Genomic DNA, 72,089 nt, shown 5'->3' on the forward strand with positions numbered 1-72,089 from the left:
TCAAGTCTTTCTTTAACCAGTTCAGGGTGCTGCCCACCCGTGGGTGAGCAGCGGGGAGCTGAGAACAAAAGATTCTCCCCCGGCCCTCCACCGGGGGAAGGAGGGGGCCTGCTACCGCCTCCTGGGAAAGACTCGAGATCGTCACTGAGCGGCCCGTGTCAGGATCTTCGCTTGGCCTGGCGTTTAGCGGGGCGAGCGGCCTGAGGGGGCTGTGACGCCGGCCTGCGGCCTCCTCGACGCCGGGGCCCGGGTGAAGGCTGCTGCTGGGGCCGGGCGGGAGGGAGGGGAGCCGCAGGGGGGCGTCCTCGGCGGCGAGCAGAGGGAGGCACCTGCGCCGATGACTGGGTGGAGGCAGCAGCTGGTCGCCGGGGCAGGATGTGTTTGATGGCCTCCGTCTGCTTCTGAGCGGTGGAGAACTGCTGGGCGAAGTCCTCGACCGCACCGCCGAAAAGGCCAACCTGGGAGAGCGGAGCGTCGAGCAGACGAGTCCGCTCAGCGCTCCGCGTATCTGCCAGGTTGAGCCAGAGATGGCGCTCCTGAACCACCGAAGTGGCCATCACCTGACCGACGGCGCGAGCGGCCACTTTCGTTGCCCGGAGAGCAAGGTCAGTGGCGGACCGCAATTCCTTAAATGCCGTCGAGTCAGTCCCGCCCTCGTGCATGTCTCTGAGCACCCTCGCTTGGAAGACCTGCAAAGTGCTCATGGCATGCAAAGCGGAGGCCGCCTGTCCCGCCGCTCTATAGGCCCGCGCCGCCATAGCAGACGAGAACCCACAGGCTTTGGATGGGTGCTTAGGAGGACCACGGGTGGAGGCGCTCTGTGGACACAGCTGCATCGCAACAGAGCGCTCCACCGGGGGCATCCCAGTGTACCCACGGGCGGCCCCACCGTCGAGGGGGGGAAAGGCGGGGGAGAGATCGCGCTCTCGAGTGGACAAAGGAGCCCCCCAAGAGCGCGATAACTCCGCATGCAGCTCGGGGAAAAAAGGTATCGGAGTTGGCCGTGGCCTTGCGGCGGCAGCTTTGTCCAGATACCAGTTATCCATCCGCGAGAGATCGGGGCAGGATGGAGGTTTCCATTCTAGCCCGATACTCCCAGCGGCTCGAGACAGCATGGCCGTCAGCTCGGGATCTGACACGGGCAACGCTGGCACTCCCGAAGGGGGCAACGCAGCCGCATCTTCCTCTCCCGAGGACTCAAGCCCGCCTAGTGATGCAGTGATAGACATCACATCATCATCTGGAGCGCTGCTAGAAGCAGCCGGCGCCGCCGAAGAGACAGCCGACCGAATCGAGCTGGCGCTCGCTGGCTCACGCACTGAGGCGGGAGGTGTGGCCCGAGGAATCGTCGGGGCTCTATCCCACACCGTCACCGTTAGATCGCCGGGTCCCCGGGTCGACGGGCCCCCTTTCGTGAAGGAAGCCGATCGAGTAGGGGGGACCGGGGCTCTCACTCTAGTGAGATCATTGAGCCTCGACCTCAGTGTGGAGATGGTCATGCTCCCACAGAAGGAACATGAGTCATCCACGAACGCTGCTGCTGCATGCTGAATGCCCAGGCATACAAAGCAGCGTTCGTGACCATCAGATGATGACAGAAATCTACCACATCCAGAAGGGCACGGGCGAACCATCTTTAAAAAGACGTGCCGCGTGCAGCTCTTTCACTTTCACTTTTAGAGAAAGGAGAAATTCACTCTTTCAGCGCTGAAGCTACCAGGGAGAAGTGCAAAGTCTGGCAGACCACTGCTCAGATCGCAGGCAATGCAAAATCTCGCTGGGTACCGCCGTCACACCAACACTGAAGAGGACGCTCGTTCTCGAAGAGTCTTGAATCAGCTTTTAGGAGTGAAGAGGTTCTCTTGGCTCCGAAGCGAAAACATACTGCGGTTGCGTTCACTTCCTCCTTTTATACTCACGGAGTAGGGCGGAGTACGCTATGCAAATTTCCGCAGCCCCAAGGCATTGCATGCCATTGGCTCGTGTTTTAATACTCGAAGAGGATTGGCTTTCTATGCGAAATCCCCCAATCTCCGTCACTTCTGACGTAACTCGAAGTGACTACGAAAGGGAACACTAAGTTATTGTTCACACAGGACATGTTTTTTGTGCACGATTGTTGCTTGTCCAAGCAAACGTGTTACAAGAAAATGTATTTGTGACATGTCTTGCATTTTTTTTCTGCTGCCACTTTCACACATGAAACCTTTTAAATTGCTGTAATATTGGCATGTAACTTTCCCCCTAAATGCAACACATATGCTATTTTCACATGCAATTGCTTTTCATCTTTTATCTATGTTGCTACCATTCACACACCAGTAGCAAAACTCCATTAAAACTCTGTGATGTCAATTGCAGGAAATTACCTTTAAACAGCTACGCTGGAAATACAGTAGAATAATGAAAGAACCCTTTAGTGCTCCAGTAATCTGTTGACTAATTTATTAATCTTAATTTCAGATTCCCAATTGGCAACATTTCTTTCCAAAATGTCATAATCATGAGCATAACAGGCTTACAACCCTGCTTACAGCTAAATTAACGTTTTTAAACCATTAATAACTCGTAAGTTTTGTTCACTCAAAGCATAAAAACAGGACTTCTCTGGCAGTTGCAACTTCTTAAATCAGAAGATTTACTGGATTGTTGACAATGGGACCTCTTGACATAAAAAGTGCAGTTGAAAGGCGGGATGTGTGATAGTGGCTAATATCGTACTAAATTATTAAAATGTATGTCTAACACCATGTGTACATGTTTTAAGCCTAAGCACCATATTCAAATTATGTCTGATTCAATAAACCAATAATTATTTTCATGTTATAACCGATAAACAATAAATGGCATATGTTAAAATATTGTAAATGCTAAAAGTGAATTTAGGCATCACAAAATTGTATATACAAAGTTGGATATTAAATTTGAGTTTAGTATGTATATATATATATATATATATATAATTTTAATCAACTAAGTTACATAATGAATGTATTAAAGATGCATTGAATCAAACCGAATTACTGGTCATCACCACAGTAAAGGACTGCTAGTTGTTAGTCCTCACAAGGGAAAAAAAGAAGGGCAACGGATACTCAGGAGACCGGTGGAATGATAATTCTAGATGATAATGAGAAAAGTTAAATCCGACTGACACACGGCTGCGGTTAGCGCGTGAAGGAGGGGGTCACTAGGGTTCAGGGCAAGTAGACTCCACAAAATAAAATGCAATGAGCTTCAGTGGGCTTTCATTTTCGTTGCTAAGAGGGGGAAGGGTATAATTATGCAGAACAAACACACACATAGGTAAGGGTTTTACATATGATAAAGAGCCTGAATTGCCATTTAATGGAAACTGTCCCACAAAAGCCTGATTAAGAAATGATTAAATCTGTGTAAATAAGTGTTGAAGAGCTTGAAATATTTCCACTAATGCATACCAGCTTTATAAAATGACTGTGCGCGCCAGTTAATGTGCTTACAGCACAGTTTGAAGAGCGTAATTCACACTGCCAGAGAAAAATGCGCAACGCAATGCCATGACAAATGGAAGTGACAAGTAGCAATGGAGGTGAGCATGGGCTGTGATACAGAGATACAGCACAAGAAGACAAGAGTAGATTTACCTTCACTCAAACTCTATCTTTCTCCTTCATCTACTGCTCCATGAAATCTCTCTTTTTCTTCTCGCTCTCTCTCGCAGATCAATAGCAGCCCTTTCCAGTTTTCCACAGTCCATCGTATTCTATCACAGCGAGCCAAAAATGATCTGATCTCTGCCATCGCACACAGATCATTGGGCATTTTTCAGAGACCTGTCATCCAGCCACATCTGTTTGGTGTTTACACGTTTAGCTTCATGAAAATGGAGCTATAAGGTCTTCCTAAGAGACTCTGAGGTCAAGGTCACAGTCTGACATACAAGCATTTTGTATTTTGCTCTGTGTTTGCAGGGTTACAAGACGCCTTTTGTGAAACGTTCAAACGGCCTTTTATTCATTGACTCACTGCAACATACTATTTTCAATAAATACGTTTAAAATTGTAGTCATCCATCATTTTTTTTTCTCTCCATTATTACCGGTTCTGCCAAAGTTGTGTTTGGATCAATATGAGGAATTTTCTCTGCCAGTTTTGGACTAGCGTACAGTACCTTCAAGGTTCATTACAAATTATTGCATAATCTGATTGTGTTTTCAGGATTGTAGACATAAAAAAAACACACCAAAGAAGTTTACTTTGCTGTTGTGGTGCTATTTTATTCACCATCATTATATCTGGCATAAAATGCAATATTCCTCTGGTCTTTTTCAATAAATCAACCAACATTTCACTGCTACATTTTATGTAAAATGTCTAACATTTCACTGCTCCCAGGCGCCAATATATCTCATATACATTTGCCAGTCACAGTTTCAAACCACAGAGAAAAGAAAAAACTTTTTGTGTCGAGTTTTAACTTTATCGAGGATAGATGCTCTTAAACCTCTCATAGTTTTGCTTATGTTTTTCCTCTTTAACAATGCTTTAACGAGGTGTGGAAAGTCAGACAAAATTAGTCAAAATGAAAGATCTCTCAGAAAATACGGCAGTAAAGTCTCGGCATGGCAACTTAACGACTGAGCTAGTCCAGACTGCAGATCGTTCATGCACAAGGTCCACCCTGTTAGGTGGAATGTGACGTTTTTAACACGAAGAGCCATGGAGTTACATGATTCACAGTGTTTCTTTCCAGTCATGAATAAAGTTTATGTTTGTAAATTGGAAAACATTTTTTATTTTCTCTATTAAGAAAGAATATTTCTATCGAACACCAAGAGGCCAATATTAACATTTCACCAAGGTAAAACACAGAAGCAAAATCCAATGCAATCATTAATTTTGCAGACGCTTTCTGGTAACTTTCCAGGAGCTCCTTCTCGACATTTTTACATCTGGGGGAGGGGATGTAAAACCATGCAGAGGACCTCTGAGAAATGTTTATTTACACTTATTCAATCAAACGAGCGAGGAGGAGGTACAGCTCGGTGCTTGTATATCACACCGAGTCGAGAAAGTAGAGAGTTAAACTGAGATATGGCGTGAACATTTGCAGAACATTCCTTAAGGCTCTGCGCCATGTTACGATAACAATCAAAGAGTAGTAACAACTCACTCCCACAATCCGTCTTCACGTGTGCCGCGAGCAAGCTACTCATTACCTCCTGCCCAATGGATGGAGAGAGCGAGACAGACAAAGACAAACAGATAGAAAAATACATTAGCGGACCACACCGGGCTCTCGTAAGCGTCGGCGGGCATGTTTCTCACATAGATTTTAGCAGGCAGAGAGGGAGAAAAAGGTGAATCTTGTTTTCATTACAGGAGAAAATTGAACTGGCAGCTATTGAGCCCCATCAATCATGAATTCCATCATGGGCTGTCAGGGTTGAGTTATCACCCTGAATGGCATTCCCACACACACAGGCTCACACCGGCACCGAAACCTTCATCTGTCTCTTCCTCTTGTTCCCCAGCACCCCTACACTCCCAATCACTGATTCGTGCTTTGTATTTTCATTCTGTAAAAGTATTATGGTTTTGCAATAAAAATCTGCCATTTTTGGACCCTGTAATTCGATTAAATCCACATCGTAAAACTAAAATACAAACTGTTATGATGCAGATTTACAATATGTATTGTGTTTTTAGTCTAGATTTAAAACCACAAAACATTAAGCAACCGTTTTCAATATTGATGGTAATGAGAAGTGTTTCTTGAGCATCAAATAAAAGTATTAGAAAGATTTCTAAAGGATCATGTGACAGTACTGAAAGCTTTGCCATGTGGGAATAAATTACTTTTTAAAATAGAACTATATATATATATATATATATATATATATATATATATATATATACTGTATATATATGATTATAAAAGACTTTTGAAACATTCCCAGACTCTCAACAATTTCACTGTTTTCTGCAGAGCTGCTTCATGGCCAAATTAAACTCATTTCTCAATTTATGTACTTTACACATATATTGAACTGAAATAAATCAACACAAAAAAAACTGATTTAAACTGAACAATGACTGTTCACTATTGTCTTTTTAGAGCTGCATCATTGAATCATTGTGTTCCTGTTGATCTCAGCAAAGCTGCTTTGAAACAATCTGTATTGAATAAAGTGCTATATAAATAAAGGTGACTTGACTTGACTTGACAACTCACCCTTATAACGTGACAACATAACTGCATTTCATCAGCGACCAATGGCATTTAAATCTTTTGTAGTATCAAGACTGGTATCAACTTGTCTTGGGCACAATGATTTGGACAAAGGTTCAGGGAAAGTTGAACCAAGAAACAGTGAGCCCTGTTTTAAGATCATCCCTGATGAAATAGAATAGTTAAGATTGTTTTTTAGAGATGCTCCTGTCACGAGAATTTTTGGATTCTGTGTTAGCACCCCCCCCCCCCCCCACCTTTACAATGGTAGCATAGGTGCACTCGAACAATCATTCATAAAAACGCATAAAACTTTAGTTTACAAAGACGTGAAATTTTGTGGTCTGGGGTGTTCACTGATATTCTCACACAAAAATCGCTGCAAAAGATGCTTTCCAACAGGTTTTATCGTAGTTTTTGTCCGACTTCATTTTCTTCCTGTTTCCACAGTATTGTCGAGTTCACGTGCGCCATCATTGGTAACTAGATAACTAAGGATCGCGCACGCAAACTCGATAATCGACTACTGTGGACTTCGACCAAAAACAGGAAGCATATTTTGCAGCGATTTTTGTGTGAGCATATCAGTGAACACCCCAGACAACTCAGTGAGTTTCACGTCTTTGTAAACTAAAGTTTTATGCGTTTTAATGAATGATTGTTCGAGTGCACCTATGCTTTTTTTCAAAATTCTCGTGACAGGAGCATCTGTCTAAAAAACAATCTTAACTATTCTATTTCATCAGGGACGATCTTAAAACAGGGCTTTAATTGTAAAATACCGAACTTGTCCTTTAATAAACAAAACGCAGCAGCTCGAGTTCTTAACAGAACCAGGATGTATGACCATATTAGCCCGGTTCTGTCAAAACTGCATTTGGCTGTCTATATTGTATACATTTTAAAATATTGCTGATTACTTACAAAGCACTAAACGGTTTATCTGAGCGAGCTCATAACGCATTATAGTCCTTCACGTCTATTGCGATCTTGAAATTCCAGCCAGTTGATAATACATCAAAATCGAATGCAGGCGGTAGATCCTTTTCCTATTTAGCACCAAAACTTTGGAATAGTCTTCCTAACATTGTCTGGGAAGCAAACACAATCTGTCAGTTTATATCTAGACTAAAAACATCTCTTTGACCTGGCTAGCATACACATAACACATTATCGACTTCCATAATTCAATTTTAGGCTGCATAGGTTTGGTCAGCCAGAACCGGGAAAATTTCCCATAAATCCTGATGTACTCGTTACATCATAAGAAGAATTGTGTCTAAGCTAATATTAGTCTCTCTGTTTATCCCAAGGTTTACCACAGTCTGCCGGATCCAGGCCGTAGCCAGATCTGATGAAACACAATGACAACACAGTCCTGAAGAGTCAACTCTCTCCCATGTGAAGGCCTCCTTCCCTTTACCCTATGTACAGATAAAATGTTGTCAAAATAATTCCAGTTCACATAAAAATGCGGAAGCATAAAAAAAAAATTCTGTATAATGAATTTTTAAGGCCAAATTTTAAGTAATTTGTTAAGGTCAGTTTTAAAAGAAGGACTACACGCCTGCGCACATATATATCCAAATGCGCATACCTATAGACTAAACATGTAATACGCATGTGCACGCCATCAGCATTTTCACAGATTCACGTTTTTTAAGTTTACATGGAGGTGATAACGTTTTAAAAATAATTTCAACGCTTGCACCGTGGAACCTATTTCAAGGTTTGCATTCTCGATCCACGAGGTACTGTTGTTGTGCCAATGAGAGGGCTGGAGCGCATCAAGGGTTTTCTGTTAGAACAGTGTTGTGTATCTTTGTAACGGGAGTTAATCAATCAAAACTAACTTTAACTGGACAATAATATTATTTTAGAGTTACTGTAATTTCCTATTACCACTGTAAAGCTGCTTTGAAACAGTCAATATTGTCAAAAGCGCTTTGTAAATGAAGGTGACTTGAGTTGACTTTTGTATTCCAAAAAAACAGCAAACTGAAAATCATCAAACCGGCCTAAAAGAAAAGAAGCTCCTTAAGGATATGAAACCAAGACGTTGGACAGTGCCATTGATTGACAGCTAATTCAGATCCAGTCAAACGGGGGATGAAGTTTTCATTGGAAGGAGGACAATAGCTGGCAGGCAGTTTCCAACCCTCGTATTGCTGCAAGGACGTAGAATTTTGGCATAATAAACACAACTCAGTCCGATGAGGAGCACATTCCCTCACCCAGATAAATAAACAGCAGCAGTCAATAGAATCTGCACCATCTTTCTCTCTTATTACCAGCTAGCATCGATTTTATTTTTCATTACTCTTTTCTTCCCCACCCGCTAAGCAGAGGCAGGTGGGTGAAAAAAGGACACAGTCAAAAATATGAAACGGAAATATGGATGCCTCCCTCTTTCTTTCTCATATTCTTTCTGCTTTTATCTCTTCAGCCATTTATTCTGGTTTTCCCCTCACCTCTGCATTTCTCTGTAATCCTCGCTTGGTCACCATCCATTTGTGCATCTGTGTGTGTACGTGAGAGGCCCAACAGCCCTCTGAATTGAGTCATATTGATTTGAGAGCATACGTTTTATTTCGGCGATGCATCAGCCAAGATGCATGGCATCAAAAGAGCTGAAGGGAGGCTTTCATGTCGATGGAGAGGGTGTGTGTGTTATCGCCTGAGATCAAGGTTCCTGTGAGTGTGTGTGTTTGTATTTGGGCAGAGAAAAAAAAAACGACAAACCGTGTCATGGAGGGAAGCAGTGGATGGTGAAAAAGAGGGCATGTGCTCCGGTTTCAAGAAACGGATAAAAATGTAGTGTTCATTTCCAAAATGTGAACACGCACCATTATGTCCAATTATTCGGGGTTAGCAGTGGGGGGGTTATTTGGGGTTAGCAGTGGGGGCATCCCTATTTGCAATTCTATATAGTAAGCAAGATGAGGATTAGAGGGTCCCAAATCATAGTACACAGACAACATAGGCTTGTGCATCAAAAACCCTCGATGGTACACTTTTAAATTTTATCCAAAAAATATTTATTTGCATCAATGGTTCCATGTGGAACTTTTAACATCCATGGAATTTTTTCAGTGTACAAAAGGTTCTTTATAGTGGAAATTGAAATCCAATTATAGTTAAATGAAGTGGAAAGTGGAAAACTTGCAGCAATGCAAGTTTGAGAGGAGCATCCCCGACAAATCTTGCGAGAATCACAACATGCTTTACGGCAACGACGTCGCACAACAACTTATGAAGACACTTGTGTGCATTTCAGACCTGATACTCGACGATGGAAAAAGCAAAGAAAACGTGGTCGGAAGACACTAGGAAAAGGAAAAGAGAATGAGCCTCTCTGCTCAACCCGTGAATAAATGCATCAGTCCACAAGTTTTGTTTGAGTTCTTTAATGGTTTAGTGGTAGATCTTTTGCCAAGCATGTCAGAGGTTATAGGTTCTAAGTTTTTTCTCTCTCATCAAAACTGAATATGTTCATCAGTGGTTAAAGTCTATATCAAGCAGGATTTTATTTTGTGATTTCACCGGAATGAATAGAGAGTCTCCGCAGCCTCGATAGATTGAAGAGTACGTCCGAGTGAAGACATGTGTGCTGCCACAAGAGACACTATGTATCCATGACACTGATAGCAGTGGACATGAGCGCTCAGCTTGAGTTCAAAAACACATTTTAGCGCTAGATCTCTTATTTAATGCAATGAATGCACACTATGCAAGATTTGTACCTTAATAATAAAAATTTACCTTAATCCACATAAATCCAATCTGGTTCCGATCAGGTTTAGCAGGCTCACAACACTCGGTATAAACATGATCTGTCAAGTCAGGTTTAATCCAGAGTTTGTAATAAACTCTGAAGCGTGTGCACCTGAAAGTGTGATGTGCATCTAACAACCAATCACACGGAAAACGCATGGAAAGCTTTAGTTTGATTCACTTCTCGCGAGAGAGCCGGCACAATTCACAGCTCTGTTGAAGATTAAGAGATCACTATGAATCATATCATATCATTAAATTAAACGCATTTATAAGGCAGGAAAAAACACTGCTGCTGAAGTGAAAGTTTGAGAAGACAGCTGAAAGAAAATTAAAGCTCTAGAATAACGTTCTGCAAGAAAGACTCAATGTTACGTCACTCATTAGTTTCTGGTCTATCCAATGACTAAATATTTGGAGTATAAAGGATTGTTACTTAGACATGTTTGAGTTTGCAGATGTTGACGCAAACATTCACCTCCATCCTCCTCACAACCATGAGGATGGTGACCATCAACTAGCTCCACTGGTGGGAAAAACGCATTGGACTCACTCAGCCACAGCCGTTCGTTGCTCTGGTTGGTTGTAGTGTTATCCTATTGCGTGCAAACAACGCATTCTCACCCCAAGGCGTCACCTTTTGACCATGCTTCAATATTAAAAGGAAAAAAGGAAAAGCGTCAGTTAGATGACATGGGTTTAGGTCTGGGGTAGGGTTACAAGCGATCCTTGGGCGTCATCAAACTGATTTCTTTGAAAATTAATTTCTTTTCTTTTCAACTGAAGAAAGAATGGCATGAATATCTTGGATGACATGGGGGTGAGTAAATTATGTGATGTCACTAACCCTAGAGGAATGTCGTGTAGTCCATACCAGCCATTTGTTGTAGTCCTTTTCTTTAAAAGCAAATATCTTCCTTTGCTTTGAACTTTGAGCATTGTCACTTTGATAATGCTCTAACAGCAACATTACACCCTAACTAAAGTTAGAAAAGTGAAATCATACACTACCACCCCTTTAAGATATCTGAAAAGGAACATGTAGCAGATATCTGAAATGTTCATGTTGACTAGGCAAAACTGAATCTGCAGCACATATCCAGTCTAGCTGTTAAATGTTAAATTGGCTTGCCACAAGTAGGGTGAGTTGTGATTTCGTGTAGCCTTTAAAGGAATGAGTTTGATGCATCAACTGCAACAGTCTAAATTTTAGGATGTAGTTCAATCAGCAATAGTAATATTCCAATATTGATGTATATTGGCTTACTACATAATTAAAATAACTCCATACTTTTAATGTGCAGAGGTAGAGCTGAAATATACAAACTGTTCCTCAAAGATGTTGCTGTCACAACAGATCAAAGTTCTGCAGTGTGTATCAAGAGCGTATCAGCATGTTATCAATTATACACGAAGAATTTGGGAGGGGGAAAATGTAATATAAACATTAAAGAAGTTTTGGGTTAAGAAGGGCTGCTGTGATCTTCGAGTATCCTCATGTAAAATTCTGATTTTAATTTCTAAAAATCCTTGTCTCACCCACGCTTCTGCTTGCACAGCGCATGCATGCACCCTCACGCACACGTGCAAACACATATTCTGCATGGCGCCAACAAGGAAAAAACGTCATAAGCCTTTTAGAAAAAGCCAACTAAAGCAGTGCGCCAAACACTGAGGTCAGGATGTATTTGACAAAGAGGGGAAGTTTTGCTATTTTACCTCATGCAGGTCAACATCACACAGCAAATATCACACCCTGTGGACTCATAAAAAATAACCAGGCACATTTCATAAGACTTTCGTAAAGACTTTGACTCCTGAACGGAGATACTGATACTAAATCTCTTGAAATTTCTGACTGAAATGTAGGCATCTAGCATTACTTGCTAACCAGTTCCAGGGGGTAGGGTCTCATTTTAGGGGGCATTTGATTGAAATCTGTGCAGTTCAGCATGAGTCATCAATTTATGTGCAAAGGAAAGGCTAAATTTTATATCTGCTAAAAGTGAGTTTGGTAACAGACATGGACAAAAACAACACAAAACACATCTCATCTGATTTCTTTGGATCTTTAAAATGTAAGATGTAACAGTGCTTGAGCATGTTCCATATTAAATAACATATTTTAATTTATTTTAAAATAAAATATTATTTTAATATTATCAGAGTGTAGATCTAAAGAGCTAAATAACCACTATCAAAACATATGAAAACATCTGAAAATCAATGTATTAACCACTTAACATACAGGCCATCTTCCACTTAAGGATGTCTGGCAGGCAGTTCATCAGCTAGAATGCTTGTCTCAGTGAAGATGTACAGAACGGCGAGAAAATCAGAGAGGTGGGAGTGGAAAACTTCAGTGAGTGTGGACCTCCTCTCCTCTTCCTTCAGAAACCCCTCTCTCCTGCGGTTATGACATTCTCTGCTGCAGAGGGGGAGGTGGGAGTAGGGTGCTTCCTACTAAGACACTTAGATCTGAGAGAACCGAGTCTGACCCAGTTTACAGAGGACAGAGAACGAGAGAATGAGGGAGGGGTGGATGAAAAAAAGAATGCGATGAGGGATACAGGCAGAAAAAGAGGACTTAAGATAGGCAAAACAGTTGTGATAATTTCACATAAACACTATTTTTATACAATCAAACCACAAACGCACACGGTCAGTTGAAATATTAGTTAACATGTGAAAAAATATATCCATGTTTTACTCCCAAATGACCCTCACCATCAATAGTTGGTTCATTTTTTTTTCCCCCACCAAGGGTAAAGATGTAACCGTTTGCACAACAGAAGCAAAGCACGTTCAATCGACGGTCATGTGGCGACATCTGGTGGCCAGAGGGAATATTACAAAAACAAATGGATATTATTTCATCCGTAAACTTTAAATCATTCTTTTAAAATTATGACTTTAACCATGTCAGCAATACCCTTTTTTTGGAAGCATGATTTACACCCAAATTTCTGTGGAAATTGTTATTTTATGGTTAATAATGCTTTAAAGGTGCAATGTGTAAAAATGGTGGTAATCTATTAACAGAAATGCAATATGACACCCATAACTATGTTTTCAGTGGTGTGTAAAGAACTTACTTAATAAACCGTAATGTTTTTATTACCTTAGAATGATACATTTATATCCACATAACCGCGATAATCCCCTTCTAAGGTCGACATATTGTGACGTCATGTTTCTACCGTAGCCGAACGCGAACAAACAGCGCTACAAGACGCGTTTTGTCACTACCTTGAAAGAGAAAGAGCAGAAACCTATAGAAGCCATAGACACCATGAGTAGTGACTTTTCCCTTGTGAGTGGTTAATATGTTGTTGGATTGTTTCATGTAACTTAGTTCTCCTCGCTGTGTTAGTGCTTTGCTATGTGGGGATAAATGTGCTGTTACGTTCACATTTCATGAGACAGTTCGTGCTGTTACGTTCACAATTCGTGAGACAGCTGATTAGTACTCATGTCATTGACTGGAAAACAGTATGTTACAGGAATCACTAACCCGTCGATTTTGGAAGAGTTCTAAGTCGATCGCTTAGAGTCTATTGTGTGTAGTAAATGGTGTCTATGGGATGCGGAGGCGTGCGTGCTATAACAATCATGTCATTTTCGCCGCGCGCACCTTTGTGCTCATGCGAACGTGTCAAGTATAAACAAGCTTTACGCTTTAACCAGTTCAGTCACAGTAACAGCTCATATTAGCCAGCTAAACTTTTACTAACCTGATAAAAAATATATAGCTGCATAGTTTCATGTGGTTCTTCTCCCTTGCTGTATTATGGGTTTGCTATGTGGGGAGAAATGTGCTGGTTGTGAGCCAATCAGCTGATTACTATTATTATATTATATATTAAAACCCTTGATCCTCACCTGACTATGGCTTTCTAAACTTTATCCATGATGTGGTTTATAAAGGACTGTGGTACAGAAACAGTGACAATGTTACACACTCTTGGCTTACTCTGGCTATTTTCTGCTGTCTCAGGCGTTTTAGCCACCGTAGCCCGTTTTTGTCCCGTTTTAGCCACCGTAGCTTCTTCGAAAGGGTGTGCTGAGCCCTTAGTGCAAACTCGCAACCGAACCGCTAGATGTCGCTAAAAATCACACACTGCAACTTTAACATAACAGCTACATTTTAACTAAAAATAATAGCCTAATTAAATATATATTTAATATATAATAATATTGCTTTTTTTAAATTGGCAGTTGTGTTTTGTTACTTCACAGCTACTTTTTAGTCGGTTGCAATTTGATTTCAGGAGAGCATGTGAATAAAACATGCATCCTGCAATGGATGCCCATTTCGAATAAATAGCCTATATCTGCAAAAAGCATTCCATTTAGGCGCACAATAGCAAATAGATATAACAGACATGGAAAACTGTAATTTAAAAAATTTAAATTTAGCCTACTTTCATGATGTCTTTAAGACTAAAATGTGTTCTATCACACTGTTAAACCGTCTCTATACCAGGGAGGAAAATGAAGTTCTGAATGTGCAGTGCTTGCTCAAAGATCCTGTGGAAGTCCCAAGCTGTAATGATTTGTAATGAGTTATTGTGCATAGCTTCAGGCACACTGCAACATGAAATATCAAGAAATGTTCCAGGAAAAAAGAAACAAAAAGAGGGGGTGGTAAAAACAGTGACTCTGTGGAGTAGTCTATATTGTCATTACATTTTATAGAAAAATAAAATAAAATAAACATTTACATGGGAATCAAACAAAACACAACAGTCTATTCTATTCTAGTGATAGTGATGGAATGCTCCATATATGGAGCTTATTCTACTACTACTACTACTACTACTACTACTACTACTATTAATAATAATAATAATAATAATAATATAACCTTTATATGTGTGTGTGTGCGTGTGTGTGTGTGTGTGTGTGTCACTGCTCACTACAGATCAAGCTTCACAATCTCTAGCAGATGCCGCCACATCTCATCAAAGAGACAGGAGGACAATAACAATGTGAATACAAATTTATTTGGGTCTGCACTTACATTGAAATGACAATGCATTCTCACCCCAAGGCGTCACCTTTGACCATGCTTCAATATTTGACGTTTTAGGCGCCCTTTAGCGTCACTTACATGACGCGATCCTACGGCGTCATCTAACTGACGCTAAAGGAAAGCGTCAGTTAGAGGACGCGGTTAGGTTTAGGTGTGGGGTGGGGGTAGGGTACACGCGATCCTAGGGCGTCATCTAAAGGCCAATTTATACTTCTGCGTCGAGGGTACGCCGTTATGAGCATTTATACTTCTGCGTTCAGGTCTTGTTGCTCTGCAGTACTGCTCCGAAACGCTAGTTGGCGGCGGAGAGTTTTAATGTTCCACTGTGTTTAGATTCCTCACGGCTAGGTTACTACAAGCAATAGCGATTGAAAGAGAGTGGATCATGTTGGAGTTGGAGCTTATTGAGGTGGAAAAACAGTTCACTTTAGTGAAATTACTAAAACTGAAAGGCAGAAATGAGAGAAGACGTCGGAGGAGATGGTACGTGTGGAAATCATAGACAGTGATGGAAATGTGTGAGAAGGTACGTGCGGAAATGCGTAGGAGCCTAGGAGGAAATGCGATGCTACCAAGCCGACCAATCACCGATCTTGCGGTCCGCGTCGTCGCGACGTGTAGTTACATTTTTGAGGAGGTGCGCGTCAGGCGACGGCGAAGGGTACGCGCAATGGGATGCCTCTGTGCGTATGCTACGCCGTACCTACTGCGCGCACCCTACGCAGAAGTATAAATTGGCCTTAACTGACGCTAAAGGGCGCCTAAAGCGTCAGATATTGAAGCATGTACAAATGCGTCAGTTAAGTGACGCCTTGGGGGTGAGAATGGGCTGGAAATGAATCATTTGATACAATGAACTTATTGTGTACATACATGTTTTTACATTTTACTTATATTTTGAAAATACCTGCATGTTACAACTGTAATTCATTTATGTAATTACATTTGTAATTAGCTATACTGTTGCTCCTTGCCTTACACCTTAATCTACCCTTAAACCGACCCATACCACCACACCTGAGCCTATAACCTTACCCGTATCATACCTCAGTAGCAGCAAAAGTGTTTCACAATTCAACCTGAACATAAAAGGTATATTGCACTTATTTTTCGATGTCAATGCATAGTACTAAAAGCCACTTAAAGTGAGACCAAATACGCTGCTGAAGGAAAACTTTAATATTTTGTATAAGTACGTGTGGATCAGTTTTGTTCCATAAAGCTGATGGCAAATATAATTACTAAACATTATTAAAATTAAAATTATTTTACTTTGTTACCATTAGCATTATTAATATTTTATTTTTCAAATTAACTAGGATTGTAACAGAAGTGACAAGTTCCCTTGATTTTTTTCTTTCCTAAAAATACATTTTCTAAGATGGCATCAATTGTCCATATAAAAACACACACCATTGAACAGACTAAAATATCATGCCATTAAATGATCATCATTAAAAGCTAACCGCAAACAATGTAGCAGTAATGAGCCATAGCATAAAAGTTTAAAAAAGATAGGCTACATCAATAAGCATTTTTCATGTCGTAAACTCACCAAGGGCACTTCGAAAAGTTTATTCTTTTTGTAAACTTTGACCTTGAAATCACTTTGCCACAACTTTTTGAATTTTCAAAATACTAGTTTTTAACATCAATAACTTTAAATACATGAAATAAAGAAAAGGGGATTGTTGTTGTTGTTTTTGCACACATGTAATTTAAAAAAACAATAATATATGTTTGCATAAGTGATGAAATCTTGATTCATCAAGTCAAAAGTTGTATCTCATTTTATGTTGAAATGTGTAAATAAGACAAAAACAAATCACATCCTCATTTCTGATGCCAACATTTCACTTTGTCTAAAATTTAACCAAAGATCTGGAAACCTATGTAGACTAACTAACATGCTAACGGGACTGTGCATATTTGAACTTAACTGACTCTGACCTTTGCTTCACTTTGTGTTCTGTCCTCACATCATGTCAAAGTCTAAAACAGGCAAACAAACATACAACAACAAAAAAACGTGACATCCTAACATAGCGGGGGGAAAACTATACCAAAATTTAAAAGACATTTATTTATTCTACAAAAACATTAACATATTTACTGACACATCCCTTGAGACCTACTGATATAAAATATAATTCAACTTTATTTGGAGTAGCCTACCAACTTCTTTTGCATATTTCTTAATATTAAGCCTAAATTATGTTGTAACATCACTATTATTAAGGATACGATCACTGTATAATATTTGCCTTTAAATGCAAGATATTTGTACCTAAACTATACATGAAGGAGTTTCATTTTAGCACTACACTTATGTATCTTTAGTTGGACCTCAGCACTATTTCTGGATAACTAAGTAAAATTAGTTGTTCCAATTTAGCAGACTTTAAGTATATCAATACCAAAAGTGCAATTGCAGGGAATTTATATTAAGTAAATAAATATGTAAATGTATTTGTATTATTCTTAGCATAAAATATAGCTTTATGTAACATTTTGGAATGTTTCTTTTCCACCAATTAGTGACAAAGGACACTATTGTATTTGAAATTCAAATACAAATAAATAAATATATTGTAGGATTTTTAAATATATTAAAAATACATTAGCATCACGCTTTTACCTTTTTTTCACAATACAACTTTTAACACACTTTAAAATAATTGTGCTTAGAAAAATATACTTAATGTGAAAATTCTGTTTATTTTTTAAAAGTGTATATGAAGAGTTCAGATCCAAAAGCCTCTAAATGCCATTTGAAATTTTCTTCTTGAATGATTATTTTTATCAAACTTGTATATTTAAGTTCCGTAATTTCACTTAAATAACAATTAATAGCTAATTATAATTGCCATTTAAGTGAAATCACTGAACTTAAATATACAAGCTTGATAAAAATGATCATTCTAGAAGAAAATTTCAAATGGCACTTAGAGGCTTTTGCATCTGAACTCTTCATTTGCACTTTATTAAAAATATATTTTAAGTACATTTTAACTGTGTGCTGGAAATTATCATTGTAACAATGCATTGGTTTTAAAACTGTATGCATTAGTATTTTGTACTAAGTATAGCCTAGTATTATTTGTTTATTAATGTGCATTTATTGAAGACACAGTAGTGTACACTTATGGTCTTTGCCGATATCCTCATGGGCAAGTGTGCCAACATGTAGCGCTGTTGTGCTTCAGGAGACCCGAGTTCGAGTATAAATTAATATCCCTAATTAATGTATTAGTCCCTATACGGGCATTATATACTTAATACTTAGAGTAGGCTATACTATATACTTGAAGTTTTTCAAATTTAGTAAACAAAAGTACACTAAATACACTTAAAAGTTAATGTAATTACAACTAAAATATACTTACACAAGTTGTTTCAAAATAGCTTCACTTCAAGTTAACTTATCATGAACACCCTTGAAGTAGGCCGATACTAAATTAGTCAGGCTGCAAGTATAGCCTTTTTTTCACTAGTCATAGCAAAATCTTGAACATTCATTTTCTCAGTAACATTTTAAAACCTCAACAAAACTGTCTTCACTAATTTGAACTGTACACAAACACAAACATTCACAAAATATTCTTGGTTAATAAAATCATTAGTATTGTTATGAATAAATAACTTTAGCACATAAAACTAAATGTTCACATAAGTTTTTGTTGTTGTTTTTATATTTAACTTTTTGTCAAATTACATAACCAACACAGCACACAGACTGGCTATATGTAAGGCTTTAACTGACCTCGTCTGCTTTGGTCCAGGTTTAATGTCTGTCGACGTCTGTCATGTGAGCCATAGAATGACATATTAGTGTAGTTGATCAGATACTGTAACTGAACATAGAAGGGTTTCACTCAGGACTCATGTGAGTTAAATGAACTAAAAAACGTGTACTCTATTAGAAAACAACTCGCACCAGACCCGGCCTTAACATCATGGGACCTGGATAGGACTCTCATTATCTCTGTGGGAAACACGAGATGTGTATTATGGGTGTGTTGCAGCCATTGTGTGTCTTTATTTGAGTTTGGTAACAAAAGCACGGTTTCTGAAACTACTCAATGTAACATTGTTGAAGCAATTTAGAGTTTATTATTATTATTATTATTATTATTATTATTGCTTTGGCGCAATTTTCACAAGCAAGTGTTACATTTTCAAAACTCTTATACTAACAGATTATCAAAAGTGCACTTTTCCCCCCAGACATTTCAGCATTCAATTGTGTTAGAACAATACACAAAATTACAAAGTATCCTTTTCACAACACAAATAAGTGTTTCATCTATAAAAACATTTCATTCACAACTGCCTTTCATACTGCTATCACAGTCAAACTTTTCATTTCATTTCACTTTTTATTCATTTTAATACATTTGTTGCATTTTTCAGTGGAATACATTGTTTAATCCAACTGTAATTACAATCAATTAATAATTTGGTACATAGATATTCTAGAAGTAGTTTCTTGTTTGCCATTTCTGATGCAAATTCACAAAAAATTCACTTTCTACATGAACTAGTTCAAAGTTCAGTTCATAAATTGTAAAATAAACTAGTTCAGTTCATAGTTCATACTTCACAATTTTGAACTAAGTTCTAAAAAAAAAAATGAACTAGTTCTTTTTTTTTCCATATGTTGCTGCGACTCCTGCGAGCTATTATTACGCCCACAACCCATATCAACCACTACAGCAATTATAAAATCTTACGCAGAAATGTAAGATTTTTTCCCATCCTCACGACCTTTTCTTAAAGGAGCATTACACCCATTTCAACATTAATCTTTATTGAAAGTGGAGGAGCGAAAGCATAAAATGAGGAGCGACAACGGCAGTTGGAGAGAGAAACAGGCCTGATTTTATGTTGTGTTTTGTTTCTGTTGTGTGTGGAGAGCATGTCAATAAGGGGCTGCCAATGAAGTTTCTTCCATCATTATCATACTTCCTATCTCAACAGCGCTTGTTAGCTTAGCTTCCAAACAAGATAGCGGATATTGATTTCAGTTTCTGCAAGTGAAGTCCCACCCACTGATCTGTAATAGGCCTGTAGGGTGAGTGGGTCCCACACCCTTCAATAATGATGAGCTAATGTTTGTAATCTCTACACTTTTTAATGAAATGTGACTTCCTGCTTATTATGACACAAAATTATGATTTTTACGTCAGCAGGAAGTAAAACAATTAAATCCTTATTTCTCCCATCCCAGGGGAAAATAAGGGAATAAACTATGACCATTCAAAAATATGACTGGGTTTCTAAAGATATAAAGCTTAATGCAAATGGGTGAAGTGTCCCTTTAAAACTGATCATACGATGCGATGCCTCCTCAATGCTTTGTCGACTACATGCTACTTTTTGCCTTGATGATGCATGCGGTGGCCGCAGTGCAACACTGGTGGCTGGTGTTGCCAGATTGAGCATTTTTTCACTACATATCATGGCCTGTTTACGTGTTTTAGCCGGGTTTTTGCCCGGAAGGCTTTTTAAAGGGGGGGTTGACTGTTTTTTTTTTCTTTGCATGATTGTGTTTATGGTCAACGCATTCTCACCCCAAGGCGTCACCTTTGACCATGCTTCAATATTTGACGTTTTAGGCGCCCTTTAGCGTCACTTACATGACGCGATCCTACGGCGTCATCTAACTGACGCTAAAGGAAAGCGTCAGTTAGAGGACGCGGTTAGGTTTAGGTGTGGGGTGGGGGTAGGGTACACACGATCCTAGGGCGTCATCTAACTGACGCTAAAGGGCGCCTTAAGCGTCAGATATTGAAGCATGGTCAAATGCTTCCCAAGGCGTCAGTAAGGTGATGCCTTGGGGGTGAGAATGGGCTGTTATGGTTTGCAATATAACATATATTTGTGGTTTTTCTTTTTTAAAAAGTCTTATTTTTCATAAACTTCACCTTTATTGTCAGCCGCGCTCTCCTCTGTCCCATGAACGAGCTGTCGACTTCCTGATTCTATGAAACCACTCCCTCAGAAACAGGCAGTGGGCTCAGATTGGTTAGTTTGGGCCGGTGTGTGGTGATTGGCTAAACTGTCGCTCACGTTGTCCGGATGCTGCAACGCATTCTCACCCCAAGGCGTCACCTTTGACCATGCTTCAATATTTGATGTTTTAGGCGCCCTTTAGCGTCACTTACATGACGCGATCCTACGGCGTCATCTAACTGACGCTAAAGGAAAGCGTCAGTTAGAGGACGCGGTTAGGTTTAGGTGTGGGGGTAGGGTACACGCGATCCTAGGGCGTCATTTAACTGACGCTAAAGGGCGCCTAAAGCGTCAGATATTGAAGCATGTCCAAATGCTTCCCAAGGCAGTTAAGTGACGCCTTGGGGGTGAGAATGGGCTGGGATACTTCACGCCCATTACCTTTACGGGCGAAACGTGCCTGCACTCAAATGTAAATAATGGTGTGAACTGCAGTTTGAGGCAGAATCAGACCGAGAAAGCGGCGATGAGCAGAGTCGAGCAGAACCTCACCACACACAGCTCTTACTAAATGTTTCGGAATGATAATTTGCTTCATTTGCTACGTTCGTGTCATTTATAAATCTATTTCTGTTCATGTGGGCTAAACATTTTTTCAGAATTAAAAAATGTCAGAACTTCAGAATTATAATAGTTTTTTTTATTGACCATGTAAGATTGCTCATAATGAATTTTATTTTCCATTTGATGGTATCAGCATTAAATAAGAAAAAAAAAATAATAAAGAAAATTAGAGCACACATGGAAAATCATCATTGAATTGTGAAATGATGTGTTATTTATCTGCTGTATTTGTTGTAATAAAAAAAAGTTAAATACATTGTTAATGTGAATAAATAGTTTACTTATTTTTTTTTTTAAAAATCACTACCATAAAATGATTAAAGACAATTGCTCAGACTAGGTCAAGCAAGCTTGTGATGTTTGGAGTGACTGACCCCACACAGATCAATCTAATTTTAGAACCCTTATCTATGTTAAACAAAGTTATTTTGCTGACCATTGCTAGATTTTTATGTCATGGTTTAATATTAAGCTGATTTAAGTCATGACTTAGTTAAATGCAATACATTAAAGATTCAGACACTGAATTTTCAAAACAATTCCAGCAATAGCTATAGAGAATGGAAATGAACAGCATGTTTGATGGTGAACTTTGTTCTCTTTGGCAATATGAGTTTCAATAAAGTGCTGCACAGTTAATCATGGACCTATTTTTTCCAGCACCAGATTGGGCCCATTGCTAAATGAGAGTATGTACGATCTAATGGATTCCAAGTTGCTGTGCATCGAACTTAAATTATATTGCAGTTTTCTTGTGACCCTTCTCATGGCATGACACGTAAATGACACAAGCTGATCATATATTTATTTGACTTATTAAGGACAATTTTGCCAGTTGGTGTGAAAGACTGCTTGTTCCATGCTGATGCCATCATCCTCATGTTTTCTCTATCATTATCTCTCAAGCTCAAATACAAAACAAAAAGCCCAAAACAAAATCTAAAAAGAGAGAGAAAAAAAAATCAGTTCAATTGCACTTAAACTTAGCTGACATCACAGTTCGGAGGTACTTGATTGATCAGGTCATCCTAATTTGAGGTCATTGTTCTTGCAGTTATATTTGGTCTTGTGAATGTCATGGCCTTATCTATAAAAGAAAAAAAAGCGGTCATAAGTCAGCTATCTGAACAATTTTAATGAAGGGAGAAGACCCTGTCTGCACCACTTTCTCATTGTATTTTATTAGGTTGGCATGCCATAAGAAATTAGATTTGCCATGCACATGATCTGAGCTTGTAGCTCTAATCTTGAAACCAAGAGGCGTGTGCATTTTATTCAGCTATTTAGTAAGGAAACCACATTTTCTTATAAGGGATGCTGTAACTGTTGTCTGCTGACAGACACGGGTCTTCACTCATTTACATATTACAGTGTTCCCATTCCTTTTGACATGCATTATGTAACTTTTTCATGCATTTGTGATTATCATATAAGTATTTTTTTTTAAATAATAATTTTATAGTGATTGCACTCACACAGAGACATGTAGTCAAATAGATTTTGTAGAACTGTGCATAACTAGGAAATAAAATCACATCAGCTTATGCAATTTAAATAACATGAACTTCACAGATTTCCCTGATTTTAATCACATCTAAATAATTCCCTGGTATGTTCTCCAAGAACAACTCAGGTCTGGTATTAATAGGCCTACTCAAATAAAAATGAAGGAATAAGTACGTTTTTTATCAAACAAATAATAAAAAAATATATAAATAGGCTGTATGACATTGTCGTGTGTCTGCTAAAGTAATCTTTGTTAACGTTTCAGGGGAACTAGGCTATAATAGCAGCATGGTTGTATTCTGCATATAAACAAATGTCAAATATGTGTCTTCCCTTAACCTCTAAAAAAAACGGGATAAATCAATATTTACGATTTATCAATTCCCCGATCATGTGAAAGGGGCATGATAGGGCGGGGTAATTGACGTCACGCAGCAAACCGTCCAATCGCGGACTCTGTTTTGCGGTGTCTGATTGGCTCGTAAATAGCGACTCTTGTGTCCGTCTCAGTCATTTCTCTCCAGCCTCTGATTCACTGGCAATACATATTCTACACGGATTTAGCTCCACAAAAAACGCGTCCCCTGCAACCACAACCTAGAAATCAGATAGCTGTCTGTGTTGTTTATAAGAAAAGAACGAGATAAATTAAAAGCGAAGCCGTCAGAGGAAAAAAAAATAGGCATCTGCGCACATCGACAGCCGTTAGCAGGCTGAGCTAGCCGCATCGCGCGACGCATTTCGCCCGCGAGACCTCGGGCTTAATAATTGTTTGCATGATAACCGTCATCCACATCAATTAAACTGAGACTGTCCAGCAGAATCGCAGCGGGGTTCGGCGGAGCTGTCCGGCTCTTGCTCGCACTGCAGGCCTGGTTGTGGGTGCGGAGAATGCTAAAGGATGAGTCAGAGGGACACACTGGTTCATCTATTTGCTGGAGGGTGAGTAGCGAGCCTGAGACAGACTGATCTATCACTGCTTTCAACCCGTCTCGTTGACATGTATCCGTTATAGCTTGATTGTTCTTAATATGTAGCATAAGGTACATGCAAAGCAAAATAACAGGTCGACCATAAAAAAATGTCAGATAGATGCTCATTCAACATTGCTGTAAAAAATTTAGGTGTCTGTCAGCATGCTTTATTTGTAAGTGCAAGGTCATGCAATGGTCATGTATGATCTCTTCTGAATTAGTCACAGAATCCTCCGGAACTCTCCAGAAAAGGCGGTTAACGTAACGTTACATGTTGTTCAGGAAGTGCTGTTTCTTCGATGCTTTCACTCATGTTTTGTGACATGCATAATGAGATTAGAGACACGATAAACTCGATAGTGCTCTTTGAATGAATGTGAACCTGTAAGTTAGCATATTACTGTTTCCTGTAGCAAATCAGAGGCTTTGTTGTAGGCCTGTGGTTTCAACTATCAGCTTGATGCTGGATGTGTGACAGGGATCTCTCTAGTATAAGACTATTTTTGACTCCATTCTCATTCCTGCATATCCCTCTGGCACTCCGCGAGGCCCATAGAAACGTCATTTTATTCGTAGGCGAATCAAAGGTTGCTGTCTCGCCAATTTTCATAATCAGGAATGTGCAGAAATGAGGGGAGTATATCACTCTTTAATAAGCTCATATCTCTGAAGGTCACTTGATGACTCCGACCCAGGAGGGCGATAAGAGGTCTAACAAGTTATTATTTTTTTTTTTTTAAAAAGAGGTCTAACAAATAGCTTCTAATAGCAGCATAACGTGCTATCTGATCATATTCCTACAATTAAAGTATGTTGTTGCATATAATGTTGGTGGGAATGGTTTTAGATAAGCTCATTCATACATTTTCTGTGACATGTCAATATAACTAGTTATTAGTTGTATTTATATTAATTGTGAGCAGTGAATAGATCACCTGCCCCTGGAAATAATTGTGATAAATAAATTGATGGTTCTGTTAAACAGATAATTACTGAAAATTAATGAGAATCCTTTTTTCAGTGCATAGCAATAACAGTTAAAAAAAAAAAAAAACAACTTTGAGAATTAAAATAATCCTATATCTATCCAACTGTTCTTATAAATAGGTTGGTGACCATTTACTTTAATGATAAAAAATAACAATAATTCTAGGGAAAGCATATCATTTATGTGCTGCAATTTTCTATCATATTTTTTGTGTTATCAGTCAATATTGGCTATTTGTCGTCAAATGCTTATTTAATTGAATTTTTTTTTAAATTTAGCACTAACTTGACAGTGATAGATTATGACAGATTTAACCCTTAAAGGGCATTACCTAACTAAGTTAGCTCCTACCTAAGAGTAGCACAAAAAAGGTATTACAAATGAAACAAGTGTACATTGATTGGCCAAAAACATGTGAAACACTGGAACCCGCCATTTTTAAAATGGCCATGTAAACCCACAGTTTATAGCCTATATATTTAGGCCTACTCCACGAACATGGAAAACAGTGATAAATGGATCAACTCAACTTTTATGCTAAGAAGGAAATCTAACGCGACTTTGAAGAGAGTCACATGATCATGTATTTCTGCTCAGCAACTTTGGGCAGCAAACAGTATAATCATTTTTCGTATCATTTCCTTTCTTCGTTTAACAGTTCTATCTAATAATGTATCAGATAGGACTGTTAAACTGATAACTAATGAAGACGTTGAATGTGAGCTCTGTGTGCTCAGGCTCTGACTAAATCATTCTCGACGGCGTCAAAATAAAAGTCCTGCACAACAACCAGAGCGGCAGGGTGTAGTAAGCGATGGCTTGCATCACTGCAAATTTCCAAGTGGTGGTACGAATGCAACCAGGGAAAAAAAAATATTCTAGGGGCACATTTAGTTATTGTACATTTAAAAAAAAAATATTGTACATTTACAATACAAAAGTTAATGTACACGACACGTCCATGAGTAACATCAAGTGGTTCTTGTGTGGGACACATTAGGCTAGTTTACTCAGATGACAGTGTCTGGGATCTTTTGAGTGGACTTGAGTTTCAAATTTGGATCAGGTCCTGTTCATGTGGGGCTGGTTACTTTAGCAAAGACTTTTGGGTAACGCTTCCTTTTACAGTCTTGTTACCCATGTACATACTATGTACTTATTATAGTAATTGCATTTACTTGGTAAACTGGGTACTAAACCTAAACCTTACCCTAACCCTTGTACTTGCCTTGTATTAGCCACTACTTTCTAGGCAAGTACACTGTAAGTACGCATAAGTACTGAACTGTAAAAGGAAGCATTACCGACTTTTGTTAGTTTACACCTGGGAGTTTCATCCCTTTGAACACAAACCTAAAGTGCAAACTGTTTTTTTTTTTTCTTGCTTCAAAACTAAACTAATCATTGACCAGGGGACTTCACTTTTGTGGTCACTTTCGCATTTGCCTATTTGGTCTTGCATTTCAGAAGAAATCAAATGCAGTTCCTTTCCTCTTTTCTGGGACTACTTCCTTTTTTTTCAAAAACAATTCTCTTTATGTAATAGTCTTTATAAAGTGTCAAATTCCATAAGTAACTGAGTAATAAAAAAAAAATCTTGTGGAATTTTTCTAAAAGGCCTCTGTAGAGCTTTTTAGTAGGAGTGGCAAATGGGTTTTGTTTGTGAAGTCGGCATGATCGTTCTGTTCATCGGCCAACCAGAGAGAGAGAGAGAGAGAGAGAGTCAGTGTGTAAACCTTAGCAGTAAGAAACCAGAGGGCTGCATATCTGGGGCAAAGTTCGTAGCTGCTCTCTGTATGTGTGTCTTTCGAAAGGTGGCACAAAAAATAGACCTTCAGAGGTTTAGAGCACACAAATTCATTTCTGAGGTCAGCTGGTTCAGCTTGTCATCAACATTCAGTGCTTCCTTGTCAACTTTATGCACACATAATAAAAGAAGAACAATGTGTTTGAGGTTTGTTTTATTAGTTTGATTGACTGGTGTCTTGTCAGACCTTTGACATTTAGTGACATAATTAAAGGTATCTTATTGTTGATAGTCAGTTTTGATGCTTTTTAAAGTCAATTAGTGGAAACTCATCAACTGAGAAGTGTCTGGTTTGTTTGCTATTGTATGCAATGTATTTTTGGTTTTGTTTGTGGGTCTTTTCCAGGCTTAGCCTCCTAATTTTCTGCTCACCCTAATGCACAAGCCAATACATGTTAAACTTGACCCACATACAGATGTAAATGCTGAATGCTGCCTTGACTTACAAGTCTAATCATTGTGCATGTCATATCAGCAGAAGGAAAATGCTCTGGCACTTGAAATGTAACACTTTATGTCAGCAGCTTATTTTTCAATCTAGGATTTTGCCTGTTTGGATCTTGTAGTTTTTTCTTGACAAAAGCAAAATCGCTGTTTTCATATCTAAAACGCAGCCTTGGTGAGCATGATGTCTTTCAAAAACAAACAAAAATAAATCGTACAGACCCTAAACTTTTGAACAGCAATGTATGTAGATTAATATTACTGTTTAATGATGTGTATTGTTAAATTGTGTACAAATGTACTGTGTACTGCATTTTACTTCTTGCTCTAAATATTTCAAAATAGTTTAAAAAAAGGTGACTAGTAACTAGTTATTTGGCACAAATTATATTGCGTGAACAATAAATAATTTCTCTCTCTGTCTCTGTAGCTGTGGTGGCACTGTAGGTGCAATATTGACATGTCCCTTGGAGGTGGTGAAGACGAGGCTGCAATCTTCTTCGGTGACTCTTTACATTTCTGAGGTTCAGCTCAGCACTGTGAATGGGGCCAGTGTTGCCCGTGTGGCCCCGCCTGGGCCTCTGCACTGTCTCAAGTGAGTACTTCAAAACCCAACTTGGTAAAACTTTATCAATAAGTGTTTTGTGATTGTCAAAACATTTGGTAATTAAACAATTTTAGTAACCATGTAAACACAATGTTTATCAATAAGCGTTTATTAATAAGTGTAAACACAATGTTTACATGGTGCAATAACTGGTATGCTACTGTTTTTACTAGGGCTGGGCAAAAAAATCGATTTTTCGATTAATCGTTTTTTAAAATGTGGTCGATTCAAAATCGATTCTCAACGGCCACGAATCGATTTTTTCCATATAAAGGGCTCGCGGACGCGGTGCTGCATCTTCTCGTCTCTCTGCACTAGGCAAGCGCTAAGCGCTGCAGCTGTCGATACACACACGCATTTAGGAGTCAGGACACGACGGAATATTCACTTGCACAATCGGGCCAGCATTGCATCGTGACCTATGATCGTAACTAACATTTATCATTCATTTGCTCAAGCAATGTTAAACCATCCCGTGCTTGCGCACTCTCAGAGATTTCTTTCACCGCGTGCACAGCCTAAATCCGCCTCACAAACAGCTCGCCAGAAACAAAAGTTTTATCCCTGGATTATATCGCTTTAACAGTTAAAACACGCAACATTATGTCAAAACTCTGGTCTTGGTGAGTAACCTCGTAAAGACAGTCGGTAATGTCTTAAATTAGCATTAAACGCGTGTGACAGAAAGTTAATGAAACAGTAATGGATTCGCACACTAGTTCTTAAAGTGAACGCAGCCATTTGTGTCAGTCATTAATTCTGTTGTCATAACAACAGAATATAGTATTAATTGTAAGCAATCAGAATTAATAGCCTTTGTATTTAATTCAGTCTGGACTAAAAAGACTATCCAGTGTTATTTTACATTGGATTACTTTATTCAGTTTCTGTAGTATTTCTGACATACCCAAAAAACTACCCCAAAATGTCTCTTAATTTGAGTCTTTATTCTATTGTATTTATTTGTGCTACTTTTTTCAATTTAATTCAAAGATTGAAATCAAGCATCCATAAATAAACTCATAACAAAAAAATACATTAACATTTAGGTAAGATCAATGTAAAAAATGTCTAAATATTTATATATTTATCTATCTTAAACATAAAATAACATGATACTGTTTGATCAAGCTGTGCGACTGTTCTGTGCGACTCTTTTTTGCATATTGCATCAAAATCTTTGTATGCATTTAGTGTACCTAAAATAAAAAGTGTTATAGGTTTATGGCTCTTAATTTTCTTGTATTAATTAACCACTAGTAAACTTATGTCCACTGTTCTTTTTTATAAATTATAAATATAGGATTTTTATTACATCTTCATTATAGTTGAATCGAGAATCAAATCAGCAATCGAGAATCGAAAATCGAATCGAGAATCGAAATCGAATCGAACTGAGAGCTTGCGAATCGAAATCGAATCGAAATTGAAATGTGAATCGATACCCAGCCCTAGTTTTTACTATTGAATAACACACATTTCACAATTTCAATTCATTTGATTTGATTCTGATCTTGATTCAATATCAATTCCTTTGGATAACTATTAGGTACAGTAGATATGTTAATGTGTTATGTTAGTTCTCCCCAAAAAAAAATATTTTTTTTTTTTTACAAACATTCAGAGACCCCTGTCAGCTACGTTATAATATTTTAATGATATAGGATGAATGACTTTTCAGCCATGTCGGCCAATTTTATTTGCTGTTCTCTACTAATGAAGCATCTAGCCACTAAATGAATCCATTTAAAATATGACAACAAGTTCTGTAGTGTATACATCCCTTTACGTTGTCAAAGTTTTAAATCCACATCTGATGTATTCTGCTATCAAAACAAACACCACCAAGGTAGAAGGCACCTTTTGCAGCAGCTCACACAACAGATTCAACGGGAAAAACTATTGGTGTGGATTATTGACGATAACCAATTGTTACGGAAATTGGTTATCAGTGCTGATTAACATGTGAAAGCGATATATTGTTGACATCTAATCTGTAGTGACCAAAAAGGCAAGAAAGTCAATGAAGAGATGAATATGGATAATGTTTCCTAATGCCAGCAACATACCTTCATCTGCCTTTTTTCTGCTAACATGGTTGCTGGCCTTTCAATTGCTTTCATACCTGTTATTTTGCAAATCATTTTTGCAAAAGGCTTTGTACAGTCACATTGGCAAATGGCTATTAAAAATACTAAATTCATACATTTTAGAGACTTCATACATTCATCATTTCTATTATGTGGTTCTTTGAGAGTAGTCTTAGTAGTCTTTATGAGTGCTCTACAAGCCACATGTACTAGTCTGGCAAAATTTTGCAATGCTATGGTTTTCTGGGTGTAGGCTTGCTGTCTTTTCCAGGATTAGAATCACTTTTTTTGGCCTCTGGCAAGCACTGGTATACAGGCCTATTGTATTACTCCAGAAACAGAGGGAAAAAGTTTGAAAAGTAGGTCAGAAGAAAATGAGTTGCAGATGCTGTTTAAAAAAAGAATAAAAAAATATTGGAAAAAATAATTCTAGAAAAGTCTGAACATGTCTTGTGCAATTCCAAGGAAAACATCGACTTTGACCCACCTCTGGATTTGTTGAATGCTCTTAACCTCTTTTTAGTTGATCTGACTTACACATTCAGAGCCCTGTTTACTGTTGTCTGTGTAGCTAAAACCATCACACATACAATTAAACACAGTAGATAACTGATTAAGGTACAGCTTGGCATTGGTTCTCACAATTGCCTACTTCGTCTCAAACCCTTCAGTTGGTCTGGATAACTTTTTAAAGATGATGCAGCAAGTGTTGAATGTTATGGCAACAAAATGTTACATTTTGTTAAATCTTCCATTATTAACGATCACCATAATGGCAAAGTTACAACACGGTTACGTATACTGTTCTAACTTTCTCTATTTTTTTTCTAAGGTTAATACTGGAGAAAGAAGGTCCTCGCTCACTCTTTAGGGGCCTGGGGCCGAACTTGGTGGGAGTGGCTCCATCCAGGTATGACCCGTATGCAAAAACACAAATGCTGTAGAGTGCAACAGTGGCCCCCCACTTTTTCAGTCGCCGTGATCCTGGAAATGTTTTTTCCCAATCATTCTTCCCATTAAAAAAAAAAAGTCTCTGTTAAAGAGTTTTAAACCAACAAAAACGACTCTAGCTACAAGGTGAATCACAACATTACTGATGCAGTGTGTAGCTTTTTATTTAAACATCCATGTTGGAAGACGTGTTCAATAGCCATTGGGTTTCAATAGCCATTGGGTTGTTCAATAGATTCATTGGGCTCAAATTTAGCAAGAGTGGTTCAGGAATCATTTGCTAGAATAGTGGTTCCAATCCACTCTCCCATTGTCAAATAAAGATCTCTGACAAACTCTTGGTGAAAATAAATGTTGTGATTAGGCATGTGATGGTATAAAATTGTCATGTTGCTATTATTGTTGAAGCTTTTAAAAGTGTTGTCACAATAACAGGTTTAATAACTGTAAGATACCTTTAATTTAAATTCAATAAACCAGTACACACAAATTTATTAAGTAAACGAATGTTTCAAACAGATTAAAGTTTAAAAGAATTATATAGAACAATAGTAAACACTTTACAATGAGATCTCATTAGTTAAAGTTATTTAATACAATGAACTTAAATGCAAAGTTAATAATGCAATGAACAATGAGCAATGGCTACATTTGTTACTGAAGTTATTATTCTTTGTTAAAGTTCATGTTAGCTCAGATCAATTAAATAATACAGATACAACTTTTGATTTGAATAAAGTGTTATTAAATGTTGAACATTAACTAAGATTAGTACATTTTTTAGAAATATTTTTAAAATTAACATTATCGTGATACGTGATATACTGTATTACCATATACCGGCGGCACATGTCTAGTTGTGATGTTGCATAATGTTGTTGAAACAATGCCATGATAAATGGACTCAGTAATCAAAGCTAAAGGTAAAGCTGATTTAAGTAGTTTGATGTATGGAGACGAACTTTACTTCACGAGAGTGGGCAGGTGCTAAAGGGTTCATTTGGTGTGATTTGCTTATTGTGATTACATGATTGGTGGAGATTTCTTTGCAGAATCACGGTAAATGTAGCTTTTCACCTGGAATTCCCCATGAATATTTAAAAAATCAGTTGTGGTCTGATGGCTTAAACAAAAGCATGACACATCCTTGTAGTTCACAGTAAGTTATCGTTATAAATTTATTTCCCTATAGAGAAAATGAATAGGATTTTTACTTCTCACTGACTTCAAATGGTTTGTTGTGTGTGTGTGAATTTTGCATCTACCTATTCATCTTGATATGCTTAAAATCATCTTTGTTTTGTAAGAAACCTTAATATTAACAGTGTGATACTATAGATAGATGTATGCAAGCAAACATGTCCTTCAGAAAATATTAGCTGTAACTAGGCTAATTTTCTGTCACAGACGTATATGTTTACATTTGTGTGTGTGTGTGTGTGTGTGTGTGTGTGTGTTCCTCACTGTTTCTTGTTGGGGTTGCTTTATTTTCTCATTGCAGTCAAGATGGAAGAAACATTTTTCCCCCCTTAAACTGTTTTACTTAAGGGCCTGATGGTCATGTCTCATTGCTCTAATCCCAGTGTACCATCATCGGGGGACCATGTCACTGTCTTATTACAGACTAAACTGGCTATGGGTCCTCTGTTGTTTCACCGCTTACTTCTGGGTTGTTTCCACCAACCTTACCAGTACTGTACAGGGGACGGTAAACCCTGATCCGGCTTGTGTTTCCACTACCAGTTTTACCCTGACTTGATGGGCATGGTGTATGCCGTAAAGTATGATCAACGTCATTAAAGTGTGAAGAAGAAAGAGACACAATAAACAATAATTATACACAGCATATGCACCTCCTGCTCCTGGGTCAGCCATGGTACATTTGCTGTCTGCCAAAATTGAGTTGCAACCATATATTTAAAAAAATGGCGCCTCCTGTGTTGTCAGTCCCCTTGTAGCATGCGCAAGTGACAATTCTCTGTCAATCTTTAAACATTCTGTAGTGAGTCTAGCGCCACCCTTTTGGTGCAGGACTACTGTGCTAAGTACCCAAACGGAAGGGTCCCAGAAGAGTGGTAATGGTAAATGGCTACTATTTTTAGTATTGTCTATGAAAGTGATTACATTTTCTGCTCTGTATTGAGTGTATATCGACTCGTTACCTCCAGTGAATATTCCCTCTTTCCTGTATGAATCAGTTTGTTCATTGACTGCAGTGTGTCATCATCATTCTACAGACTAGCTGCTCTCATGCCCTCATTCACTTGAGCTTTATGTGCATGTCTGAGCAGTTTAATCTAATTTATATTGGTATGTGGGAGATGGTGTTGCAACTAAACCACTTAAAATATCTGAATTGCAGTGTTTGCACCCTTTTCATGCTGTAGGAGTTCTATGTGTATGAGTGTGTTTTTCCCCATCTGTGCATGTGTTTCTCAGCATTCCTGTCCTGTGTGTCCTCTGCCATCACAGCTGGAATGGCTGCCTCGTGACCATTCGTGTTACATAAAGATTAAATCCACGCGTAGGTAGAAGTAACTTGGTTGGCTCGGTATGTGCTTATATTCACATGCTTAACTAAATTACCGGTACTACTATATAACTACATTTCAAGATTGTAAACCATAATTAATTTAAGCTTTTTGATCCGAGATCCAATTTGAGGTTATGTAACATCCTCCTGTGAAGGTCACGTTATTTCATTTAGATGGCCAAATTAAGCCGTGCACCAAACTACAGCATCATTACTCGCACAGGATTGGGAGATGTTTTGACTGGGATCTGATTGGCTGTCATTCAAACGGAAAAAGAGCACTGATTGGCTGAAGAAGAGACGAGAAGAATCATGTGTTATAAGGAAACAAATGGCTGCTTAGCTTTTTGGCAGGTCACTCAGTGATGACTTAAATTTGCTGTTTTTGTCTGTGTGTGTGTGTGTGTGTGTGTGTGTGTGTGTGAGAGAGAGAGAATTATGTAACAGATTAAAGCAAAGGAAAAAAACCTTCCCGCTGTGGAAGGCTTAAATCCTACATCGGAAATTTTCATTTAAATAATCCTGTTGTTTTCTTCTTCATGTTTTTCAGCATTTGCCCTTTCTAAGAAAATAATTCTGGTAGCTAATACAGGACATGTGATCTGATGTCCTGATTTATGAGTCATGATTATAAATCCCCATGTTTTCGGTTCTGATGCGGTGGTGACGCGTCCATGTAACTATAGGGTGGCGTTGCCGATAACGCACTTAAAACATGTCAATCAATTCTCAGATAACAGAAGAAGATACACATTGTCTCACACCAGGGCATGTGAGCGGAGTGGTAATATTTCCTCCAGAGCGGAGAACGCCTTTCTGGAGATTGCGCTCCGCTGGCTCAACCCAGAATGCCCTTTGTGACATGCTGGTTCAAAAATATGTAAATATAAATAGGGCTGCCCATGTACGACTAAAGTTTTCTAGTCAATTAGTAGTTGTTCATTTAAGACATTTGTCAAAAGCCTATATCAGTCAAAGCTCAGCTTTGGGAGGGGAAGAGACAAGATAAAAACATGGAGAAAAAGAGTGTAATGCTGATAAGGAATAATCAGCTGCCCACTGGTTTTAAAGCTGTTGTTATCCAATTTTTTGGCCTTCAAAACATCTTAAAATGTTCATATGTACAGTAGATTTGTGGAAATCTACATTTTTTAATAACTAGCCCCTTAACTAGCCTACCTAACATTCAGGACCTCAGGTATTATAAAACCCTGCCATATGTTAATGAAACTAGTTAATAGTGAGCATAAGACCCTAAACTAAAGTGTTTTAAAACATACCCTCATTGGGTGTCGAGCCCCACTAAAATGAAAATCCTAGAATCGCCCCTGTCTATAGCATAATCACAACATTGTCTCTGAGTTGTTGAATGTCGCGCAGACGTTGCCTCAATGTAAATGTTTTTGCTGTGTAATGGCAAGTTTTAGAGGTTAATGAAAACAGCATCAAAGGTATAAGAAACTTTCCAAACAGGCAAACTGTAATAAAGAGAAAAGGTTTATTCTTGTGAGGAGGCCTCTTTTCAGAGCCGCAGCTACCCAGCTCGGAAAACCAGAAGACCTGTTTGATTTCCACAAACATGACATTTTATACAGTAAAACTCCTCCTTCTTAGTTTCTGTAACTTTCCACATCTGTTGTCTCAAAAGGTGACCATGCCCCTCCTTGCCACCCCAGGGCTCTATAATTAACATAAGAAACAGGGCCATTTGTTCTACCACTCTGTGTGTGAGTGTGTGTGCGTGTGTGAGAGAGAGAAAAACATATGATGGCTATTATTCATTTACTTAATACTAAATTTTTCCACAACAGCTGCTACTGGGCCGGCCCTCTGTCAAATTTTAAAATGCTTCAGTTTGACCCTTTAGCCAAAAAGTTTGCCCACTCCTGCCCTAAAGGCACTGATACTTAATGTTTCACGTTCCACTCCATCTCGAGTGGAACATGTTCGTTACATGCACAGTGTAATTGCTTTTTATACCCTATCAGACTTCAGAGGGCAGCACTGAGTCGTGTGATTTAATAGACATTACCTCAGAAGGATAGAAACAGAAAAGTAACAGAACCGCCACTGTGTGCAAGAACCAAAGCAAAAGCGATGCCACCCTGTTTTACTGTTTTGTATCACTCTTTCCCCATTTTTCTTTGAAAACTGCACAGTACATCACAACTGTGAGTATTGCCACCTAGTTGACTCTTCTGTCTAAACAATCACCTTGCGAATGCGCTGTTGGCGATGCGATGTCTGAGGACCCTCCCGATGATGAAAATTACACCACATGGACAGTGTGCAGACAACACTTCCCAAAAATATTCATGTGAAAAACATAAATAAATAAAATATGAAAGATTTAAATAAAGAACGAAAGATTTTGTCCCTTCCACTTCTAATGAACACTGAAATATTGAAATCCTTCAAATCAATTTATGTTATTCATTTCTGTTTCGTCCATAGGGCAATATATTTTGCTGCCTACTCCACAGCCAAAGAGAAGCTGAACAATGTGTTTGATCCTGACTCCACACAGGTGCACATGCTGTCCGCTGGTTTAGCAGGTAAGAGTCCCAGCAACATCTTTCACGTCTTTCATGCATTTTTTGACTTAAGTTTGCATTGGCTCTTTTTTGTTTGTATTTCACACACTGAACTAAACTAATACTCACCTTTTAGTGTGCACAAACAAGAGAATGCATCATTTGGGTTTTTAGAACCGATGTTTGTCAGTGGCTTTTGATTTTACCAATTACAGCCTTATTACGATAAATTGTTTTATCCTAGTTGACCAGCTAGTACAAATGGGAAAATTTAGACATGGTATTTGCCTCGTGTTTTGGGTTACCTTTTTCAAGGTATGACAGCATCTAGACCGAAAGCACAATTGAAGACTTTCAGGATCAATTTACTTTAAAGCAGACATAATTTAAGCTTCTTTTTCCAAGCTTAAAAATATTCAAGCAAATCTTTTTGAAAATATTTGACTCTCTTTGTCTACTCTTAGGGTGCTTTCACACTGGCAGTTTAGTTCGGATTAGGGCATGGTTCTCATGGAAAAAAAAAAAACCGCTAATGTTAACGTTGTCATGTGGACCCAGGTGCGCATGTACCGAACCTGAGACTACCTAGATGAGTTGGTACAAGTTCGGTTGCTCCCGAACCATACCGCAGTTGGAGTGAATGTTGAAGCAACAGGGACTTGTTACTGCGCTCTAGTAACCTGTGAATGAGTTTTTACCTGATTATGATCTATTTATTTAAATAAAACAAAACACATGTAAGGGGTGATAGTGTTGATAATGTACGTTGCGGATACAAGGAAGAGTGAGCCTGTAGTGCATACGCGCATACTGCGTGGAATCCCCTATCTAGGGATTTTATAGAATATTAAATATTTTATAATTAATAGAAATCCACTGTCTCTTCAAAAGAGTCAGTTTGCAAGCAACAGAAAACCAACTTATGGGACACACACGCAGTAATACTGTGTTGTTCACTCTGCTGCACATAATTGCTCCAAATTAATAAAAAATACTATATATTGACTAGGGGTGGGGAAAAAAATCGATTCTCGATGCATCGCGATGCGTACGTGGACGATCCTGAATCGATTCACAAATGTCAAAAAATCGATTTCAAAAAAATATTTTTTTGATATGTATTTATAATAACGTAATATTGACGGAACGCGAAAGACGGAACTCTGAAGCGCGGAAGTGCAGTGGCGGGACCGTCTGTGGCGTGCACATAACAGAGATGAGATGGCACGCGAGATCCAAACACTTTCCTTGTTAGGTTAAAAGCTGACGTGTGGAAATATTTTGGCTTCTGAAGTTGAAGGGGGAAAGGAGCTGGACAAGAGCCGCACTAGTTGTACGCTTTGTGGAATAAAACCAACGACGGAAACACGACAAATATGATAAGCCATATGACACCTTTCCAGCCAGAGGAGGAAAAACACTCGGCTGCACCAGTCGTTATATTATTTATTTACTACAAGTATGCTCATAGTTCAAGCACACATTTATTTTCCTGGTCCTTCTTTGTAATGTTAATAAAATATATTGTGCATTAATTCTTTATGGGTCATTAATTTGTACTTTTAACCTCTTAACCAGCGCCCCTATTTTTGAGAATTTTCTGAAAACGACATACCCAAATACAAATCTTTGTAGCTCTTGAACCCTATGGTCCACATTCATAACTCTGATATTTTTTTAAACTAGACACTTGAAACTTTGTTACCCAAGAGTCATTATAACTCAAAGTAGCATAGGAACAGAGTAAAACAAGGTTAAATATACATGACATTGATTCACGATTTCTTTGAATAAACTTCATTTAGGGAAAAATGTATCAGAATTTTATGTTAAGGCCTTGAAAACACCATAAAGATAAAACTGAATGTCTGACCATGTTTTGATTCAAATTTGAGGAAGATACTCCCAAAAATGTAGTTCCTGTAAGCTTTTATTCAAGAAAAGTCTAGGCGTCCTTTCCAAAAGGCCACTTGGAGACTCCAAATGGATACCTGGTTACCAAATGACATAAGGAGTAAACACTACATACTACATACATGTTTATCCATTCAGAACTATTCTGCCCATCAAACTACACAAGAAAAAATTATTTCAGCACAACATTTTAACATTTTAACAAAATACTCTTTATTTTGAACATTTATAATAGCAAAAACAGTGAAAAAAAACTCACTTCATTTATATGTTCCAAAAGTGATTGTTTTACTAATGAATAAAATATCTAAAAAGAAAAAAATAACATTTGTAATTGCAACAGCGTTTTTTACTCAAATAAGTTACAATAAACAATTACAATGAATATCCAATTACAAAAACAATTAAAGCTGCAAGCAGCATTTATCGGTGTTCAAGCAGTTTAGGCCTTTAAGGCCTTAAAGCACAAAAGCATCAAAAGGCATTAAATTTTATTAAACATACATTTATCCAGTGACATAATAGATGGAAAACACCATTTACAGCCAATACAGGCAATTAACCATTGCAAATACATGGTTTTAATGCTTTTTAACAGATATAGCACCATCTATGGTCTGATCTCCATGAAACTGTGCATGCTTCTTTTACATGTTATGACACATATGCTCATCATTTTTTTTTTTGAAGTTGTGAGTTTTCCTTTAGGATTTATATACTTTTGGGTGCATTTTGTCACCTACATCTTGGATACCCTTGGGGTAAGCTAAAACATACGAAAAATTAATTTCAAAGTGAACTATCCCTTTATCTCAATTATGCTTGCTTACACCAGCAGGGTGCATTACTGTATCTCCTCATTGGCCTTCCTAAAAATACCATAAGACAGTTGCAGCTCATACAGAACGCCGCTGCCAGGAGTCTGAGCAGGACCAGAAAATATGAGCAGATCACACCAGTCCTCAGGTCTTTACACTGGCTCCCAGTTACATTTAGGATTGATTTCAAAGTATTATTACTGGTATATAAATCATTTAATGGGTTAGGACCTCAATATATTACAGATATGCTCACTGAATATAAACCTAACAGATCACTCAGATCATTAGAATCACATGAGCTAGATGTCAAAGTAAATTTGACAGTTGTCATAGTAATTTTGGTAAATGGACAGCATTTATATAGCACATTCATAGACCTAATGGTAACCAAAGCGCTTTACATATTGCCTCACATTCACCCATTCACACACTGACGGCGGTGTCAGCCATACATGGCACCATTCAGCTCGTCGGGAGCAGCTGGGGTTAGGTGTCTTGCTCATGGACACCTCGACACTTGGTCAGGCTGAACCGGGGATCGAACCACCAACCTTTCGGTTTGTAGACAACCTACATGAACCACTGAACCACTGCCACCCCTACCCTTTTTGACTAAATTATTGTGCTTATGTGATTATTGTTAAACTAGTGAATTATAGTTGAGTACTCATGACAAATGACAATTTTGAACAGCAGGGGGCAGTAAAACTCCACTTATTAGCTTAATAGACCATCATGTTGATATCATTTTCACCTTTTTAACTGTTATATAGGCATATTTTGTCCGATCTGTCTGAAAATGTTCGTGATGTTTCAATGTCACGTGTTCTAACTTGTTTTTAAGATCTGAGCATTCATTTCAAGGCTACATGTTGAAGCCATCGATTATAGGCATTCACATGAAGTAGTTCAACCTTTTCTTATAATAATTGATCAAGAGAGTTCAGAAAATTGTACTGCACTGGCTAACATTATAGGGTTAGGTGTCTTGCTCATAGACACCTCAACACTTGGTCAGGTGGAACCGGGTATCGAACCACCAACCTTTCGGTTTGTAGACAACCTACATGAACCACTGAGCCACTGCCGCCCCTACCCTTTTTGACTAAATTATTGTGATTATGTGATTATTGTTAAACTAGTGAATTGATAAAGTCATAATATGAATTATAGTTGAGTAGTCATGACAAATGACAATTTTGAACAGCAGGGGGCAGTACAACTCCACTTATTGGCTTAATAGACCATCATGTTGATATCATGTTCACCTTTTTAACTGTTGTATAGGCATATTTTGTCCGATCTGTCTGAAAATGTTCATGATGTTTTAATGTCACGTGTTCTAACTTGTGTTTAACATCTGAGCATTCATTTCAAGGCTACATGTTGAAGCCATCGATTATAGGCATTCACATGAAGTAGTTCAACTTTTTCTTATAATAATTGATCAAGAGAGTTCAGAGAATTGTACTGCACTGGCTAACATTATAGGGTTAGGTGTCTTGCTCATAGACACCTCGACACTTGGTCAGGTGGAACCGGGGATCGAACCACCAACCTTTCGGTTTGTAGACAACCTACATGAACCACTGAGCCACTGCCGCCCCTACCCTTTTGGACTAAATTATTGTGATTATGTGATTATTGTTAAACTATTGAATTGATAAAGACATAATATGAATTATATATTATGTCTACGGTTCGATCTCCATGAAACTTTGCATGCTTCTTCAGCATGTTATGTCACATATGCTCATCAATTTTTGTGAAGTTCTGAGTTTTCCTTTAGGATTTATAGGCTTTTTGGTTCATTATGCCACACCCCTTTTCAAAATAACCCTTTTAATACCATGCAAAAAATTAAAAAGTTCAACTTTTTTTCAATAATTATTTATCTAGAGACTCCAGAGATTTGTCCTAGACTGGTTTGGTTTTGATCAGACAAAAAACCAGGGACTAGTTCGCAAAAGTAGGTTTTCAATATATTTGTGAATATTTAATGAACGATTCAATTGACAGCAATGGTTCTAGAGGCAAAGTTGTTCATCATGAGGAGATCTATCAAATGATATTCATTTTGTGTGGATGTGTGCAACACCACGTGATTACAGAGCCATAAAACTCTTTAGCGCCAACTAGTGGCCGATTTCTATGAAAATTCTTACAGACCTCTAGTGCCACAAGTCGAATATGCCCCTCGAGTTTCGTTCCGATCAGCCTCCGTTAACCTCGTCTAATAGGTGCTCAAACTTCATTGGTTGATGGCGGCCATGTTTTTTGAGATATGCCAATATCCTTTTAGACATACATGGTAACTTGCACCAAGACACTGCATACCAAATTTCAAGTCAATTGGACAAATGGTCAGATGGTTTTAGCCAATTATATGTTTATTTAATGTTATAGCGCCACCATGTGACCAATCGATGCAGTATTTTTACAGTGACCGCAAACTGTCCTCATACACATTTCTATTGAGATTGGTGAAGATATCTTATTTACTTCTTGAGTTATAGCCATTTTAGTAAAATTGCCTAATTTCAAAATGTTCATTTTGCACCCCCTATCGACCTTGAATCGAAAATACAACTTTTTTTCGATAACTATTGGTATTCAGACTCCAGAGAACATTTCTGCACTGGTTTGGTTCCAATCGGGCAAAAATCCAGGGACTAGTTCGCAAAAGTAGGTTTTAGATAAAATTCAAAATGGCGGACAAATTTGCATATAAAATTAAAAATCCGAGATATACGTTTTGTCCTTCAGGCATCCAGCTTTTCAGTGATATAAGACACTTGAGTCTACAACTTACATTCTAGGAGATATGAGCAGTTTTGCGCAATTGATTATTATAGCGCCACCTATGGGCCAATATGGCTCATAATTTGATAACCTCTCCTCGATTTTTGTACTACCAGCTGTCAAAGTTTCAAAGATCCAGCTCTTACGGTTTGGGCTGCACGATGCGTTTTACGGCGGAATAATAATAATAATAATAATAATTAAAGCTGCAAGCAGCATTTAGCGGGGTTCAAGCAGTTTAGGCCTTTAAGGCCTTTAAGCACAAAAGCATGAAAAGACATTAAGTTGTAAGTTTTAATAATGGCAATTTACTATAGGGTATACATTGTTTTTAATATTTTTAACAATTATAGCGCCACCTATAGTCCGATCTCCATGAAACTTTGCAGGCTTGTTGAATACGTTATGACACATATGCTCATCAATTTTTGTGAAGTTCTGACTTTTCCTTTAGGATTTATAGGCTTTTGGGTGCATTTTGTCATGCCCCCTTTTTTAATTGACCCTGTTATAGCAAAACAAATGACAAAGTTCAACTTTTTTTGATAATTATTGATCTAGAGAGTCCAAAGAATTGTCCCAGACTGGTCTGGTTCCGATCGGGCAAAAAACCAGGGACTAGTTCGCAAAAGTACGTTTTTAACATATTCGTGAATATTTAACGAACGATTTGATTGACAGCAATGGTTCTTGAGGCAAAGTTGTTCAGCATGAGGAGATCTATCAATTGATATACATATTGTGGGGGTGTGTGCAACACCACGTGATAACAGAGCCATAAAACTCGTTAGCGCCAACTAGTGGCCGATTTTTTTCAAAATTCTTACAGACCTCTAGGGCCATGAGTCGAACATGCCCATCGAGTTTCGTTCCGATGGGCCTCCGTTAACCTTGTCTCACAGGTGCTCAAACTTCATTGGCCGATGGCGGCCATGTTTTTTTACATACGCCAATGTCCTCATAGATATACATGGGGCCTTGGTCCAAGACACTGCATACCAATTTTCAAGTCAATCGGACTAACGGTCATGTGGTCATAGCCCTTTTTATGTTTTTTTCATGTTATAGCGCCACCTAGTGTTCAATCGTCGCTATTTTTTTACTGTGACCTCAAATTGAACTCGTACACATGTGTACCGAGTTTGGTGAAGATATCTCATTTACTTCTCGAGCTATAGCCATTTTAGTAAAATAGGCTCCTCCCACAACGTTTATTTTGCTTCCCCTAGCGACCGGAACGAGAAATTTTAACATTTTTTTGATAATTATTGATCTTCAGACTCCAGAGAACATTTCTGCACTGGTTTGGTTCCGATCGGGCAAAAACCCAGGGACTAGTTCGCAAAAGTAGTTTTTCGACAAAATTCAAAATGGCGGAAAAATTTCCATACTGGAAATGAAATCGGAGATATACGTTTTTTTCGTCAGGTGACCAGCTTTCCAATGATATAAGACACTTGAGTGTACGACTTACGGTCTAGGAGTTATGAGCCGTTTCGCGCAATTGGTCGCTTTAGCGCCACCTATGGGCCAATCGGGCTCATAATTTGATAACCTCTCCTCGATTTTTGTACTACCATCTGACAAAGTTTCAGAGCTCTAGCACTTACGGTTTGGGCTGCACGATGCGTTTTAGGGGAGAATAATAATAATAATAATAATAAAAATCAATACAATTACAATAGGGTTTCAGCACTTCGTGCTTGAACCCCTAATTAAAGCTGCAAGCAGCATTTAGCGGGGTTCAAGCAGTTTAGGCCTTTAAGGCCTTTAAGCACAAAAGCATCAAAAGACATTAAGGTTTAAGTTTCAATAATGGCAATTTACCATAGGGAATACATTGTTTTTAACATTTTTAACAGTTATAGCGCCACCTATAGTCCGATCTCCATGAAACTTTGCATGCTTGTTGAATAAGTTATGACACATGTGCTCATCAATTTTTGTGAAGTTCTGACTTTTCCTTTAGGATTTATAGGCTTTTGGGTGCATTTTGTCATGCCCCCTTTTATTAATGACCCTGTTATAGCAAAACAAATGACACAGTTCAACTTTTTTTTGATAATTATTGATCTAGAGTGTCCAAAGAATTGTCCTAGACTGGTCTGGTTCCAATCCGGCAAAAAACCAGGGACTAGTTCGCAAAAGTACGTTTTTAACATATTCGTGAATATTTAACGAACGATTTGATTGACAGCAATTGTTCTTGAGGCAAAGTTGTTCAGCGTGAGGAGATCTATCAATTGATATACATATTGTGGGGGTGTGTGCAACACCACGTGATAACAGAGCCATAAAACTCGTTAGCGCCAACTAGTGGCCGATTTCTTTCAAAATTCTTACAGACCTCTAGGGCCATGAGTCAAACATGCCCAACGAGTTTCGTTCTGATCGGGCTTCGTTAACCTTGTTTCATAGATGCACAAACTTCATTGGCCGATGGCGGCCATGTTTTTTTAGATACGCCAATGTCCTCATAGATATACATGGGGCCTTGGTCCAAGACACTGCATACCAATTTTCAAGTCAATCGGACTAACGGTCATGTGGTCATAGCCCTTTTTATGTTTTTTTCATATTATAGCGCCACCTAGTGTTCAATCGTCGCTATTTTTTTACTGTGACCTCAAATTGAACTCGTACACATGTGTACCGAGTTTGGTGAAGATATCTCATTTACTTCTTGAGTTATAGCCAATTTAGTAAAATAGGCTCCTCCCACAACGTTTATTTTGCTTCCCCTAGCGACCGGAAATAGAAATTTCAACATTTTTTTGATAATTATTGATCTTCAGACTCCAGAGAACATTTCTGCACTGGTTTGGTTCCGATCGGGCAAAAAACCAGGGACTAGTTCGCAAAAGTAGTTTTTCAACAAAATTCAAAATGGCGGAAAAATTTCCATACCGGAAATGAAATCGGAGATATACGTTTTTTTCGTCAGGTGACCAGCTTTCCAATGATATAAGACACTTGAGTGTACGACTTGCGGTCTAGGAGTTATGAGCCGTTTCGCGCAATTGGTCGCTATAGCGCCACCTATGGGCCAATCGGGCTCATAATTTGATAACCTCTCCTCGATTTTTGTACTACCATCTGACAAAGTTTCAGAGCTCTAGCCCTTACGGTTTGGGCTGCACGATGCGTTTTAGGGGAGAATAATAATAATAATAATAATAAAAATCAATACAATTACAATAGGGTTTCAGCACTTCGTGCTTGAACCCCTAAAAAGCAAACGCTTACAGTATTTACAAAGTGTAGGAAGACATGTTGATCAAGGCAGTCACCACCAAGGTTTGTTCTGGAAACCAAAGCCACTGAAAGACAGGAGAAATAAAGTGTGTAAGCAGAACAAATAAAATTTGCACAGGAAAACACACACACAAAAGAGGATTTCAGTTTGAGTCACATTCATCTATTAGCAGCATCAATATTCCATCATATTACAATATCAAATATCACATACCTTATCGTTATAATGCTCAACAATAAAAATGCTTTATAATTATTATTTTTTCTATGTATAAAATTATATATATATTTATTATAACTTCACCTGACATCTTGTAATCCTTTCCTTCCATTATATTTATATTCAATGCACCATTCATTCATATAAACGTATCACTGTAATCTCATATCTTGCTAGTTATCTCCACTGTTATTTTATAATCAACACATCTTCACCTGACTTCTTATAATATATTGTTATATTCAATGCAACATAAATATAATGTGTGTGATAAAAATATTTTCTCTTTATGTATCGTTATAATATAACGTTACAGCTCTATCAGCTGCTCGTGTAGCCTTGTGTCTTTGCTAGTAACTTAGCTTGTCCATCGTCATTTTATAATCAAAAACATTACATGAACAGAAAAACTGCCAATAATAATCATAACTATAAATGACAATGTGTTGAAACTTACCGATCTAAAACGGGATCGAGTCCATGAACAACATCTCCTCTCGACAGACGCTCGACACCGTGTTCACTTCAGATGCATCTCTCTGCGTCTTTGCTCTTCGTCGCTGCTTCTCAACACTTCCTCCAAAATACTCTCAACACCACAAAAACGCTTCTGTAGACGATGATCCATGATGGAGATTGTCAAATATAACTTCGGAGAAAATCTATGAGTTGATACGAGCTCCGTGTAGCGAACCAATACCTAGCCTATGCGCTCCGTGCGTAAAATGGCGAAAGTGCACGAGCGAATAACAACATTGCGCACTTGTGTTTGACAAATCTGCTTGAGAACTGTCAATCACTGCAATCGTGTTTTAATTGGTCAATACTCCCATCCATCAAAACATTGCCGATTACACATTGGCTGGCTATATCCAGACTTTATCCAGCCAAAAACCGAGATGCGAGATTGAGAGGTTTCTAAGCCAGTCAGGCGGTCCCTTGGCATTTTGATCGATTACAGAGCCTGTGATTGAAGGAGAGAGAAGGGGGATGACTCATTTTATCCGGAAGAGTCTAAACTACAGGGGTGAGATGGCGTTCGAGTGTTGGAAAATAGATAAGAATCGATATTTTTTTGAAAATAAACATGACGCGAACTCTATCTCGAAAACGCTCATGCAAACAAAGGAGGATATTTCATTTTTTCCCCTATTTTTTCGTTGTTTTGGATTAAAAAGTGGGATGCATTTTGAAGAATGGACCCTTACATTGAAATGTATGCTGTTGTTTCTTGGATTCGTCCGAACTGATCTGAACCATACGAGATGAAAGATGAGTATAGCGGTTCATTTTACTCATTTTCAAATGAGAGGTCCTTTTGCATTTAATTTAACCCTTTCCTCTCTGTTGTATTGATTGCAAAAACAAGTTTAGAACATGATTCTGGAGTGTTTTAGCTTTCAAATGATGCATAGTTTATGATAGTCAGTTGAATATTTGTTATAAAACAAAGCTTAAAAAAGTGATAAAAGTTTAGCCACGCCCTCGACGGCCCGTCATCGGGCCGGTGCTTGATAAGAGGTTAAAGCAAATTATTTATAGTCACACACAAAAGATTCAGATAATCGATTTGTAACATTATAAATGTCTTGTACTTTAACTTTTGATCAACTTAATTTATCCTTGATGAATAAAAGTATAGATTTCTTTTTTTCTTTTGCCCAAAAAATTAAATAAAAATTCTTACCGACTCCAAACATTTGAACGGTATTGTTTAATGTTACAAAAGCTTTCTATTTCAGATAAATGCTGTTCTTTTGAATTTATAGGTGATTCTCTGAATCGGGTGACCTTCAAGTCCCCCAAACTTGCTTCAAATAATTTCAATTGAAGGAAATCACAAAATACATTGTAATGCTGTCAATTAATAGAACCAGGTGCATTTGCATTATAATGCAACAAAATTGCTTTTGAAAAAAAATTTTGAAAAGTTAATAAATGTAAAGATAATGAGTTGCCTAAGTAGTAGATAACAAGCATGTTTATATATACAAGCATATATTTTCAATGAATATCAAACAAATAAAAAGTGCAATTAATACCAAAATGTTGCTGCTGCTAATATAATCATATGTTGATCTAGTGTATTTTCGTTTACTGTTGTGAAATGGAAAATCAATAATCGGTAATCGAGAATCGTTAATAATCGAAAATCGACTGTAATCGAATCGGGACTTCAATAATCGTAATCGAATCGAATCGGGAAATCAGACAGATTAACCACCCCTAATATTGACCCGCAATCTGTTTTCAATCATGCGCTGTGTATGATAGAATCAAGTTGAGTGCAAACGAGGCCAGTGTGTGAGCACCCTAAGCCTTAGTTTCAGTTTGATCGATTTAAATATTTATTTACAGAATGTAAGCAACACAGAAAATGGGACATCTAGAATTTAAAATTTTCTGTGAAAAATTGTCTATATTAATATATAGACTAATTGAAAGCTTGTTAGCAATATTGCAAAAAAAAAAGATCCTCTAAGTTTGGATTGTGCTTTCCTTTCCCAGTTTCTTTTTTTTTTTTTTCCTTTTTTTTTTTCTTCTACCTTTTGAGGGCTGGAGGACATAAGTCATTACATGCCAGTGTGCTACTAAAAAGTCTGGCTTCACACGCTCTCTGTGCTGTGTGTAGTAGTGGCCGCTAGCAGGGCGCTACGCTAACATGTAGAGTGCCATGCGCGGTGGGCAGCGGTCCTCGCGACTGACACGGGCGGGATCGGGACGCCTCAGGTAGTCACGTCTCTACTCACCGGTATGATCATGATTCTCCTAATGATAATGATGATTAATAAATGATAATGATGGTTATTTAATTTAATGTAGCCACTGTAGCTGGCTTGCAGTTCTTTTCTTTTTTTTTTTTTTTTAACTTGCTTGTGATTATACAGTTTTGACACATGGCCCCCTTGCCAGCCTGTAACCCCCTAAAAAGGTAAATTCAGTGAAAAACTACTTTTTTTGTCATTTAATTTCAATACTGAATGCTAACCTTGTCATTCGATTGCAGTATGTAGGCTATGCATTATTTTTCAAGACAGTGTCACAACGTAAACATTCCTAGCATGTTGTGTTTGTTCGTCGTTGATAAGAGGGGCCACTCGGCCTGAGAAACTCCACAGATAGCCTTTGCATTACAAAAGTGGTTAAATATAGATTCTCGAAGGCCTGCGATGGAAAATTGGCATCCGATAAGGGACAGGCTGTGAAATATTCATTACATGTGCCGCTCTCTTCTCAAAAGCATAGGTGACTTTTTTTTTTTGCTCTCTCTTAGTTGGTCTTTGTATTGGCATCAGTTTACAGTTCCCTCCAGCTCAGTTCATGCAACCTGATGCATGCCACTTATGGCCCACACATTGTTCATCTTTCTGATTAGGTTATGACTGAGTCATATAGAGCCAGACAAAGTCATGGTGTGATTAAACATCTTTAAAAGTTGCAGTAGATGTTTAAACAGTATATTACAAATACACTATCATAAAAAATAATAATTAAATACTGCTATTAAGTAAGGATGCATTTAATTGATCAAAAGTGACAGGATAGTAAAGACATTTTTAATGTTATAAAATATTTATCCAAGAATCCTGAAAAAAAATGCATCATGGTACATCAAGGATCATGTGACACTGAATAATTCAGTTTTGGGATCATAGGAATACATTTGAAAATATAATAAAATAGAAAACATTTCAACAACATTGAAACAATTGCTCTGTCTCAAAATATTTAAACAATAATTTCTAACCTTAATCAAGTAAACACGTGTGACATTGAGGATTTCACCTGTTTTCTACTAAACATCTTTTTTTTTGCTTCCATTGAAGCACAAGATGAAATTTAACATTTCACTCAAATTATTATCCTAATGGTATAATTTGTCATTTTAAAAATCTTTGGAAAATGCTAATGCATTAGCATAATGCTAATGTTAAAAATCTTTACAATTTTAAAAATGTAGAAATTTTAGAGAATTTTCATTAGTTATATCAGACATTTTGGATGTAATATATAAACATATTTTTATTTAAAAAAAAAAAAAACGCTACATATGAACCAACATATTCAGAATCAATTTTTTCAGAAGTAGTATTTTCTAAATAGCAGAGTCACAATCGAATCTTTCAGAAATTGTTTTCGGCAATAATTTTGCCAGCAGGAATGACAAGGTTAGCATTGCACTTTTACATGCACTGCCTCTGACCCTCCTAAAGTTATTGTTTATATAAACTTTGATCCTAGTTTTATTTTGTAGCTGTTTATATGACCCAGCATTGATAAAGCTCATAAATGGTCAAGATAAATAGTGATACTGCAGCAGGATCAACTCTGTTCTGTATCTTTACATATAAAATGAACAACACTGGTATAATGATGTCCTTTAAAACTCAAAAATTTCTTTCTCTCTCTCTCTTTTTCTCTCTCTTTCTCTCTCTGTCTCTGTCTCTCTACCTCTCTAATCATCTTTCTCTGTCTCTCTATCAATAAAAAGGAAAGGAAAAAAAATAAAAGCACTCTCTTAATTGTTTAAATTGGTGGTTGGTCATTGTTTGATGTAATTGGTGTGCGGGGCTGGGATGGGGAGGTGGGCAGGGTTTATTTTGATGGTTCCACTCCCTCATGGGTTTGACTTGGCTCTGAGGGGCATGTGGACTGCTGCTTGTTACTGTGGTACAGAAAAGCCTGTGTCTATTTTAGGCCTTTACTGTAGCTTTCACCCTGCGTGAGGGTCTGTGAGCCAGCCTGCTCTGCCCCCCATATCTGCAGGCTTCGTCCTGCAGCTGTGAGGAGAGGAGCTTTGCCCCTCCCCTGTGAGTACTCGTCAGAGACACTCTCTCTCTCTCTTACTCTCTTGTACCGATCTGTCATCCCCCCTTCCCCTTCACCAGTCAGTTGCCTTAGGCCTCTTACCCTCTCTAGAGCTTCTTCTCTAGCTCAATAGACTTCTTTTGGTTTGTTTAGCCAAACACTGATGTTTTACACTGTACTGTTAGAAATGCACATGAATACCTTCATCTTCAATTGCCATTGTCTTATGCTCTCTTTCTTTTTTTTTTTTTGTTCGGGGATATTTTGTGCACCCACAACAACAAGCACAGGCTGTGCTTCATTTTGCTTCAGTTGAACAGATAAACTAATTGTGCTCACCAACATTAGGCAGAATATTTTGCTGTTGCTTTAAATGCTGATAATACAATGCAAGCACACTTAAATCTTTTAAGATGCACGTATTCTTAATTTGCAAACACATACCTAGAAATAAATTTGGACATTGACTACGTTTACATACACCCTCATAAATAGGGATGCACCGATATGACAATTTTGGCAGATACCGATAACCGATAGTTCTTTATATTTGAAAGCCGATAACCGATATATTGGCCGATAAATCTAAATCCAGATTTTTAGACAATTTTTGACAGCCTGATTAAAAAAAATAAAAAATTCTCCTCATTAAAAGTCAAGATACAAACACAATTATGATGTTCTTGTTTTAATATTCTGTAGCCGATATGACAAGACTTGCGCTGCACATTTTGCACTTTAACTGGATTTTCCTTTTTTAAAGTGATTTCAATCATATTTCAAGCAATTTAAAAGCATCATGTTGAACAGTGCACATCTAAAGTGCCTCAGCTGAAGGAAATAATACATTAGTTATCGGCTTTTAGATATCGGCTAAATGTTCTTGTTGGGCCGATAACGATAAAATTAAAAATGATCATTTATCGGCCGATACCGATAATGTGGCCGATATATCGTGCATCCCTAAATATGATTATAATGGGATTTTAGCAATGTTGCGAATAAACTTCACCTCATGTAAACACAGTACTTGGATCAAAATAATGCAATTAAACTCATAATCATAGTAACCATAATTGCTTTAAACTATGTGGCGTATGCCGATGTTAATCACAAAAAGTAGTCATTTAAACATCTTAATTGCATTATCACCACTTTCCCTCCACTCGAATCGAATCGGTGCAACCCCAGATAAGGCAGCATTGCTATGTTCATCACGCTCCCGAATAATGTACGATACGTCCATAGAAATGTGTTTTACATTTGACCAAAGTAGATTAAAACAGTGGCCAGTAACACACCTCTACTGTACATGAGTTCATCATTTGTGCAATGTATTGGGGTATGTGAAGAATGGCAGTAAAAATAACCACACTTCTTGGCTAATATTCAGAATAATGTGAATTATAACTGGAGTGAATAGATTTGCTCATGTCATGTAAACGGCTTACTGCTATTAAGGTCTTAATCTGATTATTGTAAAAAAAATAATAATAACAATAGTAATAAATCTCAATATTGGTGGACATGTAAACGTAGTCACTGTTGTTCTAATCTCGTTTACTAAGATTTTGTCAAATAACACAATCTTGCCGGCATAGTACTTGCATGCCTTTCAACTACATCACAGCGGTGGTATAATTCACTGCCCATGCTGTGTAAAACAGTCATTTACCTAACGTAAATAACAGTTTTTGTCATTTGACTGCAGTTATGTAACTGGGTAGTGGTTCTTTTTAACTTAAGACTCTTTTCGCAAGATGTTAATCTAATTTAGCTTCCACTCGATCCATAAAATACTCTTTAATTCTGTGAGGATAGGGCTAAATATTCAAGAAGTAAAGCTACATTGGTTTTAGAGTCCTGTTATAGATGAAAAACTGCTTAATGCATTAGCTAAAAGGCCTTATTTACTGCTGTGGCCACTTTAAGATGTGCTTATGGCTCTTTTTCCTAAAATATTAAATAAGTGCCTAGTGGATCTGCAATGGTTTTCCTGACGTTAGATGGTAATCGCTGTTAATGATGCTGGCCATTCCTGAGGGGGAACTTGTAGTCCATATCACGTTGCTGGTGTATGAGATTGGTGTGACGTGTCCTGATATGCCACAGCTAGAGGCTATTATACATTTTAAACCGAAACAAACAGGCCATAAGCATATTTTACAGAGGTCCACAGCATTTATCTGAAGTGTGGAGTTTCTTTAGTGAAAGTTTGTATTTATAGAGTCATTCATTAGACCTGCTGAAAGTGGTCTGAGTTGCTTTGACAATATCATTTCCAAGACTAATCTGGAACACCTCTTTTTCCCAGGGTTCACTGCCATCACAGTAACCAACCCGATCTGGCTTATAAAGACTCGATTGCAGCTTGATGCCAGGTAAGTAATACTATTCGTTCAAAAGTTTAGAGTTGGTTTGAAGTTTTTGTAAGAAGTCTCATGCTCACCAAGGCTGCATTATTTGATCAAAAATATAGTATTTTGCAATATTGTTACAATTTAAAACAAAATCTTTACTTGTCTTTACTTTCACTTTTGATAAATTTATTGCATCCTTACTGAATAGAATTTTGGGAGAGGATTTTTTTATCCTTTGAACCAATGAGAATTTCTAGCTAGCATGCTTGTTTTCTTGTATTTCAGTACAGCACTCATTGAAACAGATATTTTAGGAGACATTAAAGGAAGAAATATTATAACCAGATTTCTGAAATTTTTTTTTAGGAACCGTGGAGAACAGCGCATGAGTGCATTTGAGTGCGTCCGGCGTGTCTATCGGTCAGATGGGTTACGGGGATTCTACAGGGGCATGTCCGCTTCTTATGCTGGCATATCAGAGACTGTCATTCACTTTGTCATCTATGAAAGCATTAAACGCAAACTAATTGAGTCCAAGGCCAACTCTAACATGGATGATGAAGATGAATCTGTAAAAGACGCTTCAGACTTTGTTGGAATGATGCTGGCTGCTGCCACATCCAAGACCTGTGCCACTTCAATTGCATATCCTCATGGTGAGTGCTAACTTATTTGCTTTTTGTTCTTGATGGTTATGTTAATATTTGTTACATTTATGGGTTTGGAGTTGGCATGTTAAGTTCCATGAACATGACAACATTTTCAACTAAAAACGGAAGACTTTTTATGCGTTTTTGCTAAAATTGGCATTATAGTGAATATTTCTGGCTTTGTGCAGATGGAATTTACCCAAACAACCAAGCAATAGAGTGCCGAAGTTATGATATCACTCTGTAGGCCAAAACGCGGAAGTGAGTTAGCATTTTAGCATTACCGGTTCCCTCGCTCTAAAGTCTATGGGATTTTTTTAATGGGTTTTTCCTAAATCGCCTGAAATAAGGTCTGTGGTGAACAAAGCCTCTAAATATTTTCACGTTTTGATCTATGACATAGAACACGTGTCTGCTTGTGTTTTTTAAAAACTTTATATAGGCTTCAAAATGTATAAATTTTGGATTAACTTGTAGAGATTATCTTGATAGACAAAACATGTAAGGGTCACAACTCTTTGTTAAACAAAGATCTTATTTTTTGCGATTTTCCAAAAGTCTATGGGTAAAATGCATAGCTTTTCGATCGAGGAAACCCATGCGCCCCTAGCTTCCGAGTTGTCCTACAAAGTGTTGTCATCACTTCGGCACTCTATAATACAGTATTATCAAGATTTACATCCTTCGAATGAAAATCTGACAAAACAATGATAGATTTTGCAATTTGTATCTACAGGCATGTGCGTTCGTGTGTGCGCATCACAACGTGACATCGCCAACTACCTGTCTGGCATGCATAATACAGCGTTATTAGTCGTTTCCGTGGATCCATGTGACCGCGGATCATTTTGATAACGCCATCTATATTAAAAAAAAAAAAAAAAAAAAAACATTTCCATTTTTAGCACACTATTATTGTGTAAACGTACCCTTAGTTTGTTGGCATTTGGTTAATTCTTTAACAGTCCAATCCATTAAATCCTTGAAATCTTGACTTGCAACCTATTTTCAAAGATAAGCCTACCTTCAATCTCCATCAGTGCGTTTTTTTTTTCTCTTTTATTTTCTTTTTTTCGATTTAAAATGTAACAATTAAACGGCACTGGAAAATGTTGTCACGTAATGGAAAAAAAAGTCCAATAATTTAAGACCAGGGACTTTTCCCCCATTTAAACTAGAACCCGAAAAAAAAAAAAAGCCTAAAAGAAGTTCTGTTGTAAAATGTAGAAATATTATTCTGTAAGAGTACTATTCTGTATAGTTGACCAAATACAAGTAAACATGTACAATTTTCTTAAATGTACGCATTTTTCAGTTAGTTTTTTCACTTTGTATAATATAACTTACTATACATTTATGACATCATTTAGAACGAAAGTTTGTTTATTAAATAAAAATGCAGAAATAAAAGGACTTTTTTTCTAGTATCAGACTTTTGAACTCCACTGTATGTCATCTTCCTAAGATTTTTTTTCCTCTGACAAATAACTGTTCTTTCTCTTTCTCTCATGACAGAGGTTATTCGTACCAGACTACGGGAGGAGGGCAGCAAGTATCGTTCGTTCTTCCAAACTCTAAATATGGTGGTCCGGGAGGAGGGTTACAGAGCGCTGTACCGAGGCCTCACCACTCATCTGGTCCGACAGATCCCTAACACTGCTATTATGATGTGCACCTATGAGCTGGTGGTCTACCTGCTCAATGGTTAACGGATGGAAAGAGACCAGGAAAGAGAGGGAGAGAGAGAGAGAAAGGGTGAGAAAGCGAAAGCTAGATGGAGACCAAGAGAGTGATTGTCCCTGGCTTTTACACCAAAGGAAGCAGAACAAATCCTAGAAACGCATTGTTAACCCAGACCCCCAAAGGGGGCTGTAGGAAGGTTTTGAGCCTGTCAGACTGGAGAGCGTTTCAAAAAAGAAAGACCGATGGTGAACAGACACGCTAAAGCAGTCTGTCCATTTGAAATGTTTTAAGAGAGGTCCTTTTTGAAAGGACAATCAGAGAGGGGAATGCTTGAAGAAAATGCAAAAGCCTGAATTGGCAGAATTCCTTCCCATTCAAGAAAAGAAAAATCATCCTTTCACAGCCATTTCATTAAAAAAGCCTTTTATCTGAGCCATTGCTTTTTATATATATATATATATATATATATATATATATATAAAAAAGAAAAACAAGCCCGTCAAGATCTGAAGTGACTGAAGGTCTTTTGAAGGAAAGTTAAAAAAAAGCACAAGAAAGAGTTTTCAGATGTGGCACAATAGCACTACTGTAAAGAATCCATTTCGTAAAGATGATGCTTTGCCTTTCAAGCATTCTCCTCTTGATGTCACCTTCCACTCTTTCCAAACTTGCCAGGCAGATGGTTGTCCACGCACAAGAGTCCATTTGCTGTTGTTAAATTGACGGTCACGTGATGCGTGGCCCCTCATGTGCTTCAAACTGAAGTGTTTCTTCGTTAGGTTCGTTATGTTAAGTTTAACCATACTTACTTTGTGTGTGTTTTCAATGATCATACCCTTGTCCCAATATCAGTATAGTATATACTCGGGGTGGTATTTTTGAATTGGGAGTTGTTGTCCTGCTTGCATCACTGGGCCTTTGTTTAATTGACATTCTCGAATTTTTCACCTCGGTTCACTGCTGCAAAGCCTCTACTTGAATCCCAGGTGCCGGCGAGAGCCAGAAACAAATTTGGCGAAGGCTAAATGGTAGTGGCTAATGCTAACCCTGAGCATGTTGCCTACAAACAACATGCCATGTCGTGACAACATTATTCGTTGTATGGCAATAGTCATTTTTCCACTTCTGAGTGGGTATACGAGCTGCAGAATTGTGTCCCACCCTCTGGATTCCTCTAACAGTGGCTTCTAACTGAGCGTATAATATATGCACTTTGTGGCCTGTCTGGGCTTGCGCAAACATTTTTTTTTTTTTTTCTCTGTTTGGGACAATTTTAATCTTGTATTGTAAAACATAGTATTACTATGTAAGCAAGACAGTGTTTTGCTGAACAATTCCCTTTGGAAGTTATTGTACAGTTCAGTGTACTAAACTTTAGTGAAGGATATTCTTGTATGTGTATATACTGTATGTATGCATATCAAATATCCAGTGTTCATAACTTAAGTCCTCTGATTATGCAGTAGTATTATTTGAATGACTGCATTTGTTTGATAGATCTATCACAACAGGATATTGTGAAACTCGTCTTGTTGAATGTTATTATTGTTGGGTTTTTTTGTTTGTTTTTTACATTTTATATATACATTTTTTTTTTTTTTATCACTCCTCATTCTGGCCCTGGACTTGTTGCTTGAAATGGAGTCACACTTTTTTTTTTTTTTTCCTAGTGTTTTCATCTCGCTCATTTGTTTACATTACTGTTGTATGTACTTCCACACCCTCATGATGAAGGAACTTAAACTCTCCATGTTAGTGATTTAGACAGTATCCACATAATTTCAAGACCGTTATTTACCAGTTTGGGATTAAAATTATAATTTAAGGTAATTATATTAAGCCTCATGTTGGTAGATCCCTTAAAGAGCCTCTAGGGTTTCTGTAAGTATCTTAATATCAGTAGCATCTTAGTAACAGTATTCATTTGTAACATGGTTTTGGTTCCATCATTCATAATCAGAAGTAAAGTGTGTTTTCACATTCATTCAGTGTCTTTTCTGTCCAGTTCAAGTCCATTTTCAAGTCAAATTTGTGTAAATGCTGCTGATGAAGCTCTGGAGTTCTGTAATGATCATCACCACACATTTATTATACACACACATAACATCATCCAATATTATGCCGTTAGCACTGGACTCTCGTCACAGCTAATAATCCCGCCGATAATCTCAGCGTTTGCGCTATTTGGTTAACAAAAAGCATTTGTTTTTGAAAAACAAAAGTTTTTTCAGGCGTGATGTTTAGTGTAATTAGAATAGTTAGACTATCGTTGATGGATTAGTAAAATTGTTGTTGTTTCTGAAGATGTATTGCCCTTGTGTTAGAAAGTGATCAAACATCCATGTATGATGCTTTAAGTTTGCATTCAACAAATGCTCTTGTAACTTCACAGTCTCATAGAGACTTTAATGGCATTACAAAGAGATTCAAAGAGGCATTTTTAAAAAGTGATGTCGGAATATTCAGTTGTCAGTTTTGGACTGAATGGACAGATGTGAACATACACCATCTGAGCCTAACCGATTGACAGAAATATTGAACATGACACTCTTGATTAATCATTACAATCTCCATTTCACATTTAATGGCATATTCGGCAATTTTGTGTATGGTGTCTGTATTGCGCAGTCTGACATTACCAACACTAACAAATTTTGTCAACGCCTGTTTCATTTCATTTAAGTTTTTTTTTTTTTTGTCTGTTTTTTTTAAGTCTAGTTTTCATGGTAAAGGTGGCCTATTTTTTGCTGGTTATGTGATTTATCATACCTCTTTTTTGTGCAAACAGTCAATAAAAACAATGCAAAACCCATGTTGTCTTTAGTCTCTTTTTAACATATCAGGCTGAGTTTTAATAGACGAAAAAAGAAGGTACCTTTAAAATTCATTGCTTCAAATGACAAAAAATCACAAATTTAATATAAATGTCTATCTAGAATTTAAAGAAGCCATGACATGGATTGCGGAGCCTGTGGTGCGATGATGTAACTATTCCTTAATAGTGTGCCGAAGTTATGACGTCACTACAGCTATGAAGCTATGCATTTTCCCCATAGACCTTTGAAAAATAGCAAAAAAATAAGTTGAGAACCTTACATGTTTTGTCTATCAAGATAATCTTTACAAGTTAATCCAAAATGTATACATTTTGATGCCTATAAAGTTTAAAAAACACACGCAGACACAATAAAGTTTAAAAACCCCAAATGGTTTATAACCAGTGTGTACTATATCATATATCAAAACGTGCAAATATTTAGAGGCTTTATTAACCACAGACTTTACTTCGGGTGATTTAGCAAAAAGTGTCTCTCCTTCTCTCCAGTATTTAGCAAAAAGTTGTTGTTGTTTTTTTAGCACCGGAATTGCTAAAATGCTAACTCAAGTTTTGGTCTACAAAGTGATGTCATAACTTCGGCTTCTCTGGATCATTTTACTGTCTATGCTCTGGATCCGGACAGTGTGAAGCCACAAATTCCACAGAGCCTTAAATGCCCTTTTGTAACATTGAAATTGTTTGCTCTGTCACTTTAGATCAATTTATTGTATCCTTATGAAAATATAGTATATATACTAAATGAAACTATTAATTTCCTTAATTACTGACCTAAACTTTAGAATGGTAGTGTATTTATATGTAAAAAGAGAAATGTTGTCCAGTTGCCTTTGGTGCATGATTGCTGCCAGAGGATGGCAGCAAAGCCTAAATATAAAAGAAGTTGACCCAGCCATAACCACATCACCATGGTCAAAGCTGTTACAAATCAGTTCACAGCACAGTTCAAAACACCCTTGTTGAACCTCTGAGTCAACTGAAATGAGATGTACATGGGAGAAAACACTCCAATATCCTACAAATAAAAACTTTGAGTTGCCACAGCAGACTGACAAACAGCTATGCAAACATGATTGTGTGTGTGTGTGTGTGTGTGTGTGTGTGTGTGTGTGTGTGTGTGTGTGTGTGTGTGTGTGTGTGTGTGTGTGTGTGTGTAGGCTTTAAATACACAGACATGGCACTGTAAAATAATATGCAAAAAAGACAAGTATGAAATTAGGCCTATGTCACTTATGTCACACTTATGTCCACTTATGTCCCTCTAAAATCCATTTAGTTCATAACTTTTTTATTTCCTCATTCTTTTTTCCATAGAAAGGTCTATTTTAAAGTTAATTTTCATGGTCGGACACCAGAACAGTTACTAAATGTGGAGGTCACTTAAAGTCAGACTAGGCTACTTTAAAAGTATGCCCACAGTTCACCATCTTACAGAAACAACAAAATAACAGAAATAACAATAACAACAACAACAACAACAACAATAATAATAATAATAAGAAGAAGAAATGATTGCAGCAGACATGTATATTATTCAACTGTCAATTTATATTCATGCAAAATAACTATAACTATATATATATATATATATATATATATATATATGACGTCATATCACTTCGCTCGTGCACGTGGCCTATTGGACGCTGTTAGTGCACGTGATTTCCATTAACAAAATAAATAGAAATGGAATATTGTCTTGTGTTTGCTTTAAGTATTATTCTCATCGTCGATAAAATATTATTTATTATTGAACCACTGTTATCAGTTCTCCCACGTGCAGCACAGACTCAGAGTGCATCCTAATACCACAATTTTGTCCTTATCACGTATACAGTCCCTCTGTGTAAGTTTATGTAGAGTTCGAACAGATCCATTCCTCTCTGTATTTGCCTGCTTCTTTCCCATCTGCATTTGTTGGATGACTGTCGAGCTCTTGTGAAAATGCAAATGTATTTCCCTCCAGGAGAATGTGACGCTGGTGGGATTTCCCTGGGATTGAGGGGTAGGGCCTATTCCTCGCGTTCATTTTTTACTTTGTTAATTTTTTTTGTCATTCAAGACAGTTATGTTGGGAGCCAGCTGCTTCAGTGTGAGGTAAGGTAGTTTCTTTCAAAATCTATCTATCTATCTATCTATCTATCTATCTATCTATCTATCTATCTATCTATCTATCTATCTATCTATCTATCTATCTATCTATCTATCTATCTATCTATCTATCTATCTATCTATCTATCTATCTATCTGTAAGGTAGTTTCTTTCAAAATCTATCTATCTATCTATCTATCTATCTATCTATCTATCTATCTATCTATCTATCTATCTATCTATCTATCTATCTATCTATCTATCTATCTATCTGTAAGGTAGTTTCTTTCAAAATCTATCTATCTATCTATCTATCTATCTATCTATCTATCTATCTATCTATCTATCTATCTATCTATCTATCTATCTATCTATCTATCTATCCATCCATCCATCCATCCATCCATCCATCCATCCATCCATCCATCCATCCATCCATCCATCCATCCATCCATCCATCCATCCATCCATCCATCCATCCATCCATCCATCCATCCATCCATCCATCCAGGGGCGTCGCAACCGTGGGGGATGTGGGTGTTTTAACACCCACACTTTTCTCGGTGAGAGTGTTCAACACCCGCACTTTTTCTGCCGTTTTTCCGCAGTTTTACACAAACGCCTTCCTACAGTCGCTCCTCCGTTTCTCTGGCGCTCAGTGTGTGTGTGTGTGTGTGTGTGTGTGTGTGCGTGTGCGCTCGCTGCGGCTGTCTCCTCTCAAACATGACACCGGCTTTGAGTGTGTCCGGCTGATGATTGGCTGTTCTGCCTTAAGTCCCGCCTCTCTTGATGTGTTCGATGTATCGGTCAGCTCGTGCTGAGGAGGCGGGAACTTATGGTTGTTTACATCTCCCTTTTCCAGGTACTTTGAATGAGTGTTTATGCTTTCGAGGTTTTTAAATAAGCTTGATATGTGTTTGGGAAGATGTTATGTTTATGTTTTATTGACATGTCCAGTGTTTTCATTATTATATTTCGTATTTTTGGATAAACAGTACAAGACTTGCGTTAGGCATTCTGCTGCGTGATTTGAGAAAAAAAAAAAAGCGCGCTCTTTGCTCACAGGATCAGCATGGTGTTCTGTGTTTTCTCCTAAATAAAAGCTCAAGGGTTTATTTCTTACAAGTGAAGAAATTAGGACAAAAGTATTGTAATTTTGATAGCGTAATATAGAATATAATGACAGACTCATATCATAAAGATGTTTGAGCCCTCTTTAGGTAAGCTACAAGTCAATGCTTTTTCGTTGTTCAATGTGCACAGGCCTGGGTCGAATCCAGTTGAAGCTCTTAATTTTGAGCTCTCAATGTGCTCCAGATTGATGCATTTAACCTTAAAATGTACCAAATTTTCTTGCGGGGGAGCATGCCCCCGAACCCCCCTAGAGGGACAGGGGTCTACGTAACATGCCCAAATTTAAATGACACATCCATACCCCACACTTTTCAAAAGCTTGCTACGCCTCTCTATCTATCTATCTATCTATCTATCTATCTATCTATCTATCTATCTATCTATCTATCTATCTATCTATCTATCTATCTATCTATCTATCTATCTATCTATCTATCTATCTATCTGTAAGGTATATAGGCTATATGTCATGTTATAGCCTAGTCAGATGCGACACGCGACACGCATCACCGCAGATGAGCAGCTGAGCGTCTATTCAACGTGCAAACATCGCAAATAAAAGTGAAAGTAAGTCACAGACGCAGTTAACACATCTTCAAGTAAAGAAACGAAATTATCTTACCAGAAACTATAGTTTCTTTCAAAATCTATCTATCTATATCTATCTATCTATATCTATCTATCTATCTATCTATCTATCTATCTATCTATCTATCTATCTATCTATCTATCTATCTATCTATCTATCTATCTATCTATCTATCTATCTATCATCTATCTATCTATGAAACATTTAACATCTTTGCTGATGTTCTGTGAAATGGATCCCCAAATAGGCCAGCCTAAAAGCCCATTGTTATCGGGATAACTATTGTCACTTTCTTGACAATACTTGACTTGTACAATTACTTGAGTGGACCCAATGAAATTGAGCACATATAGGCTTATTATGTTTTCAGAGCTGACGTACCCCATCTCCCTTAACAAAAGCTTTTCCTGCTCATAGGTTAATATCTCAGACCAGATACACTTCGCAAAGCCCTGATATAGACCACCATAAGATACAAACTGATCTGAATGAGCCATGTGAACTAATTTGACTTTTGACCTGTAACCCTGATTGATGTATGTGATGTGGTCATAGCTTTAGGAGGGGGACAGGGTGTCTTTTTGTTGGTCTGCTTTGAGCTCAGCTGTTCTGGGGTCCAAAGGGATGAGGCCAGATGCCACGCTAAGCCCGTTTTAATTTGGATAATTTGATGTGGGTCTCTGTGAGACTGACGGATGCGCTGTCAGAGGGGATGGAAGGAAGCTGCACCATTGTGACAGTGCCAATTTGTCTGTCTGCCTGAACAGACAGAGTAGACACTACTAGAGTCCGGCTATATTCAGACAGCTGCTTATTGCTGTGTTTCTCTTATCTTTCATTTGTTTTTTGTTTTTACATTTTTCACCTTGGCCTTTTGAAACGTTTGTTGTTCAGATAGAGAGGACAGGAAATGATGGAGAATTAATGGAAATGTTATGAGGCAGGTTTGAACATGTGCCACTTAGGGCTCAACATGTCCGAGCTTGTGCCAGGGTTAATATAGTTTTTAAAATTATGGTATACATTTTTTTTTTAAACTAAAATTCCAACAAAATAAATGTAAAAAGTGTATTTTATATTATAATTATATATAATGACTTTTATTATGTTGGAATTTTAGTTTTAATGAAAATGTATTTTAGCTTCAGTTTGTTGTTAGATTTTATTTTAATTTCTGGGATACACAAATATTTTCATCTAGTTTTAGTTTTCTTGAACAATGATACGCGCTAACAGCTATGGGCCATGAATCCAAAGATCATTTTCAGTTCTGCGCAGACAAAACCTGTTCCTTTTAATCTACGTCTAATTATTATTCTTCTTTTCTTGTATCGCGCATTGTCTGTTATCCAAATACATATTAGCGAACATTCCTCTTTTTGTCTCATACTTTCATTAAGGTTTCACACTTTCACACCGATTTCCTTTCAGTCCTTTATCCGTCACACTTGCACCTTTTTTTCTTTCATCCTTTTCTCCCTTAGGGAGTAATAAAGTAGAAATATATGGACATATTCAGAAAAGAGACTGACAGATGGGCTCTCAATATAAAGTCTATCTCTCTCTCTCTCTCTCTCCAGTAAAGCAAAGCAGAACGCATAAAAGGGTCTCTGAATTACACACTGGTTGGAAAATGATACTGCTGGCTCTTCTTTCCTTCCGGCAGTGCTAAATATGTTTGTGGCGTAACGGCAGAGCAGGATGGATGAGAGGATGGCTAGTCTTTGTGATGAAAACAAAGCAATCGCTTGTCTGTTCTGTGCTTCTCAGATCGTATGTTACGGCATTGTTGCACATGTGTTTTACATAGGTGCTTATGTAGTACCTAACAATGCAGCCGGCTCTCTTTTATGACACATTCAACCTTGCCAGCCAAAGGGGCAGCAATTTTTTATTTTATTTTTATTTTTTTACATTTGCTGCACTCTTTCTCTCTCTGGTTTTAGCCCTCTTTTTTTTCATCTCTCTGTTTTCCCTCATCAAACTGGCATAGTTTGAGCTACTGCTGTCAGGCACAGTGGGGGATGCAGACTCAGCAAGAGTCCACGGCACCACACAGCCCTCAGCACACGCACATTTGCCTTCCAATCCCACCCATCCAGTCTCACAAACAACGCCATTCAGCATTCTGCTGGCTCACCCTCTGGGAGCCGAATGCTGACATACATTGTGGTTCCTGACACTTGAAAAGTGCCAAGACCAGAACAGACAATGTCTGACAGAGCCTGTCCACATCCACTGCGACATGATGGCACACAGACTCACCTGAACTATATTTAAATCACGGCGTCATACCCTAAAGGGAGCAAGCCACCTTGGGAGTAGATCTCATTTGTTCTGTTGTGTATTTTATGTTGGTGTGTCTATATATCTATATAATCTTTAGCACACTGTAATATTTGATCTACTACCAATGAGAGTCAATGTGCCAATAATTGTGTAATAATTGACTTTCTAAATTTCCAGTGGTCATGTATTATTATTTTTTTTACCGCCAAAGTCCACTTGTGAAATTAGTCAAGGTTTCTTGCACCGAAAATAGTTTTTGGTTTTGTTTGTGTTGTTGCCTACTTTCACCATGCAAGGGCCATATTAGACTCAAGATGTGCTGGATGGACAAGGTGGTCCAAGCTATTTTCATCCTCTTCTTAAAGGGTTAGTTCACCCAAAAATGAAAATTAAGTCATTAATTACTCACCCCCATGCTGTACCAACCCCGTAAGACCTTCGTTCGTGACTCAACTATATGTTTATCAAGCGACGAGAATACTTTTTGTGCGAAAAAACAAGACTTCCTTAGATTTCCACGACGCATGCACGAGAATTGCGATCTCCTTACACTACTTCAGTTCAGTTCTCGCGCATGCGTCGTGGAAATCTAAGGAAGTCTCGTTTCTGGCCTACAAGGAAGAAAAGGAATAGTCGAATAAACTCGTTATTTTTGTTTGTTTTTTCGCACAAAAAGTATTCGCGTCGCTTGATAAACATATAGTTGAGCCACGGTAGTCACTTGGGATATTTAAACATTTTCTTCATTGACTTTCTGGGCCGTCAAGAGGCAGTCCCTTAGGAGCCTATGTGGTAGTTATACAGCTCTCAAATTTAATCAAAAATATCTTCATTTGTGTTCCGAAGACGAACGAAGGTCTTACGGGGTTGGTACAGCACGGGGGTGAGTAATTAATGACTTAATTTTCATTTTTGGGTGAACTAACCCTTTAAAGCAGCATTCTGTTAAAATTTTGCTCTCTCTAACTTTCCATGGCTGGCTGAACACCACATAGGTGGTGTTTATGTGGTCAATCTTTTGTTAATGTGTATTCATATTGTATTCATAATTGTGATGTCATAAAGTCTCAGATTTCAGAACAATATTATTTCACAACAAAAAACAATTGAAGAGTTCAGATGCAAAAAGTGCCATCTGAAATTTTCTTCTAGAATGATAATTTTTATCAAGCTTGTATATATAAGTTCAGTGATTTCACTTAAATGGCAATGAGGATTACCTATTAATTGTTATTTAAGTGAAATTACTGAACTTAAATATACAAGTTTGATAAAAATCATCATTAAAGAAGAAAATTTCAAATGGCATTTAGAGGCTTTTGCATCTGAACTCTTCAATTGTTTATCATTACCCCTTAATTGTTGTTAATTTATTACTTCAATGAGGGCAGATGTTCGACGATGTGGTCATATTTACATTTAGATGACAGTGGGGGGACGTGTTGGTGTCCAGATAAATATTGTTTAGTGTGATATACTGCATGTTGTAAACTAGTGAGTCAGTGCGTTGGTGAAGGAGAGGCTAAATTAAGATGTGTTTTTGTGATAACTGTTGAATGAGATGTCTGTGTGTGTAGACCTGTATCAATCTTCTATTTTTAGAGTATGTGATACCCTTGCGATTCCTGAGCTTTCTTTCTGTCAAATAAAAGAGAGCTAAGCAATTTGCTACAAGGTCACAAGTGATTGCTTGTCTTGTTGATGGCTTACTTTTCAGATGTGCGTTTTTGTCTGTTTGTGTTATTGACTGCTCCAATTTATTTAATTGTTGACAGGTCTTGATTTTATTTCAGTGTGTCTTGTGTGCATTTGAGAGTTTGTTGTTCTGTGTAATTGAGCTGCACTTACGTCACTTGTGTATACATACAGCATCAGAGTGATATCACGCACAGGAAGCCGCTGCACTAAGAGAAGGCATTAATCATTAACAATGCTGACTTTGAGCAGAGTTCACCAAACACAGCACAGCCCCCTTCCTCTTATTTATTTATTCATTTTTCTTCACATTTGGCGAAACAAAACTGGGTCAAAACCCCTTGTGCCTATATGCCACGACCGACTGGTTTGTTGTGCAGATCTTTTTGCAGTTACTCAAATTAGAAATCTCAAGTCACTATAAACTTGGTCTACTTCAGATATTTGCAACTGAGACTCTTATCAGACTTTTATTATGTATTTACTGACTGACTAAGGTGAATTTGGCTCCAAAATGTTTCACTTTTTATGTGAGGATAAGAAGGATTACGACATCTACCCATCATGTTAGAGCGAATAAATAAAGTGGTATAAGAAGTACAGACCCAGATAGCAAACTGACATTGAATCAACGTGGAAATATGACATTAAAACAACGTTGATCTGACATTGTTTTGCTCATCGAATTAACGTTGAACCAACGTCAGACGCGTCATTCTTTCAAAACTAACGGAAAATCAACTTGAAATCAACGCGTTGTTTCAACGTTATGAAAGCAAACCAATTTTCGATTTTCATTTAGCTTTGAATAATGCCGCGTCTGACGTTGGTTCAACGTTAATTCGATGAGCAAAATCGACGTTGTTTCAATGTCATGAGAGACGTCGTTTCCACGTTGATTCAATGTCAGTTTGCTGTCTCGGGAAGGTAGTGTCCTATCATGTAATCTGAAATAAACCTGAAATGTATTCATTCAAATGCACCTGCAAACAGCAGGAGATGCTTTGTGGTGGTAAATATGCTGCTGTGATTCAGATTCAAGCTATTTTCATAATAGCCTAATCATATGCTAAATTAAACTTGGAATAATAGTTCAATGAAAGTCACTGCACAGATACAAATATTACACACACTAATAGTTGTCAGGGATGTGCTGGAGTATCTGTGACAGTGATTATCGATCATGAAAAGGATGATACATCCACTTTTTTATGCCATCATTCAGTGATTTCCCGAACACAGAAAATGAGATAATGATCCCGGCATTTGTTTGTGTAGATACCTTTGCTGAATCTTGGCTTACAGTACGCTGCACCTCATATGTCTCTGACTAATTCAGGCAGCACCTATTGATTTCAGGCTGGGTCACCTTTAGCAACATGCTACTGTGCTTCAGGGAAGTAAGAGATAAGATAGCTGTCAGTTTGTGTGAATATCAAGCAAGTAAAAGAGATTGAGAGGAGAATTATTGAAAGAAAGGAAAGAACAGGATTTCACGCTCCGTTCCCCTCGCGTACACACATTTCCTGTCACTTTAAGTCACTGAATTAATTTTAATGAGGTATTGATGCCCCTATGAGTAAAATATGTTACGTGGTGCTCATTAAAAAAACACAAAGTAGAGTCAGTTCAGTCAGTGGAGTTCAAGTCGAGGCTATGCTAATATGCTATGTAGTTTGTAGGTGGGTACAAACAGGAGTATTATTATTCACCATCTCAAAAGGAAATTTCAGGCTGTGTCATTCCATTACTGAATAACCCACATCAAGTCATTTTCACCTGGAGAAGATTGTGGAAAATGACCTGGAGAATTACAATTATATCTGCTAGCCACCTTGCTAGTTCAAGTGTAAAATGGTATCTTAGATATTGATCAGGCATTTACAGTACAGTTCTCAAGGTGGTATATGATACATTCAACAATGTGATGAACCCAGACTGTGGAAGAAATAGGATACTTGAAATGACGTAATGTAATTTAAAAAGTTGGTCGATTGTTCTTTTTGTCCACTTTTCTGTCAATGGACATGGATTTACACACTCTCTGTCTGTAATATCACTCTTTGAAAATGAACTGTGAATTTGCAGGTATTGTTTTCAGAGTATTTATTCTTTCTCCAGTCCGAGTTTAATGAATAACTTCAAGAAAGCCATTCATTTGATATTTTTCAAGAAAAGTATACACCCTCGCTCTCTAGTGCCCTGTTTTTGACTGTTTGCATGCGCAATCATAGACTGGTTATGCTTAATAGCCCAACAATGTGTCATGTAAACGTCTTGTTTTTTTTTTTTTTTTTTTTAAGTAAAGTATTTACTTTTAAGTAAATGTCATCTTGCCATCTTGTTGACCTCAAAAACCTGTTTTTGACCATTTGCAATGCATGCACAATCATACACCAGTTATGCTTAATAGCCCAACAATGTGTCATGTAAACGTCTTGTTTTTTTTTTTTTTTTTTTTTTAAGTAAAGTATTTACTTTTAAGTAAAGGTCATCTTGCCATCTTGTTGACCTCAAAAACCTGTTTTTGACCATTTGCAATGCATGCACAATCATACACCAGTTATGCTTAATAGCCCAACAATATGTCGTGTAAACATCTTGTTGACTCCAAAACCAAGAAAACCTCAGATGTAAATTGTTGTCTGGATTTGTCTGAGCTGTTTTTTTTTTCATTGTACTCATTAAGCCAATGACATTTGTTTAGAGGCAGGATGGATGGAGTATTTGAGAACACGCAATTTCGTTTGCAGTCACTAGTGAGGCAGATTTCCTTAAATTAAAAGTAATTAAAGTATATTTATTTCATATTAAAAAATGGGTCTTTCCTGAGTGATTGGGAATTATGTAATGTGCTACTGTTCAAACGTTTGGGACAGTAAGATTAAAAAAAAAAAAAAAAAAAAATCCTGTAATGCAACACTGAATTTTCAGCATCATTACTCCAGTCTTCAGTGTCACATTATCCTTCATATTTTAGTGAAACTTTCAATGGGCTCTATGCACGGCGGTATTTCCGGCGAAGGATTAAGGATGCTCGATAACTTCCGCCGATCGTAGAGTCCAATGCAATACCGAGAATTTATATTGAATTTTATACTCCATGGTTATAATAAAGAAACGTTAGATAAAACAGGCATCCCTCGTTGTGTTTATACTTCTTTTTAAAATTATATTAAATAAACATAACTATATATAAAATTACATCTAAACGTATGTACGTTTCGTTTCAAAGATGGGAGGACAGTAAATTTTGAAGACTCTGCCATAATCCCGTTTTCCTCGGTTCTCCTCCGCTTAAATCTCCACAACCGGAAATGGACGAGCATCCTTGCGTCAAATGCGGAACTTATGCGTGCATATAGCCGATTTAATCAATTTCATGTAATAAAAGTCTTACTGACCACAAACATGTGACCGGTAGTGTTCGACCTCCCTAATGACTAAACTTGAAAAAAAAATCTTGTCCAATTGTCCTATTGTGCTAAATTTCCGTTGCTTTTTACAAGCTCTTTGACAGAGCTTACTTACATTTCAACATTTATACTGTTTTTTGGCACCTCCTGAGTGTATAATGCACAGCAAAAATAGTAAACTCTGACAATGGGGCGACAAGAGGTTGGAAACGCAGCTATCAAGCTGACACAAAACCTGCATTTTTCTACCAGTCTTACTATCAGGGGAGTCATCAGCGCTCCTATGCCATTGACCGTACCCAGTGACCTAGTTTGCACAGTGCTCGTCATTGGTAAATTCAGGTAGAGCAGACGACACACAAACCCCCAGCGCTCCACACACCAGGGGCCTGGAAGTGCCGAGTGCTGTTGCAAAGTCCCTTGGGAAATTTAGCAGTGAATCGACAGACCTATTTGGCGGCCAGTACTGCCATTTTGGGGCGACATGAGATGTCTATAGCGCATTTATTATACCTAGGTTTTTATTTGCCCTACTTTTCTGCTTCTGGTCTTTATACTCTCTCTCTCTCTCCACCACACTATTTCATGGAAGCCATTCTCACTATGCATGGTGCTACTATCTATCCATGCCATCATTTCACAGTTGTCATGGAAACATAAAAAAATTGTTTGCGCAAAGGTTTTTCAGGGTCATGATAGAATCAAGATCCTTTATTTCCCTTCCTTTCTCTTCAGTGTGAAATTTTGAATGATGTTTGAACATATTGATTAGCACTTACTTATGAGCCTAATGCTTTTGTTTTGTTTACCTGCACACATATTTCCTTGCAAAATGCAAATGCCTTTCCTGTTTACAAAACAAATAATAGATGAATAGCTCAATAGTTTGCTTTTAAGGCAGATTACATTTAAATGTAAAACAATCTGTGGAGCCATTTTTATATCAACTCTTTTTCCTTTAAATAATTTTACAATACACTCTTGGTAGCTACTTTTATTTATGAATGTACAAAGTGATGGTTGTCCTAAGATTACTATTTAAATTCTCCCATTACCATTGCTTAAAAAAAAAAAAAAAGCTTTAAACTCCCAAAAAGTCTATATTATCTTTCCATCTAGTCTGTGGCAATGTTTGGCCCCTTAATGAAATGGCTAAATAAAATGCATCCAAATACAGCACCGTTATCCATCATTATGATAAACAGATACAGTTTTAGTTTAAAATGACACTCCAATTGGCACAGTAGTATGTCTTACATTGTATTATAGTATAAACAATTAGAATTAGCTGTTATTTTTATGTTCAGTTTTTATATTATTTTTGGTGCCAATTTAAAAAAAAATCTATTTGGTAGTAATTTATTTTTCAGTTTGAATAATTTTAGTTCTTATTTTAAAACGTATTTTATTTCAGTTAGTTTAATTTTATTTAAGTTAAAATTTTCCACTTAATATTTATATTTTATTTTAGCTTTATTAACGAAGATTATTTTTAATATACAGTATTTGCCGATCACAACACTGATTTGACAACATCAAACTCCCATAAGGCAATAAATATTTCTCTGAGACACATTGGCTTTAACTGAAATCCTAGAATCGCCCCAGCCCGTTGCAAATATGGGACGGTATGAAAATTTCATATCACGATTATAGTGTCCAAAATAATCGTGATTATCAATATTATCACGGTTTTGTTAAAAATTTATGAAAGTGCTCAAAAAGAACTGATGCTCACACTGAAAACATTTCAACAAGTTTTATAATTGAAAATCAACAAACAACAAATAAAACAAGCCTCTCTATGCAGTTTTTTAGGCAAGATTCTATTCTATGGCATTTGCTTCTTTATAATGCCTGTCGTCAATAGCAACACATTATTACACAGCGCACATCTATATCACAACGGACGCGCGCTCTTGTTTCATTCAAATACAACTTGCCGTCTTGCGTCTCCGGTTTTTGATTGTATTGCAAAAATGAAATCAGAGTTGATTTATTGCTTACAGAGTTTGATAATATTGGTGTGATATATTTTGTCTGGACGATTGTTTTACAAAATGAATTCATAAACAGGTAAGATTTAAAACATTATCTAATCTCATATTATGTGGTAAAAATAAAATCGGGTTAATACGTGATGTATCTATACTTTACTATCCCTTAAAATATCACTCTTAATAATAGTCTTGTTTGAAGTTGTTCGTTCGTCTTTGGCTCAAATCCACTTGCTACGAACTTTTCTTCGTGGAAGCTTGACGTCTATTTCAAGTAAGTGACTTAAAATGTTTCAACTCAAAACAACATTTCGTGCCCAATTGTTTCCCAGACGTAGTTTTGGTATTAAGGTCAAAGTTAACTTGCCTTGCGTTCGGGTGATGATCACACAAGACGACTCGGCAGATTTGAAGTGTTTCTATTGCAGTGACTTTTTGTTCGGCAGACAGGATGACCATCCTCGATCAAGTTTCCCTCTGGACTTTTGTAAAACCCAAAATATGACCACACCTCAGATTTGGTCCTCTTAAAAGGCTAAAAAATCTCCTGAGCACGGTCACTGCCTTCCACCATTCCTTCTCGAATAGTAATTTAAAAAAATATTGCGTGCTGCGCGGCTGCGTCAGACTGGCCGACAGGATTCAGTGAGTTATTAAAATCGCGATAATCAAACACGGTTTTAATGATAATTACATTTTAAACGATAATACTAACCGTCAGTACATTTTATCACGGTTTATCGTGAAACCGGTTATCCCTAGTTGCAAATGCCAATATTTCTACATAAATGTTTTCTCTCCATTTTAGACCAGACCTGCTTGAAGAATGCATGTGACCTCTGGTGATCTCTGGTCCGTGTTTGGTTGTTTACTTGTGCATTCCTTTTGCCATGATGGATTACGTGCCGGGCTCAGACACGGCAGACGTTCCAGTCACTGCTCTCATCCATTACCAGGTGAACATGCATTCTTACAATCAATGAAAGAGACATTCATTATGGAAAGTAAAGGTTGACAATGATGAGATCAGTCTGCATCAGGCCGCTTCATTGTGTCTAATAAGCAGGTGTGCATTCAATGTTCAACCTCATTTATATTTGTGCATCATTAATATTTTAACCTTTTTCCCTGTATCAGAATCTTTTTGAATAGCATTTGATCTCCATTGTGGCTGTTCATGTTTCCAGCATTTTCTGAAGGTAGAATGCAATTCAGCGAATTCGAATTCGAGGTACGCATTCATGTTTTGGTACCACGTGGTATTCTGTGAGGAATATAGCTTTCAGAAGTTCTTTAAAACTTTTTTTTTCTTTATTTTCTCATCAGAATGAGGTGATGATAGCTGAGGTAAAATTGCTGAGCCTGTCTGTGGATCACATAAGGGCATGGCTTTGTTTCATTAATTTATAATTAATGAAATGCCTCTGGGCAGAATTTTTTTGGTAGCTGATCAGAACTGAATACTTAAGTTATTCTTCACCCTCTACTTCT

At 37.6% G+C, this 72,089-nt stretch overlaps 1 protein-coding gene across 1 annotated transcript; it reads left to right on the top strand.

The window, feature by feature from the left end:
• The first annotated feature begins 23,609 nt into the window (after positions 1-23,609).
• On the top strand, positions 23,610-55,000 carry slc25a36a (solute carrier family 25 member 36a). Its single transcript, XM_039654598.2, has 7 exons — positions 23,610-24,050; positions 27,752-27,916; positions 30,851-30,928; positions 35,957-36,057; positions 52,172-52,238; positions 52,584-52,873; positions 54,383-55,000. Exons 1-7 carry the CDS (start codon positions 24,010-24,012, stop codon positions 54,574-54,576), a joined length of 936 nt encoding a protein of 311 aa, XP_039510532.1. The 5' UTR covers positions 23,610-24,009; the 3' UTR covers positions 54,577-55,000.
• Positions 55,001-72,089: the final 17,089 nt, after the last annotated feature.

This window comes from Pimephales promelas, chromosome 5, assembly GCF_988280905.1.
Source record: "Pimephales promelas chromosome 5, fPimPro1.hap1.1, whole genome shotgun sequence".
Taxonomy (NCBI): Eukaryota; Metazoa; Chordata; class Actinopteri; order Cypriniformes; family Leuciscidae; genus Pimephales; species Pimephales promelas.

Bases quoted from the DNA above. Each gene is read 5' to 3' on its own strand.
- slc25a36a (XM_039654598.2), top strand. From the start codon at position 24,010: ATGAGTCAGAGGGACACACTGGTTCATCTATTTGCTGGAGG. The intron at 27,917-30,850 runs GTGAGTACTTCA...TTTTTTTCTAAG, and splicing joins GGGCCTCTGCACTGTCTCAA to GTTAATACTGGAGAAAGAAG. The intron at 52,874-54,382 runs GTGAGTGCTAAC...CTCTCATGACAG, and splicing joins TTCAATTGCATATCCTCATG to AGGTTATTCGTACCAGACTA.